The 72,089-nt window shown below is 37.1% G+C and overlaps 2 protein-coding genes across 2 annotated transcripts; both read left to right on the top strand.

The window, feature by feature from the left end:
* The first annotated feature begins 38,223 nt into the window (after nucleotides 1-38,223).
* On the top strand, nucleotides 38,224-52,581 carry LOC100171737 (uncharacterized). The gene is given in 4 exon segments (XM_009239494.3): nucleotides 38,224-38,587; nucleotides 38,589-38,936; nucleotides 38,938-39,601; nucleotides 52,416-52,581. Coding segments are annotated over 3 exon segments (693 nt in total). The 5' UTR covers nucleotides 38,224-38,299; the 3' UTR covers nucleotides 38,995-39,601; nucleotides 52,416-52,581.
* A 9,443-nt stretch (nucleotides 52,582-62,024) lies between these two features.
* SPTSSB (serine palmitoyltransferase small subunit B) lies at nucleotides 62,025-67,518 on the top strand. The gene is made up of 2 exons (XM_054551140.2): nucleotides 62,025-62,060; nucleotides 65,958-67,518. The coding sequence occupies exon 2, from the start codon at nucleotides 65,991-65,993 to the stop codon at nucleotides 66,219-66,221; it is 231 nt and encodes a 76-aa protein (XP_054407115.1). The 5' UTR covers nucleotides 62,025-62,060; nucleotides 65,958-65,990; the 3' UTR covers nucleotides 66,222-67,518.
* The last annotated feature ends 4,571 nt before the right edge of the window (nucleotides 67,519-72,089 follow it).

Genomic DNA, 72,089 nt, shown 5'->3' with positions numbered 1-72,089 from the left:
CCCCAGTTCTCTCTCCCTCCCACTCTCTCCCTCTGAGGTGATGGATGTGTTTTATGTGGTGATGACATCTTGGGTGTATTTATATGTCTGGATTCATCAAGATACATACATTAAATGGGTGCAATTTTTTTGTGTATCAATTGTACCTCAATAGAGCTAAAAATAGAGGGAGAACTGATAAAACAATGTATATTACAAGTTTTTATAGCTAATTTTCAGACATAAATAATAAAGTCTTACTGGAATAATAAAAATTAAAATAAAACACACCGCCACCTCTGCACAAACTGGAATGGAGTGCAGCTCTTTCCCTGACTGTCAGTAGTCACTGAATAAAATGTTTTCATCACTTTAATGTCAGTGGTGTTTATCTTGGACAAGTGTGAAGTTGAGACCCTGGGACAACGGGAGGAATTTCCCTGCCAGCAATCCCTTCTTTGTGCCTCCTTCCAGTCCATTTCTTAGGCTTTGATGTGTCCCACTTTCCAGCCTCCCTACATCCACTTTCACTGCACACCACCCGCTTCCATTTTTCTGTTGAGACTTTCTCCGATTAGTTGCCCCATCCAGAGTGGGTGGGTTTACAAAGGCAGAATGCTTCCACACCCCTGGATAGGTTCCTCTGTCTGACATATCCCCTATTGCATCTGACTCCCCAAAAGACTCAGAAACTGTGGCCGAAACCAGCAGACCCTGCCGGCAAATTAGTAACTTCCTGCTCCTCCCAGGTGCTGTGGAAAGGAGGAAAAGACTTTCTCAGGAGGGCAGAGATGGAAACATTGCTCATGGTGCCTCCTTCTTCCTCTGCTTATTTTGCATCCAGAGGATCAGAGATGTAAGAACTTGAGAGGATCTCAGAGCTCCTTTAGTACAATCTCCTCATGTGATAATTGAGGAGTTAAGATCCAGGGGTTACTACTGCTACAACCACCGCTACTGCTTTCACTTTTGCATGCATACTCTACCAGGAATTGTTTCAAATGCTTCACAAATGGCGCCATCCTTCCCATTTTACAGAGGAAGATGCTGAGACTCAGAAACTGAGTCTACCGGAGGTGATGTAGCTAAGTAGCAGAGGTGAAATTCAAACCCATTGAACAAGAAAAACTTAACCAAATCCCCAAATGTCTCACGAGCATGAAACTTAAAATGACCCACAATTTTTAGTAAAATATTAAGAACACCATCCTATTTCGTTAGATACATTTCTTTTTAATGTGCAAAATGGTCAGCCCTGAGGGTATGGGAAAAGGGGCTGTGAGTATAGTTAGAAATTAGTACAAAAAAAGTTTTCTGTAGACTTCCTCATAATCACATTTGCCTTCAATTTGGCTGAATTTCAGTAACAGTTGATTTAATATATGAAAATTAAGGTAATATGTTATCCTGAGAAAGGCTGATGCTGTAAATCCTGTTGTGACAAAAGGCTGTTGTGACAAAAGGCTCATGCTGTAAATCCTATGTGACAAATGAGTCACACTTCAGTGAAAGACTAATTCAGCAAAGAATTTTGCAAATATCGCAAGTTCCATAAGGGGGCAACATGGGGCCGTTACATAGGCAAGACATCCCTTCAAAAAACTGTAATTCCTCTCTTTAACCTCCAAATTTTCCAGAGATCGAGTTGTTCACTCCAAAAATAATATTCCAGGAATTGACTTTAAGAATATTGCCTGGAATTTCAAGCCCTGTGAAACCTTTTCATGACAATCATAGCAAAATAGCAAAATAATCAAGAAATGTAATAACTGAAATTTGACCTTGGGCAAGTCTTTTGGCCTCTTTGGGTCTCCACATTCACATTTGTAAAATGACACTAACCCCAATCACATCTGTAAAACAGCATTAATCCCACCTGCACCATTTACCACAGAGGGAAGGTGCTAATTCCCAGTGTAATGCTATGTCTGCAGATGTAAGATTTTTGTTGTTGTTGTTGTTGTTGTTGTTGTTTTTTGAGACAGGGTCTCAGTCTGTTGCCCAGGCTGGAGTACAGTGGCAAGATCTCAGCTCACTACAACCTCTACTTCCCAGGCTCAAGTGATCCTCCCACCTCAGCCCCCCAAGTAGCTGGGATTACAGGTGCACATCACCCATGCCCAGCTAATTTTTATATTTTTTGTATAGACTTGGTTTCACCATGTTGGCCAGGCTGGTCTTGAACTCCTGACCTCAAATGATCCACCCACTTTGGCCTCCCAAAGTGCTGGGATTACAGACATGAGCCACCATGCCCAGTCTGCACATGTAAGATTTTAAGATTTGATTAAACATACAATTAATTCAAATAGATTGCTGGGTTACCTCTTTGGATCCACATCCTGAAGACAACATATGCTTAGAAGCATAAAGCATGAGGTAACAGCCTGCAGCTTGAGTCCCTAAGACCCATATGTACAAGAAAATTAAAGTCTCAGGTAAAACCCTTACGCAACTGCAGCTTCCCCCAGCAGGGATTAGGGACCACATGTTGGAATGCACGATGTTTTGAAACATTGCTCAAAACCAGCGGGGCCTGGGTGGGCAAGTTCTTTCAGTGTTGGATTTTCCTGCGGGTCTCCAGAAACTGATAGCCTGTATACATACCTAGTGCCAATAACCGTAGATACATTATAGATTAAAATTATGTACCTGAAACTTGCCTCATGATGCAGTTAACTTTTCCAAGATGATTTTATCAGTTTTTATGAAAATCATGTTGTGCCATGTTAAGTTACTTAATAATGTGCCTGCTCTTCACTTTAAAGATAGAAACTTTAGGTGCTGTTAAATTGTAGCACTTCTCAACAACACCTGTTGATTAAATGATTCAACCATGAGTCCCTTGCTTTGTACATCATATTCTAGAACAACTAGCTTCTTATATTGCCTTCAAGTTTATGATTTTATGCAAGTATACTTTTATAAAACTGTTTTAGAATTTAGAATTCTATGTACATTTCTCCTCACTTGTTTATCTTCAGAACTAATTCTGAAAGCATTTTGAAATTCCATCATTCAAGGTTCTTTGCCCTCTATGAAGGTAGTTTTTTTTTTTAACCAGTCTCAAAATAAAAAAATACTGAAAATCAAATGAATCAAACAACTTGGAGATTCCTAGCAAATCCCCTAGCAACTTGATATAAGCCATCATCAAGGCTCACTAGAGAAACTATAGGGGCAAAAACAGGGATTTAGCCTAAACCGTAAGAATGATTAAAAAAAAAAATCTCTTTAGCATTTTACACAGGTGTTATACATTCTAGAGAAAAGGGTGAGAAACCATTCCATTCTAAAAATTCATCAGTTATCAGTAAGGGTAGGAAAAAATATGTAACCCTTAGTCAGAGTCATAATAGCCCCAACCCTTGAGAAAAAAAAACAGTATGTTAGACTTGGTTCATCCATCTGCTGAGTCAATATTTGCACATTCAAAACTTGCAGGTAACAAATGTACATATTTGCTTTGAAAAGAATTTTTGGAGCTGGGAAAGAGTCTATTCTAAGTAGCAAATACTTAACATCTCCTGACATTTATTCCACTGTAAGTGAAAATTTTTCAAGAGAAATTTGAATTATTGTCATTTTAAGGGTTCTTACTATTGTGCTGAGAACCCCATAGCTGGGAACAAGAGAATTCTTATGCTTCTGGATCCCTCACTCCTCCACAAAGTTTCACTTTTGATTTCATTCAGAAATCAAAAAGTGCAAAAGTGAACTCTGGCAAAGTGCAAAAGAAAGTTCTTAAGAAGCAAAAGTTCTATTTGTATTGAAAGAACATTCCATGACAATGATGGTGTGATAGAAAAGGGTCGTGTTTTAGGCAGCAAAAATAAAGACATAGATTATGATAAAAATTTATGCTATTTGGGGAAGAATCAACAGCATGTTTGAAATCAGAGCTTTCCTAGACCCAGGTTGTGGCTCTGGAGTTAACAGCCCCTCTCACAAGGCACTTTGATGTGTGGCTACAGGAAGTGAGGAAGTGGTGGCATCAACCTCAGCCTTCTTTTGATAGGCTCCAGCTAAACACACACATACACACATGAAAACAATGGCCAAAATTCCTCAGACACTGCAAAATATTAATTTAATGCATAATAAAATTTTGCATGAAGATGAGGCCTTAATCTCATGCAATCCCTCCTGCCAAGGCTATCCTTGCCCTTTGTTAGGCATCCCTCTTAGTCTGTTTGTGCTGCTATTAAAAAAATACCTGAACCTGGATAACTTATAAAGAATAAAAATTTATTTTCTCACAGTCTGAAGGCTGGAAAGCCCAAGATCAAGGTGCTGGTAGGTTCAGTTTCAAGTGAGGGCCTGTTCCTCGTAGATGGCACTGTCTAGATGTCCGCAACATGTTAGGAAAGATGGAAGGACAAAAAAGAAGATGAATCCTATGTCCTCACATGGCAGAAGAGCAGAAGAACAAAAGGGGCCCAAGCTAGTTTCCTCCAGCTCTTATTTCCCTAATGCATTGTGGGGTGGAAACTTCATGACTTCATGACAAAAGGCCCCATCTCTAACCCAACCACAATGAGAATTAACTTTAAACTCATGAATTTGGGGGAGCATTCAGACTATAGCAGCACCCTTGTTCCCATCCCAGGAAAGCTGGTTATCAGCTTGGTTCATGCCTCCCCGCTCTCAACCTAGTGACCCGTGTGCTGGTTTTCACTAGATTCCACCCACCTAAGCCCTCTCCTTGACATTAGGTTGAACCCTGATCAACGTTTCTTTCCAGTCACATGTCAGTCTGCAAGCCTGCTGTTTCCCCAACCCAGCAAACATCAGGATTGCTCACAGTGATCTGATCCTTCCAGGAAGTTTAAACAGATCAAATGTGTCTTCAGCGTCAGTTCTCTCAATTTTGCCTATCACTTTTAATCCCTTGCTCATTCTTTCACATCTCCTTGTCCCATGCCATCAGGGACAGACTTCCACATCTAAGCCCTGCATGCTGCCTCCCTCTTGCCACAGGATTTCATGGAAGAGCTAAAATTGCCATCTCTAGTGGGCATCTCCACAGGGGTATTTGCTGTGTTGGAGAATAAATTCGAGGATATACAAGATACATCCTCTATCCTTGAGCTGATTACTATCAAATGGCAAAGGTAATTTCATAATTTAACAAATTGTCTCATAATGTTTCCTCGGGCATGAGGAAATGTAAAACCACTAGACTGTCAAGTATGTAGGTTTTATGTCAGTGGCTATGTAGATAAGCCCAGAAATGTAGGTCAGGTGAGATCAAGGTTTTCAATGCCAAGGGGGAAAGTTTAACTGGATTTCATGGGTCACAGATGGTTGATAAAGGCTTTTGTGCAAGGATAGCACAACTGATGAGTGAATTAGTAATACTGTCCTATAGACAGCCTGCCAGAGTATTTGGAGGGGAAAATATTTGAAAACAGAAAGATCAGCTGTGTCAAAGAACAAACTTTAAACACATTGAGTTTAAAGATCTAATTGGCCTTTATTAGCAATTCATGAATTGGGCAGCATCCCATTTACAAAATAGAAAGGTGCTCTAATGGGCTGAGCAGAAGGCATCGGTTTTATAGGCAGAAAAATCTAAAGAAAAGGCAGAAACAAGGAACAAGAAGATGACTGGTCTTTTCAAAGTTACTTTCCATATAGGGTTAAAGCATGATTTCTCTGTCATGCTGACTCAGGTTAACTAAGCCCCTTTACACTGGTTGTTGCTGAATCTCCTGCTTTTTGGAAAACTGACCTATTTCTAAGTTTCATTACATGGCATTTAGCATGGGTGACCCATTTTTGATTTGGTCTGGTCTGCTGAGGTCTAGTGCAGAAGCTCAGTCCAAAACAATTACCTCCATAAATTTTATTTAACAGCTGGTTTCCTCCAGAAAGGAAACCACCAGGGCCTGAGCCACAGAAGCAGAAAAAAAAATCAGAAATATGAGAGACCTCACAACAGAAAAAGCCACAGGAACAGGACACAGAATGGATAAATGCAGTAAAGGTGAGACTTGAAACCCTGGTTCCAGGTTCAGCAGTGGTACTATAAACAGAAATTCTCTTCGATTTAATGTAAATCTGCTTCAAAGGAACTGAGGACATCTAGTTCCCTCAAACAGAAACAACAGTGATGCGAATTCTACTTTCCTGAGTTGTTCATTAAACAAGCATTTAGTATTTCCAATATGATAGGCATTAGGAAGTCAGAAATAATTAGATGATCTCCAGATCCTCTAAGAGTTCACCAACTTGTTCTATGACTTACAGGTAATTATTTTAGTTTCCTTATCTCTAAAATATACAACTATGACTCAATTTTCATTTATGATTTTCCCTATAACCAACTATTAAGCAACTTTCTTGGTCCATTTTCTGTTGCTTATAACAAAATACCTGAAACTGGCTACTTTATAAGGAAAAGGAACTTACTACTTACAGTGATGGAGGCTGAGAAGTGCAACATTGAGGGGCAACATCTGGTGAGGGCCTTCTTGCTGATGGGGATTCTCTGCAGAGTCCTGAGGCAGTGCAGAGCTTCACATGTAAAGAGGCTGAGTGTGCTAGCTCAGGTCTCTCTTCCTCTTCTTATAAAGCTTCCCAATCTCATTCCCATGATAGCCCATTAATTCATTAATCCATTAACCCATTAATCCATGAGTGAATTAATCAAGAGCACTTATGGCCCAATCACCTCTTAAAGGCCCCACCTCTCAATACTGTCAAATTGGAGATTAAATTTCAACATGAGTTTTAGAGGGAAAAACATTTAAACCACACCAACAACTATCATTATTATAAATGTATGCTGTCTTTGAGCTATCACTAGCCACTGCTAAGGCATGAATAATTTATTATGCTCCCTTTTCTAGCTTCATTGTCAAGAAGAACACAGAGATTAAAGAACATCATTTCAAATGGTGGGATTTCAGACATCACAGAGGACTGGAGGCAATGGTCTTTCACAGCTCTGCTAAAGTATAATTTTCAGCTGTTCCTTAGATGGAATTTTGTGCACCACTAGGCATATAAGGCAGTATGTTGCACTGTATTCAGAGCCACAGGTAACAGGACATGTTATTCAGGTGCATCTATTTTACTGGAAAGTTTAAGGTAATTTATTCATTTGAAATAGTTTATATCAAAACATACCAATATATTATGCAGTAGAATGTAAATTTTGCACTAATTTTTCATTTTACATAGGGGAATAAAAATAAATTTAGTTCTGGGGTGTTTGGGAGCCTATGAAAGGGACTTGGGGAGAAGGGAGATGGTAGACATACAAACTCTTGGATGTACTCCAGAGAAGTGGTTGGGAACCCTGATGACTCATCCAGCCCAGTCTAATGCCTCATATGCCTTAGGGTGAAAAGAACAGTCCAGGACCACTCAATGAGATCAAAAACTCAGATTTTCTGGGCATTAATACATTTTTTAAATTCCTTTTCATTTTCCCTACATTTACGTTCCGTGGACTGATATGTGTTTTATAATTCTAAGCCTACTGGCCACAAGTTATAAACTCAATGGCTCTCTGAAATCAAAGAAACAGACATGAATAGAATGGCTGTATAGTAGCTAACACTGGTGTGTACAAGGTGACACAATTGTCAAGATGGGCACCATCATATGCAGAACATAACCGATCCCCACTCCCTGACCCACTATCCATGAATCACTGAGTCTCAACTAAAATGTCAGCAACTTTTGGTCTTTCCCCAACCCCCCCACCTCGCAAGGCCTTTAAAGCACTCAATAGCCCAAATTATTTGCCCTTTTGGGATGACAATGTAAATCTTCACACAAAGTGAGCCATCTCCATAGTAACCATACATAAATCTAGACATAAGAATGGCTTGGATCTTTTAAACTGAAATGAGAAAATCTGGCTCAAACTATACAACTTTTGAAGGATAAAGATGATAGATTGAACAGAGTAAACATAACGTTATTCAAATCAGGAGTCATTTTACTTTAATCTAGAGATTTAGCTTTGGCGTTTTCATCATTTCCTGAGAGCTTATCATGTTGTTGAACATTCTTTTTTCGGATAAAGACTTAAAAATAGCTTACAATGACCCACAGGGAGAGGGCAAGACATTTTTCAACTACTGTTGATATTTTCTTATCATTATACCATGAGCTTCTACTTTTCCCATCCTCATTCCAACTTCTCAAATTTCAAATTTGGAAATCAACTTATTTAAACTTGAATGAAAAAAGTCTTTCCAGATCTAAAGACTTTTCAAGATATTTAACATAGAAACTGTTGATAATTAAAACTTACAACATCCACATGAAGTCTTCTCCCAAGGAGGTTGTGATGACCCTGAAAGTAATACTTGAAGAGAATAACTTTATTACTCTTCAAAGATCTTGGAATATGAATGAAAGTTTTATACTTTAGTTTCTTCCTTTTCTGGTAAAGAAACTGAGATCCTAGTGAATTTGAAGAATTAATTTGATAAATCAAGAGAAGCCAAGAATTCTTATATCCAAGATATCTAATTAGTTACTGTAATGGGGAATTTTTAAACACACCCATAAATCATACTAAATATTGTTAACATATCTTACCCTTTTTCTACCCTCCATTTTGACACTTCCTTTAAATTTTGAAGCCTGCAAAATAAAATAAAATACTCTAATTATTGTCTTGAGACAGACTGGAAGAAATAGGCTGTTGAACTCCCATTATTATAAATTACAGAAAGGGGGCTTTTCATGAAACAACTTACCTTCTGACTAAATCTCTTATGCTACTTATTCCCTTTATTTGTGCTATTTTTCTATTTAATGTAATTTAGCTCTTACTTCCTATAACTTTAGTAGCTCTGGAACTCCAATTCCAGAATGAATGTTAAGGACAGACATTGCATCCTCACTCCTAGAAAACAGCTCATATACAAGCATTAAGTTAGACCCTGTACAAAACAAGGGATTTCTTCACTGTCAATATAAATGTGAGCTTGCTTTCCATAATTTCTTTGTAATAAGAAATAATGTTATCAACTCTATACTAGCATTTAGATCACCAAAGAATTGTCAGGTTTGGCCAAAATATCAGGAAAGCATCAAAGCTCCAGATGCAGGGCAAAAGACATTTTCACATGAAATTGGGCAGGAAATGAAGTACTACCAGGAGATTGCTTCTAACTAATTGCATTTTTGTGGGCCAGCTTTCATGGAGAATAGATGAGTTAGGCAGTATAAGATGTGATGATAAGGAAATATTGAGAAATGGAGGGAAGGCAAGATTTTCCACATCTTTTTCTGCCGCCTTGGCAACTAACTGCTATCTCTTCAAAAGCCTATGGGAGCTGACCCAGTTGATTGATTGGTATATTCTCTTTTATTCTCATACTCCACTTCCATTCCCTTTTTCTGGTCACTTGACAGTCATTCTAATATATTGAATAAGTATTTGCTTGTGCATGTTCTCCCAAATGGATATTTTTATTTTGTGTCCATGTTTTTCACATTAATTCACACAAATTAAATGGTGTTTAGTTTTCTATTTCATTCTATTTTGTACTTTTTTCACTAGGATTTTAAGATCCATCCATGTGCTATCTCTACAGGTATCTATTGCTTCTGTAAGGGTCAAGGGAAAACTTATCCTTAGCCCTCTGAAGATTCACTGAAAATCAGTGGACAAAAGACAGATTAACAGGAGAAAAGACATATAAATTTATTAATGTGCACAAGGGAGAATCAGAGTGATTACCCCACCACACAACGGGGTACAGATGGCTAAATACTCCTTCTTCCCCCTCCTAGGGAAAAAGGAGATGGGGAAATATGGATAATTTTAGTGGTGTAATAAATTATTTTTAGAGGAATTCAATGAGCTTGAACAATATACAGTGGCCTGGGACAAAGCTGTCTAGGCCAGCCCAAAGAGCAGATAATGGTTTGTGACCAAAGTCTGTCCAGGTATATTGACAGAGTTCAGTCTTTCTTTCTGCATTATGAGCTCAGTTAATGAAAACTCAGGGTAGGGATCAGAGGTAAGAGGTAATTATTTTCTTCTTTGTCATGTCTGGAGTTGAAGATTGAGAGACAAGATTGTGGGGCGGCACGGGTGGAGGGCTGGAGGGGGTTGGTCAGAGAGACCTTGAGGCTTCTGCTTTAGTTCAGCATGTCAAAGCACTATATTTTAAGGTATTGGTTTCTCAGCCTCAACGCTTCTTTTTTTAATTTTTATTTTTTTAACTTCATTTTATTTTAAGTTCCAGGATACATGTGCAGGACGTGCAGGTTTGTTACATAGGTAAATGTGTGCCATGGTGGTTTGCTGCACCTATTAACCCATCACCTAGGTATTAAGCCCCACATGCATTAGCTATTTATCCTGATGCTCTCCCTCCCCCAACCCCCTCCGACAGGCCCCAGTGTGTGTTGTTCCTCTCCCTGTGTCCATGTGTTCTCATTGTTCAGCTCCCACTTATAAATGAGAAATACAGTGTTTGGTTTTCTATTCCTGCATTAGTTTGCTGAAGATAAAGGCTTCCAGCTCCATCCGTGTGCCTGCAAAGAACATGATCTCATTCCTTTTTATGGCTGCATAGTATTCTATGGAGTATTTGTACCACATTTTCTTTATGCAGTCTGTCATTAATGGGTGTTTAGGTTGATTCCATGCCTTTGCTATTGTGAATAGTGCTGCAATGAACATACGTGTGCATATATCCTTATAAAGAATGATTTATATTCCTTTGGGTATATACCCAGTAATAAGATTGCTGGGTCAAATGGTATGTCTGGTTCTAGGTCTTTGAGGGATTGCCACACTATCTTCCACAACGGTTGAACTAATTTACATTTCCAACAATGTAAAAGTGTTCCTTTTTCTCCACAGCCTCACCAGCATCTGTCGTTTCTTCACCTTTAATAATCATCCTTCTAACTTGTATGATATGGTACCTCATTGTGATTTTAATTTGCATTTCTCTAATGACCAGTAATGTTGAGCTTTTCTTCATGTGTTTGTTGGTCACATAAATGCCTTCTTTTGAGAACTGTCTGTTCGTGTCCTTTGCCCACTTTTTAATGGGGTTGTTTGTTTTTTTCTCATAAATTTGTTTAACTTCCTTGTAGATTCTGGACATTACACCTTTGTCAGATGGATAGATTGCAAAAATATTCTCCCACTCTGTAGGTTGTCTGTTCATCCTGATGATAGTTTCTTTTGCTGTGCAGAAGCTCTTTAGTCTAATTAAATCCCATTTGTCAATTTTTGCTTTTGTTGCAATTGCTTTTGACATTTTTGTCATTAAATCTTTTCCCGTGCCTATGTCCTGAATGGTACTGCCTAGATTTCCTTCTAGAGTTTTTATAGTTTGGGGTTTTACATTTAATTCTTTAATCCATCTTGAGTTAATTTTTGTATAAGGCTTAAGGAAGGGGTCCAGTTTCAATTTTCTGCATATGGCTAGCCAGTTTTCCCAGCATCATTTATTAAATAGGGAATCCTTTCCCCATTGCTTGTTTTTGCCAGGTTTCTCGAAGGTCAGATGGTTGTAGGTGTGTGGACTTATTTCTGAGATCTCTGTTCTGTTCCATTGGTCTATGTGTCTGTTTTGGTACAAGTACCATGCTGTTTTTGTTACTGTAGCCTTGTAATATAATTTGAAGTCAGGTAGCATGATGCCTCCAGCTTTGTTCTTTTTGCTTAGGATTGCCTTGGCTATATGGGCTCTTTTTAGGTTCCATATGAATTTTAAAGTAGTTTTTCTAATTCTGCAAACAATGTCAGTGGTAGTTTAATGGTAACAGCATTAAATCTATAAATTACTTTGGGCAGTATGGCCATTTTCACAATATTGATTCTTCCCATGCAATTTGTTTGTGTCCTCTCTGATTTCCTTGAACAGTACTTCGTAGTTCTCCTTGAAGAGGTCCTCCACTTCCATTGTTAGCTGTATTCCTAGGTATTTTACTCTCTTTGTAGCAATTGTAAATGGGAGTTCATTCATGATTTGGCTCTCTGCTTGTCTATTGTTGGTGTATAGAAATGCTTGTGATTTTTGCACATTGATTTTGTATTCTGAGACTTTGCTGAAGTTTCTTATCAGCTTAAGAAGCTTTGGGGCTGAGACGATGAGGTGTTCTAGACATAGGATTATATCATCTGCAGAGACAGTTTGAATTCCTCTCTTCCTATTTGAATATCCTTTATTTCTTTTTCTTACCTGGTTGCTCTAGCCAGAACTTCAATACTACATTGAATAGGAGTGGTAAGAGAGGGTATCTTTGTCTTGTGCTGGTTCTCAAGGGGAATGTTTCCACCTTTTGCCCATTCGGTATGATATTGGCTCTGGGTCTGTCATAAATGGCTCTTACTATTTTGGGGTATGTCCATCAATACCTAGCTTATTGAGACTTTTTAACATGAAAGGATGTTGAATTTTACCAAAGGTCTTTTCTGCATCTATTGAGGTGATCATGTGGTTTTTGTCTTTAGTTCTGTTTATGTGATAAATTATGTTTATTGATTTGCATATGTTGAACCAGCCTTACATGACAGGGATGAAGTCGACTTGATCATGGTGGATGAGTTTTTTGATGTGCTACTGGATTCAGTTTGCCAGTATTTTATAGAGGATTTTTGCATCAATGTTCATCAGGGATATTGGCCTAAAGTTTTCTTTTTTTTTGTTGTATCTCTCTCAGGTTATGGTATCAGGATTATGCTGGCCTCATAAAATGAGTTAGGGAGAAGTCCCTCCTTTTCAGTTGTTTGGAATCGTTTCAGAAAAAAATGGTGCCAGCTCCTCTTTGTATCTCTGGTGAATTTCAGCAGTAAATCCACCTGGTCCTGAGCTTTTTTTGGTTGCTTTGCTATTTATTACTGCCTCAATTTCAGAACTTGTTATTGGTCTATTCAGGGTTTCAGTTTCTCCTGGTTCAGTCTTAGGAGTGTGTACGTGTCCAGGAATTTATCAATTTCTTCTAGATTTTCTAGTTTATGTGCATAGAGGTGTTTATAGTATTCTCTGATGGTTGTTTGTATTTCTGTGGGTTCAGTGGTGATATCCCCTTTATCATTTTCTATTGTGTCTATTTGATTATTCTCTCTTTTCTTCTTTATTATTCTAGCTAGTGATCTATTTTATTAATTTTTTCAAAAAACCAGCTCTTGGATTCGTTTATTTTTTTGAAGGGTTTTCGTGTTTCTATCACCTTCGGCTCCACTCCAATCTTGGTTATTTCTTGTCTTCTGCTAGCTTTGGGGTTTGTTTGCTCCTGGCTCTCCAGTTCTTTTAGTTGTGATGTTAGGGTGTTGATTTGAGATCTTTCTAGCTTTTTGATTAGGGCATTGGGCTATAAATTTCTCTCTTAACACTGCTTTAGCTGCATCCCAGAGATTCTGGTATGTTGTCTTTTTGTTTTCATTGGTTTCAAATAACTCTTTGATTTCTCCCTTAATTTCATTATTTGCCCAAGGAGTTATTGAGGAGCAAGTTGTTCAATTCCCTTGTAGTTCTGTGCTTTTGAGTGAGTTTCTTAATCTTGAGTTCTAATTTGATTGTGCTGTGGTCTGAGAGACTGTTAGTTATGACTTCAGTCCTTTTGCATTTGCTGAGGACTGTTTTACTTCCAATTGTGTGATTGATTTTAGAGTAAGTGCCATGTGGCACTGAGAAGAATTTACATTCTGTTGTTTTGGGGCGGAGAGTTCTGTAGATATCTATGAGGTCCACTTGATCCAGAGCTGAGTTTAAGTCCTGCATATCCTTGTTAATTTTCTGTCTCAATGATCTGTCTAATATTGAGAGTCAGGTGTTAAAGTCCCCCACTATTATTGTGTGGGAGTCTAAGTCTCTTTGTAGACCTCTAGGAACTTGTTTTTTGCATCTGGGTTCTCCTGTATTGAGTGCATATACATTTAGGATAGTTAGCTCTTCTTGTTGAATTGATCCCTTTACCATTATGTAATGCCTTTGTCTTTTTTGATCTTTGTTGGTTTAAAGTCTGTTTTGTGAGAAACTAGTCCCTGACTTCACTCTGTTGTGCCCCCGCAGATCATGGTGACAACTGGGGCATTAATTCTTCCCCAGGAGCACAAGACTCTTTCAGCTCTAGGAGAAAAACTGGGGGTGGAAATGATCATCTGTCTGGACAGAGCTTTATAACTTTAAAATACTGAGGTGTATGGCATATGGGCCTGCTTTCATACTGCTGAATCTGATCAAGCATCAACAATTTCCAAGAAACACCATGTCAAAGAAACATGTTAAACCAAAAGCACAGTGATGTCATCAGCAAAATCCAGAACATGAAAAGTCTACAGGACAAATAATAAATGAATTCCAAGATGGTGGAAAAATGAGGCTGTAGAAACTATAAATTAAGAGAGATTTTAGAAACAATTCAACCAGCTACATTGTGCAGCCTTTGCTTGGATTGGAGTGAGCTGATTGTAAAAATTATTCATGAAATATTTGGGATGAATTGAATACTGACTAAGGAATTATTGTTAATTTTTAAACATGTGGTAATGGTATTAAAGTTATATCCCTAAAAATAATTTTTATCTCTTAGAAATTCTAATGGATGACATGATATGATCTCTGGGATTTGCTTCAAAAAAAGCTAGTAGCAAGGGAGAGGAAGTGGGGACAGAGATGAAACAAGATGGGCCAGGAATTGATTTTTGATGAAGCTGGAACAAGAGATATGAAGACTTGTGATACTATTATTTTTAGTTTTACATGCATTTTTAAATTTCCACAATTAAAATTTTAAAAATAAAGATTAGCTGGACACTTAATATGTGCCAGAGTGGTGAAGATCTACTATCACTGTCTTCATGGAATTTGGCATCCTTACTAGATCATTATTTTATACAAATACTTAAATAATTTCAACTGTACAGTCTGAGATTACATAACAGACCTGCTGATCACCTGTGAGTAAATAGAGAGGCAGCCCAGCAGCATGATGAGCCAGGCCTGGGTGTGAATCCTCGCTCCTGCTCCTTGTTTTCTGGTTGTGAAACGTTGGGCAGGTTACTGCACAGTTCTAAGCTTCAGTTTTCTCTCCTGAAAACTGACCAAAAAAATAGCATCTATCTCGCAAGTTTGTAGTGAGGATTAAATGAGGCAATATATGTAACGTGCTTAGCACTGAGCCCAGCAGATAGTAAATGCTGAACAAAGGCTAAGTACTGTGCTAATATTAGAGGAAGGAAGAAAGCGAGGGTTCGAAGAGGACTTCTCTGAGGAAATGACATTTAAGCTAAGGCATTAGAAAGGAATAGTAATTATGTTAAGAAGTGGGCAAGGGAACCAGAGAGCTCAGATAAGAAAGCATAACCTTTCCAGGGAGGGAGAAAAGACCCTCGTGAGAGTTAGTGAGAGGGCAAAGAGTAAAGGGGCACAAGAGGAGAGGGAGGAGCTGCTCACATCAATTCCCAGCCTTAGAAGGCCACATCAAAGATGTGAGATGTTACCACATTTCCTCACTTCTAAGACACTGCCCACCCCACCTCATTTCAACAGCTCTGAAACCAGGATACCTGCTACAATCAAAGATGTGACATAGCAGCATTTTCTTTCCTGGTAGTTCACAAAATAAGGTGTGCCTTTCAAAAGACAGAACGCTCAGTTCTATAAAATGTGGTATTCTGAGAACAATGGAAAGAAAATAAATTGTGGTTGTTAGGTGGCACAGGGGCAGACTTATGTTCCTAAAGAGGTTGTTCTGGCTTCATTGTAGAAGAAAGATTGAAGGGGTACATCTGGTGATGATCTTCTTTGGAAACAACAGTTTTTCAGAAGGACATTAGATCACTCACAAAATCATTAGAAGGGTGGGAGAAGCAGGTTCAAGACTAGGAAAAACACTCAAAACTATGCCACAGAACTGGCCTGATAAGGAAATTGCCCCCACTGCCACCACCACACCATCAAAGCCACTTCTGTGCCAGGAGCCTAACTTTGCAATCCCTGCCACTCCCAAGAACAGGCAGTCTCAGTCACCACTCTTGCTAGCAAAGTGAACTCCTCGTGGATCCACCCTCCACCAGTTGCCCACTTCTAATCCAGCTGTCATGAGAGGGAGTGAATAGCTGTAAAGAAAGCTGAAGAAAGTTTTCTGAATTCTGTCTTGCAAATGTAGGACCCATAAACTAGAAAGTCTCCAAACATAGCCAGGAAGGTCAGTGAGTCCTACGCAGCCAGGAAACGTGGTGGACATCCAGTAGGAAAAAGCTGTGGAAGAGGGACCCCAGACAGGAGGCTTCTGTTGTGAAATGTGACTGAGCCCTCAGCTGCCAATGACCAACTGAGGAGGTAGGCCTTTTATAACCAAGGTGGTGGGGTGGGAAGCATTCAGGCTGATATGCTTAGGCTGTGTCCCCACTCAAAATCTTATCTTGAATTGTAATACAAATTGTAATCCTCACGTGTTGGGGGAGGGACCTTGTGGGAGGTGATTACATCACGGGGGTGGTTTCTCCATGCTGTTCTCATGGTAGTGAGTGAGTTGGCACAAGATCTGATGGTCTTATAAGGGGCTTTACCTACTTCATTCTGCACATCTCTGTCCTGCTGCCATTTGAAGAAGGACATGTTTGCTTCCTCTTCCACCATGATTTTAAGTTTCCTGAGGCCTCCACAGCCATGTGGAATTGTGAGTCAATTAAACCTCCTCTCTTTATAAATTACCCAATCTCAGGCAGTTCTTTATAGCAGCATGAGAATGGACTAATACACAGGTCCTGAGGCAGAGAAGCAGAAACAGGCTCAGTAAATACTCATTACACAGAGAACATGCATGTTTTAACCACATTTTAAAATACAAAGATCCCACAAATGTTGTGAAACCACAGTGATAAAAATAGCTTAAAATCAAGTCAGACTCCAAATAGAAAATACATGGTAGCCCTTTGCTTATATGATAGGGTGAAAAGACATACCAGTAGTCACTGACTTTGCTAACCTTATAAATCAGACAAATAACGATATCTTAGCCTCCCTCTTCTCCTTCCCTCTTCTCTCCTTCATTCCTTCTTTCCTTCTAGCTGAATTTATACACTAGACTAGAAGAAAAAATGAGTAGTTTGTGCAAATAAATGCAATTCTATAGATATTTGAGCAAGTTTGTTATTTTGAGCCAAAAGTTTTTCACACATTAAATAGGGACTTTATTTACATCACAACATTTATATATCAAGACAGTGCATTAGGAAAAGCAATTCTGAATCCAGAATGAGCTTTAATTTAAACATCACCTTACCAGCTGGGTGACTTTGAGCAAATCATTAAACCTTGCAGAACCTCACTGCCAGTTTTCTCACTTGTCAAAACTGTAATAAAACTACTCTGTTTGTTTTGCTGTGAAGATCAGCACAAATATTTGAAAAGTACTGGGAGCATGATATGGTTCTCAGTTCACAGAAGTTACAATTGGTTATAGCCACCATTATTTCTATAAGATCTATAAAGATTTAATTTCTTTGCGCAAAAACAGACATTATTCGTGATTTAAAATTTTTCACATTTTACCATTTTATTAAAGATTTTGTTACATTAATTTTTATGGCAAATTTCTTCCTTTAACCTCAGGTAACAGCCATAGAAGTAGCAAGCAGTTAAAATTCAACCCTAAATGTTGGTTTGATCATAAAATTGCCTTTGACTATTAAATTTTACCTATTTCTTGCACACACTTTCAGACTGAATATTTTCTCTGTACATATGTATTTATTCAGAGGAAGAAACATGTATCAGTTGGCATATGCAAAATCCATCAGCTCTTGCAAGTTTAGTAACATGAATGTAAGGGAGGAATATTTCTCACCAGCACCACCTATCTTGCCTTCTCTCCTGGACCAATGGAAGGAGTGTCCCTTCTCCAATGGACCCTCTCCCCTGGCACTGGAGTCCTGCTCTCCTCCCCCCTTTGCCTCCTAAAGGACAACATTCTAGCAATTCTCCCCTCTCTTTCCTACATCTTCAGTTTCTTCTGCACTACCAGATTATTCTCTTGAGCATAAAATATGCCTTACAGTCATCTATTTTCAAGAAGACAACTCTCCCTTGATCCTATGACCCCATTCAGCTTCCTTCATCTCCCCTTTACAGCAAAATTCTAAGGAATGGACTAATCTTCAGCTTCCATTCTCTTTCCAGCCCACTCTGCTCCTCTCTCATCCCCACCATACCCATGAATCAACTCTTACCAATCGCCTTGGCCACACTAAACCCAGCGGTCAGTGCTTTGTCCTCATCTAACCTGACCTCTCACACAATTTTGACTCAGATGCCCACACTCATCTGCCCAAATCACCTTTTTCTCTTAGCACCTATGACTTTTCACTCCTAGTTTTCCATTTCCAACTCACTTTTTTTCTTCTATGCTCAGTTGCTAATGATAGCAGCCCAGGGCCAAGTCTTTAGCCCTCTTCACATTTCCAGCTTCCCCACTCACACTAACACTCCACCCCATCACAGTGCTAATCTCACTCATGATTTTAAATGCTTCTATTCACTGATGACAACCATATTTATTTCTCCAGCTCTGATTTATCTCTTGAGCTCTGGCCTCATAAATATGATTATTGAACCAACATCTACATTTGAATGTCAAAGTTAACATGTCCAAAAAGGAAGTCCAAATTTTTCCTTAATAATCTCCAGCTCTTGATTATGTACATGGGGGAAAAAAGGATCTAAGGATACTAACTGTTTTGCAAAAGTCCCTTAAAAATGTTTAGATTCTGTAGATTATTCAACAAACACTCTATTACAGACACTGAGCTGAGTATCAAAAAAGTATGAGATGGAACCTCCACCATCAAGAAGCTCAATATAGCATAAAGCCATAGCTTTGACATCTGTTACTTACCAATTGTCTAAAGTTGGCAACTTCTTGCCTTCAGTTTCCTCATCTGTAACACAGGGACAATAAAAATAATAATCATACTTTCTTCATATGGTTGCTATGAGACATAAATAAAATTTTATATATATAGATGATTCCAATGCCTGGCACATAAAAAACACTCAATAAATGTTAACTTTTAAGCAAGCAGCTAAAATTGTATGCTCCATTGTCACCTGAAATTAAAAGTGTCCTTTTTTATGCCTGGAAGGGGAGACAGACCTACAGCATAAATAAATATGGAATTTATGCAATACTTATGAGTGATACATAAATTCTGAAAAAAAATGTTCTCCAACAAAAAGTCCAAACCAAGCAATTGCCACATAAATGTCAACTGCATGAGATGCAGTTTTCTCTATCCTCTGCCTTCTCCTTTTAACTTGTTTCATCTTTGCCCATTGTCATCTCTTTCCTCTGAAGTTTCTTAATTAAAAGAGAGCACCCCACATTCAGAGGCACATTCATTCTTCTTTCCTTCTACAAGTGAACGATCTGATACATTAAAAAGCTGAGCCAGCAAAGGAGCGGTGTTTCAATGCCAATTATGAAAATCCATAAGTAAAGTAAATCATTCAGTTTCCTGCATGAATATTTTTCAACCACTCTGATGTCCTGACTGTTGGAATTGTTTTTCCTCTCTAAGGACAACCATTAAGTATTTACAAGTATGTCCTTTCCTTGGGAAACATTAAAGGCAAATGATATGAAGCAAAGCTGTTTTGCAGTGCAGCATATACTCTTTGAATCATTTTATACCAGCTTTTTTCAATATTGGTTGAAAAAGCTCAGTGAAGTCATTAGTCTTTGAAATTTCCTTTAGAAGTTTTTATAAACCAAGCTGATCATCCAACTCTAGGTTCTTCTAAGACTCCTGCCAATTTTTGTTATGACAAGCATTTAATGTATTTTGCTGTTAAGTCATTCACATATCAATCTTCTCAAACTATAAGGTTTTCTTGGACAGCATACTTTGCTTCAAATTACAAAAAATACACATAAACACTATTCTTTTTAAGCAAAATTTTTGCACCTATATAAATTATGAGAAAACTGAACACATCAAATTTCACATCAAGTCCTGAGATATGTGACAAAAAGTGCTATTTAGGGGTTACAGATGGAGAAACTGTGACCCAGAGACATGATTAAATCCATAACAGTACAGGAATGGGGTTCCTTTTAAGACCCTTTTTCCTTTTGGTTCTCCTATAGACCTTTTTTAACCAAGCAGCCTAATCAGTATCCTGAACAAGGAGTAACCTTCTAAATATGTTTGCCTTTTTCCTGAGAAGGAAGAGAGTATCTTCAAAGGACCTATTTACCTATGTTCATTTTTCCAGCTGCCTTAAAGTAAACACATTCCTCTTTGCCCCTCCCTTGCTTTATTTTTATGAGGACTTTACTGACAAATAGACTTTTCTGTTTATATTCAGATTTTATAAATAATGAATTGTCTTCAGAGATAAAGTGAATAATTAGTTCTTCCATACAACGCAAATCCCACAGCAAGATCAACATCATATTGTAATGCTCCCTTAAGTCCAACCTTGATTGAGCACAGAAAGGACAGCTTGTGTCAGGAACTTCCTTGCCAAGACTTGAGAGGGAAGCATTATATTACCTCTTGTACAGACAGAGAAACAGACTCAGAGAAGTTAAGTTACCCAACCTCACACAACTAATGGGTAGTAGAGCTGGGATTTAAGAGAGGCTTATCTTATTCCATGTTCATCCTTTCCCCTTTGCCACTATGAAAGACAAAGCGTCTCTTGTAGAATATTTTCAGACATTCTATAACCTAACCCAAGGTCATCCAGACCCTCTGCTTGTTCAACTTTTGAGCTAGCCTCAGAAGTCCAATCACTCCACATGAGAAACTAAGGCTTAGGCAAGGGTTAGCCAGATTAGGGCTACATTCCTAAAGTTTGACATTCTAGGTCTTTCTCCATCAAAGATAAGACAGGTCAGATCAAATCCTGGTGTCAGACAGGGCAGAACTCCTGATCAGGGCCCAAAGCAACCTGGACTCAGAAAATAGGAAGTAAAGGAAGCAGAGGATCTGGAACCAGAAAACCGGGTTCTCCTCTCAAGTTCCTCATTTACCAGCAGTGGGACCTTGAGTTGTCTCAATTCTCTGGGTTCCAGCTTCCTAATCTAGAGAATGAGATAGTAGAATCTTCTGACCATTCAACAACATTACAATAATGATCAAAAGAAGTAATAGAAGTGTTCTAGATGTCTCTCAAGAGGAAAATGGATAAACAAACTGTGGTATATCCATACAATGGAATATTAGTCACTGACAACAATAAACAAATTACTGATACATACAACAATACAACCGAATCTCAAAAGCATCATGGTAAGGAAAAAAGTACAGACAAAAGGCTGCGAGATTTCATTTACATGAAGTTCTATAGCAAGAAAAGCTAACCAAAGGTAATAGTAATCAGAATAGTGGTTGCATGGGAGCAGAGAAAGAATTGACTGAGAAGGGACATGAGGACACTTTCTGGAGTGATAGAAATATTCTATATGTTAATAGAAATGTATGCATCTGTCAAGACTGAGGGAATGCACAATTTAGATCTACACATTTCACCATATGTAAATTGTACCTCAATAAAAAAGATAATACAAATTTAAAACTTTCATAAGCAGAAGAGCTCTGTACAAACATTAAATGCCAGAGTTGTTCACTGAAATACTATTAGTCCTTTTTACATCACTGCTTGGTCAGACAACCTTATATGAGTGACTTGCAGTGACTCAAAAAAATGCACTTAATTGAAGTTGCTTTCTTTTATGATCCGAAGTTTATGGTTAGATCTGACTTAGGGATTCTGAGAAAAGCAAGGAACATACAAATAAAGCAATGCTAAGTTTAGAAATAATGACTCATATTCTAATAGCAAAGTGGCATATGGGCCATTCTACAGCATATACTCACTTCCTCTAAATCAGACTCCCTAGATTTCCATAAAAAAGAGAAGTTGCTATTTAAAATTTAGTTCAAGAAAAGCGAGTCGCAACAAAAAGTATAATAGCCATTGGTATTGAGTATACCAGCCTCTTCCAAATGTTCTTGTTTCTGCTCACAACAGCCCTGCAATGCAGCATTATCTCCATTTCGAAGATAAGAAAACCAAGACTCAGGAACAGCTAAGTCACCTGCTGTATGATGACACATATCAAATTTTTAAACCTGTATCTGTCTGTCTTCATAGCTTTATTTTATCCTGACAGATTTTTTATATAGTGCACAATAAATATATGTTTTCCAGTCTTGATTATTGTTTAAATTAGTTATCTTCACAGTTGTAGGTAATTTTATCTCATTACACAACAGTCACACATAGTAATAGCTAACATTTTTTGAGTGATCGAGAGTCAGACACTTAACATGCAGTAACTCACTATATGCTTAAAACAGTTAAGAAGTACTCATTATCACTAGCCTGATTTTACAAATGAAGAAACTGACCAAGAGATGTAAAGGAAGTTTCCCAAGGTTATGCATGTAGCTTAGCAGAGCCAAGATCTGTGCCCAGGGAACCTGGATTCAAGACATGTGACCATGACAACCATTCCACTGTGTTTTCTCAATGCCAGTGAATGGGTGGCTTACTTCAGATAAACCCAAACTGCAAAGCATTATACAATAAAACTAAAATGTTATTTCATATAAGAGTGAAAACATTTTCAAATTTCCTAGGAAAGGTCTGCAACCAGAGGCTATTCCTAGATCGTAAAAGAATGCAATTTTCTTACTTCTAACTCCTAAGGGATCACCAGTATACCTAGAGTAGATGCAAAGACAAGCAAAATGTAGAAATTTTTATTAACAAATATCCTAAAAATGTCACAAGGTCAGGACATAATTCCATGATGATGGATCCTCTCTAAAACGTCATTCATCTAGTCCAGTGGTGTACCCCAATACCCCCCAAAGACTGTGTCAGAGTCCCAGAGTAGTGGCTACTGTGCAATAATGGGAGTAGAAGGAGGAACAGAGTGGAGGAAAGACACTGTGAGTTTGAGAAAAGAAAAATCCCAGGTGTTGCTGAAACTCCACATCCTCTTCTTACCTCCTAGAGAATTACTGATTTTAGGCTCATTTTTCTGTCACAGGGGTCTTAAACTTCAGCATGCATCAGAACCACCTGGAACAGGAGGAGTTCCATCAGGTTCCCAGGTGAGCTTAGTGCTGCTAGCCTGGAGCCCACTAACTCCATAATATTAATCCTTACCAAGCCTCTGCTTAAATATCTCCAATCACAAGGGACCCTGAAGTGAAATTAACACTGCCCACTTAACAAAACAGGAAATTACCATTTCATTCACTGACGATGAAGAAATGCTGCCAAATGTTAAGTAAACACACACACACACACACACACACACTTTTTAATAATATGTTCTAAACATGTTTACTTTTGAAATAAAAACAACAAAAGTGCTACAAGTATAAAAAAGTTAAAGGCAGACTCTTTCCATATAACTACCAGAAAGGCCAATTCAAAACTATACATGTACAATGTTTATGCCTCATCAGAAGAAAACCCCTGCAGACCCAGAAGCTAATGTACAGTTTCTGCACCAATGTTGACAGCCTGAGTCTCCGTTGAGCTCATTTAGCTTAACAAGTCTCTAGCTACAGTTTACAGTCAGAAGCAAAGATCAATAAAATCTCCATAATGTTTTTCCATTAGTCTCCCGGCTTTCTTTGCACAAAGTGATAAAGGATGAACAAGGGTCAATAATGTGGTAGACATAACCCATGCCTGCCTGCTCATTAGAGTTCACTACAGTTACCAAGGCGGGCAGCACTTTTTAGGGGGTTTCTGTTTCTCTGAGGTTGTTTTAAGAGAGATTTTTTTCCTCCCTTGGTTTGTTACCAATTCGTTGATATGAAAGAGTCCTTTAAAACCTCTTGGCTTAACTTCTTGTCAGCATATTTTGCAAGAGCCTTTCTTACAAAGTTCTTAGGAGATGTAAATATGGCAATCTTCTGGATAGAGATGAAGACAAACTTTCAAGACTTCTCTCTGTCAGAGTAACATTACCTGGCTCCCTGGCCTATTCCTCATGTGACATGACCATTGTTTCAAATGAATCCTTTAAAATGAAGGGATCTAATGAAGGGAGCCAAGACTGCTCAACTAATTAATTTACCACCACAAAAATAAAAGCTCCCTGAAGGGAGGAAGTCAGCCTGTGTTTGCCACCACTGTATGCCATAGCAAGCACAGCTGGGCATAAGTGCTCAATAAATGCACCTGGATAGATTAGTCAATGAGTGAGACTCAATTTGTAGCTATAATACCATTTTTGTAACTTTTCAGAATTACTCTAAATAATATTTTCTATTGCTGAGCATCCCATGAGGCCGCAAAGACACAAGTTTTGGCTTCAGATCATAAAGCAACTGTGTCTTGTACCTAAAATACTTGACAGTGATACCATGGGAACACTTCAAAATAGCAGGAGAAACTAAAAGTATGTTAAGCCATAGATGCAAATATGATACATTAACTATTGGTGGTGTGAAATTCTTTGAATTTTTACTTTTAGTTGAACCCTAACAAAGCTCTCTCTATATACAAACATGAAATTTACTCAGAAAGCAAATTGGAACTTTAGCTAACTCACTTAATCTTGGATTGTAATTTTGCTCCTTAAAATCTTTCATTATCAACTTCACTGTTAAAGAAGAAAACTAATAACCACTGAGCACCGGTTATGGGCAAGGCAATTGAAAAGGCTCCTTTGCAAGCATCAATCTTATTCATCACATCAATAGGTGCTATATCCAGGTAATCTAGATATCTAGATATCTATTGAAATCAATAGTAAGCCAATCTGGTAATTTGTGTATTAAATTTAAATTAAATAATGTAACAGCTATAAAGTTAAGAGTAAATCTCTAACACCTAACACAAGCCTTCATACGTGTGTTAAACGACTAAAACTGGAGAAAATAAACATTGACTTTAGTAGATAGGAGTGGGAAGGGTATTTCCGCATCTAGTCAGGAATACTGTCTGATACAACTGAAGAGTGACATTTCAAAGGACATTGAGTATTTCCTCATGGACAAAAGTCAATCAAAAGGACTGCAAGTGACTTTTTAGTAGGTTACAGGGAGGGTAAGGATGGTCCTGTCACTCTTTGCAGAAGGTCAGGAAGTCTAAACCCTCCCCCAAAGCACAAAGAGGGCTCAAATAAGAGTGTAATGTTTACCAGAATGGTTGAAAAGCAGAGTAGCACGTGAGCTCATCTGCCACTAAATACTCCCATCTCTTATTCTCTAGCCTGTCTCTCTCCCTCACTAAGCAACTTCTTATTCCTCCTTTTATTCTGAAGGAGAAAGATCTGTTTTCATCTCTTCTGGTCTTTTGATGTCCCATATTCTTCTTTCTCCTTCCTTTTCCTTCCTCTTTCTCCCTCCTAGTGACCATAATGAGGAATTCAAGTCCTCACTTTTATATAGTTCTTGATTAGAAAATTTAATAATTCTCTCTCAAGAATTCCTCAGCTTTTGTATATGCTTCAGTCTGATTTAAAACTTCAAAACGTTATAATAAATAAAATTGTCTTGAAATCGGCTATGTCCAGTAAATCTTTCTTTAGGCCTTCCTGAAAGATCACGGTAAGATAGACTCATGAAAAGCATGCTTTTCACAGACCTGTGGAAGGAGCACACACTGCAAGAGGATTGTATCCAGGAATGCATGGCCACTTGTGAAGCCAATCACTGAATTTAAAAAAGACACTATAAAAGAAAAATCTCTAGAAAATTTGGTGCAAATGAAATATACTACCATTGAGCTGTAGCATGACTCTTTCCTCAGGCTGATATATTGTTTCAGCATAAAGAACAAAAACGTAAGGAAGAAAAAGCATTTTTAAATTAAAAAAAATTGTCTTAATATAGAACATTTTTCGAAGGTAAACAGAAATTTCATCCTGAGTGCTCATTTTGTTTCGGCTATTGATCTATCTGTTAATTGCTCCTTCTGTTGTTATTATTGATTTCAAAATCAGGAGGGCTTACCATTTCTTCATTTGTTCATCCCTCGAATGCCTGTGGGGAAACAGAAAACCAAATATCACATGTTTTCATTTATAAGTGGGAGCTAAATCTTGGGTTCACATGGACATAAAGATGGGAACAACAGACACTGGAGACTCCAAAATGAGAGAGGAAGGGGGACAAGGGCTGACAAACTGCATATTGGGTACCATGTTCACTATGTGGGTGAACATGATACCCAGTAGAAGCCCAAATCTGAACACCCATACAATATACCCTTGTAGCAAATCTGAACATGTACCCCCTGAATCTAAAAAAAAAAAAAAGAAATTAAAATAAATAAATAAATAAAATGAGAATTCATTTTTAAAAATGCCTGTGGGGAATAGGGGCTGATGGGGGAGAAGGAAAGGATGTATCTGCTTGTCTCTGCAGCTTCTAAACTGAAAGACAGCCAAATGCCTCAAAAGAAAAGACTTAAATGTTGATGTACTGCTGACTGAAACTACTTGCCCTGCTTATAACCATCAAAGAACAGAAGCTGTGCTCCAAGGTTCCTTCCAGCTTCAGGGTCACTATCAGATCCTGCTATGGTTCCAAATTCACAATTTTGTTAATTGATTCTCAAAATTAAGTCCTTTATTGCTAAATCCCATAAGAACAACTCTGGCTCTGTTCTCCTGAAACTTTAAATAGTCTTAGTCCTCAGAAGGACTTAAATTCATGTTGTCATTCTTACAGCCTACAAAGACCTCTTGAAGATACTTCTCAGCATGCCCTCCACTAAATTGTGTTGCATCCAAACAGCCACTACAGAAAAATAGCTTTCACCTTGAAAATTAAAAGCCACACCTTGGAATTGATCAGATATTATTTGCTAATGGTTTGAGGAAAATGCCTGTGTAACTTATTCTTCAAAATTGCATCTCAATATTTTTAACAACAACAGTGATCTAATTCCTTTCAAGAAGCTATGTGCCTACTTGAAGCTAAGATTAAAAATTAAACCCTTCCAATTTTTATCTAATTTTCTCCTGAATTAAATTTGGATACTTACTATGGAAATGCAGCTTCATGACAAAAGCCTTGCTTTCTACTACCTGCCACCTCTCAGAAACTTTTAAAAAGAAATGTGAAATCACTCTATTTCCTCCAAATAAACTGAATTATCAATGTTAATGGGAGACAGGGATAAGGTGAAATAAAGCTCAAGTAATTAAACTATTTTACTGTAAATATTCATGTTACCTCCTAGCTAATTTTTACTAGAGCTGCTGGCAAATTCAAAACAAAAGAAAAATTAGTTTCAGATTACTTCTTACTCACTAGCTAGGTGACTTCCTAACCAATCAACTTACTCATTCTCACATCAAATTCAGAATTCAAGCTTGTGTCTCAGCAAAATTACAAATTTAATGGACCTCTAGAATGCTTTAAATATAGTGGAACCACAAATGTTACATCCACATATGCCAAGAGTTTATTTTAAGGCCTTCATCACTTAATGATGAAGTCATTGGTTTGACTCTCAGACAACTGATAGGGTAATAAATATGCAGTTAACATTAGTTCAACTCACACCTCATCTGAAAGATCTTCTGTTTCACTCCCATTTTAGAAGTCCTCTGCCCCTCTACCTATATTTCCCACAGGTTTTAACCTGGCTCCCTTAAGGAACACTTCTAGGAGTATTCAGTTATTTCTTTTTTTAACCATTTATAATTGAAAATTTTATGGGTCCTGAGTTCAGGCAGCCATCATCATTCACCCAGTTCAGATCTAAAAGGTTTCAGTCAACCACAGCAGCTCCTGTGGGCACAATGTCTGAAACCCTTGATAATAGGCATCTCTCTTCTTGCACTTCCTGTTTTCATCATCAAGAAATTCTCAATAGGCCTCATCTCCGCCTGTGAATGAGAGTTGCATAATCAATAACATCTAGCCAGTATAGCACCCTCCTCTTGGTCCATTTGGTTGCCTCACTTTGACAATGCCATTCTGGTTTATAAGTGCTCTCAGTAAGTGCTAGTTATCCATACCCTGCACTCCTTTCAATCATGGTAATTTAATGCCAGTTTCATCCCCTCAGGAGTTTCTCTATTAAGCACCCTGCCAGATGTTTAACTGGATGCTCAATCTAAATCCTGAAGCACAGACCACATCCTAGGAAGTGTTAACTCATTAAAGAGATCCCTACCTTTGAAGCACAAGTGGAAAAGGGAGTTTAGAAAATTTGCTACATCTTTAGCTTCATCTTTGGGCGTCTGACCTTAACTTTCACTAAGTCAAGATTCTGGAATATTCATGTCAATGCCATTGATATGTGGCATGGCGATAATTCTTAAGTCTCCTTTTCAAACACTTAGCTAATTTAGAAGTTCAAGAAAAAAAGTACATTTCCTAACTGAAAGCCTTTTTTAGCCCTAAAAAAGGTGGATGATATGACAATATACATTTTTATATGATCCAATAAAAACCGCTTAATTCCACCCCCCTTTTTTCCCTTTATCTTTCTCATGTCTTTCTTGACTTAAAGGCTTTTAGAATTAATGCATCACTGGGGGAAATGTTGAATTGTGCTCTAATTTTATATTTGACATTGACTGCATATCTTTGGCCATGTCAGTTAACCTTCTCGGCTTTAATATATTATCCATAATTTACTATTCTTATTAAATGGCATTAATATATGTTGTTTTCTTAATGGAATGCTGTAATAAAGAGGAGATGATACTGTCAACTTTCTATAGACATGAAAGATATTTTTTGAACTCACCTTGATAAGTACAAAGATTGCCAGCCACAATTCAAGACACTAACCCAGACACTAAGCTTGGTAGGAGGGATGCAGGGTTGACCAAGACGTCGTTCCTGGACATCACTAAGCTTCATTTACATTTGTGGTTTTAAAAAACTTTTAACAAAAGAAATGCAAAACTTGAACACTGAAAACTACAAAATACTATTGAAAAAAATAATAAAGAAGATCTAAGTAAATGGAAAGCCCTCCCATATTCATGGATCAGAACACCTAATATTATTAAGGTGGCATAATCCTCAAATTAATCTATGAATTAAATCTGTATTACAGGATAGTAATACCTATCAAAATTCCTGCTACCTTTTTCACAGAAATTGACAAGATGATCCTAAAATTTATAAGAAAATGCAAAAAATAAATAATGCCAAAACAAGATTTAAAAAGAAGAACAAAATGGAGGATCAATGCTTCCAAATTTCAAAACTTATTAGAATAAAGCTATAGTAATCAAAACAGTGTAGTACTGGAATAAGGCTAGATAGATAGATCAATGGAATAGAATTGAGTACCCAGAACTAATTCCCTACATTTGTGGTCAATTGATTTTGGTAAGGGTACTAAGACAATTCAATGGAGAAAGAACACTGTTTTCAACAAACAGTGTTGGAACAATTTGATATCCACATGAAAAAGAATGAATTTGGATACCTACCTGACACCATGCACAAGACAACTGAAAATGGAATCACACATCTAAATGTAAGAGCTAAAACTCTAAAATTCCTAGAAGGAAACTAGAGGAAAATCTGTATAATTTGGGGTTAGGTAATAGTGTCTTACATAAACACCAAATTCATAAGAGACCAAAGGAAAAAAGAGATAAGTTAGACTTCACCAAAATTAACAACTTGTGTGTTTCAAAGGACACCATCAAGAAAGTGAAAAGACAGACCATAAGATGGGAGAAACTCTTTGCAAATCATATATCTGACAAGGGACTTGTACCCAGAATATATTTTAAAAACTCTTACAACTGTACATAAAAAGACAAATATCCCGACTTAAAAATGGGTAAATAATTTGAATAGACATTTCTCCAAAGATGTACAAATGACCTATAAATGCGTGGAAAGATGCTAAACATAATTATTGATTAGAAAAGCATTAATGAAAACCACAATGAGATACCACTTCACACCCATCAGAATGGCTAAAATCACAAACAATAACAAGCATTGGTCAGGATGTGAAGAAGTTGGAACCTCATACGTTATGCGTAGGAATATAAAATAGTGCAACCACCCTGAAAAATAACTTGGCAGTACCTCAAAGTTAAACACAGAGTTATCATATGGCTCGGCCATTCCACTATCATATTTCATATACCTAAGAGAAATGAAAACATATGTCCACACAAAATGTTCTTAGCCACATTACTCATAATCACCCCAAAGGGAAAACAACCCAAATGTCCATCAACTGACGAAATGGATAAACAAAATGTAGGACAGCCACACAACAGAATACGATTCAGCAAATAAAAAGGAATGATGTACTAGTACACGTTACAACATGAATGACCAGAGTAGGGAATGGATCCACTCACCTCCCAATTCCAAGCATGAAGGTAGAAACTTTTCCATTTCTTATTCTTCATTCTGTAAATATTTTTTGAGCACCCACTATGTGCCAGGTGCCCTCCTCGACAGTGAGCAGAAAATATTATGCTAAGTAAAATAAAACAGTCACGAAAGGCCACATATTGTATGATTCCATTTATATAATATGTCCAGAATAGACAAATATGTAGAGACAGCAAGTAGATTAATGGCTGCCTAGGATTGGCAGTGGGGGTGGAAGAATGAGAAGTGACTGCTAATGAGTATGGGGCTTCTTTTTCAGGTCATGAAAATGTTGTAGACTTAGATAGTGATGATGGTTGCACAACTCTGTGAATGTACTTAAAACCACTGAGTTGTACCTTAAGAGTAAGTGAATTCTATGGTATATGAATTATGTCTCAGTAATGCTGTTTTGAAAACACGTGGTAGAAGAGTATGACAACTATTTACAAAATAAAAAAACTGGCAATTAATATAAATTTTGAGTTGCTAGTTGTGGTGAGATTCTATTTTAATTTACACAGATGAAGGCATGTTGTGAGCTGCCTGGTTTTTAAGAGTCTAGTCCAGCTGGGAAAAACTTCTTAGGTTATTATTGTATGGCTTGTGAGATGCTTCTCTAACCTCCCCGAATCCTCCCACCAAGTCATCAAATAAATCTAAAGTACAGATCACTAGATGAGATGAGGACTGGGACAGAACTATCCATGAAAGACCATGGTTTTACTTCCAGTTGCCACTCTGTTTCCATGGGCTTCTTTTCCTGTTGTTTAATCTTGACATCTGAATTGTCTTGTTGCCTTATTTTCTTACTTCTTACTTTCATTTTGGATTTGCTCTTTTCATCCCTAATAGCAACCCTGACCTGAAAGTTTAATTTGACAGGAATTAAAATAATACCTTCACAACAAATGCCAAATTCTCCACAGCAAAATGTCATAACGCTAGAGTTGCTATGAATTTTCATAATACATAAGAGAGAAAGATGTTTTGCTGGAGGTGAGTGACAACTCACCCAGTGGAAATATAAAATGATGGGGCGACTTCTTCTCCATCTCATTACACAGCTATTCATCATACCTGAAGAGTCTTACTCCAAGTGATTCAAGATAAGAAAACTAGTTAGGGAAGATGGTTGCTAAATCAAAAGCCTTCAATGAAGCAATAAATCTCTCAGCAAGGACAGGCAAAGTAAGTTTGTTCTGGGCAGAGACACGGTTACATGTCAAAACGCAAAGTAAAATGGTTGGATCATCAAAATTGTGGCCACTTTTGACTCAATCTGTAGTTCAAATATAGAGAGTTCTGTCATTATCATTAATATCTCTGTTTCTCATAAATTGGGATTTTTTTCTTTTTAAACTAATCTCTACTTTCAAAACCTTAAGATTCTTTTTTATCAACCACTGTTTTAGTAAAAGTCTTTCAACGAGATGGGAGAAATGCAGTGTTCTGCCTCTGAATACGTGATGTTGAAGTAAATGTATTTTCTGTTGGTCTGGAACATTAGGGTAAATAAATGGATTTCACCGAAAAATAGTTCATAGAAAACACAATTGCAGGCTGGGCCCAGTGGCTCATGCCTGTAATCCCAGTACTTTGGGAGACAAGGCAGGTGGATCACGTGAGGTCAGGAGTTTGAGACAAGCCTGGCCAACATGATGAAACCCTGTCTCTACTAAAAATACAAAAATTAGGCGGGTGTGGTGGTACAATCCTGTAATCCCAGCTACTTGGGAGGCTGAGGCACGAGAATCACTTGAACCCAGGAGACAGAGGTTGCAGTGAGCCGAGATTGTGCCACTGACTCCAGCCTGGGAGACAGAGCAAGACTCCATCTCAAAAATACACACACACACACACACACACACACACACACACACACAATTGAGTAAGTCATAGCCACTTGTCACAAAAGGGGAGGTAGAAAAAACAAAAGGGAGAGAGAAGGGGAGAAAGGGAGTGACACAGGGAAGGGGAGAGGGAAGGAAGAAGATGCTGATTGTATTCCTGAAAAACTACCTTAAAACTATTATTATATAAATAAAACATATCTAAAAGTAAAATAGATGCATTAAGCATTTTCTAGGGGCCAGATACTGCCCTAACTGCTTTACCTGTGTTATTATCTCAAGCTCCTGAAACAATAGTAGTGAACACTTACAGGGCATTTACTCAATGCCAGCTACTCTTCTAAATGGCTTAGGTATATTAACTAAAATAATTCAATACTGTTTTTATCCTTCATGGCAGATAAGGAAATTGAGGCTGAGGAGAGTTTAAGTAAGTTGCCCTCATTCATACAGTTAAGTGATAAAGCTAGGATTTAAATCTGGTAGGTCTGGCTCCAACATCTATTCTTTTAGCTAGCACAGCACAACCATCTTCTCTGAGAAAAATATCAGGAAAAGTGATATATGAGCAGTCATGGAGAAATAATTTAAAGTGAGTTAACAGAGTAAAGGGTAGAAAAAACAGCAAAAACAACAACAACAAAAATGGCTTCGGTATCCAACTCGTAAAGTTGTGTCACTTTAGAAGGGTTCCAACCTCTCTGATTCTTGGTCTACAAAATGAGATACAAAGCTCCTGCCCTCCAAACTTGCTGTAAGATTATTTGTGAAAATTTTGTGACAGTAGTTTAATAACTGATAGTCTTTATCATCATTATTATTATCTATATCATTATTATTCATCTTCTTTTGAGCTTGACAAAGTTCAAACACTCAAGCCACTACCACTTTCCTGTTTTGTTTCTTTTTTTCTTTTTTTTTTTGAGATAGAGTTTCGCTCTTGTTGCCCTGCCTGGAGGGCAATGGTGCGATCTCAGCTCACCGCAACCTCCATCTCCAGGGTTCAAGCAATTCTTCTGCCTCAGCCTTCCGAGTAGCTGGGATTACAGGCATACACCACTACACCTGGCTAATTTTGTATTTTTAGTAGAGACAGGATTTCTCCATGTTGGTCAGGCTGGTCTTGAACTCCCAACCTCAGGTGATCCGCCAACCTCGGCCTCCCAAAGTACTGGGATTACAGGCATGAGCCACTGCACCCCGTCTGTTTTGTTTCCTTTAATCTAAAGGACTAATTAATGAAGAAAATAAAATTCTATTTTGGTACAGGAAAACTAAAGCAAAAGAATTGATAGTAATGGGGGATATCACATGCATCTTTGTAACAATATAGCAGTGAGGGGAAAAATATTTTCCATTGTACAGAGAAACAATTGCCCACTTATTCTGAGGGGAAAAAAAGGATAACTATGAGATTATTAATGGGGCTTTCCTTATACCAGCCAGAAGGAAAATGAGATTTGTTCCTTTATTGATAAATGTATTCCAGTAATTTATTCAAGATCTTAGGTTTAACCATGATATGGTCCAGTTATGTAGGTACTGGAACAATCTCTAACTCCAGGTAACCAATTGATTTACTGATGCATCACTGAGCATAAGAGTGCAACATAATGCCCAGCAATAGATGAATGGACAAGCAAAATGTCGTATACATATAATGGAATATTGCCTTAAAAAGGAAGGAAATTCTGACATAGGCTGTAACAATGGTCCCTAACCTTTTTGGCACAAGGAACCTGTTTCATGGAAGACAATGTTTCCACAGACGGGGAGGTGGGGAGGGGAGGAATGGTTTCAGGATGAAATTGTTCTACCTCGGACCATCAGGCATTAGTTAGAGTCTCATAAGGAGTACGCATTCTAGATCCCTCACATGCACAGTTCACAATAGGGTTTGCACTCCGATGATAATCGAATGCTGCTGATGATCTGACGATGGGAGGCAGAGCTCCAGTGATAATGGTCACCCACCATTCACCTCCTGCTGCTCAGCCCAGTTCCTAACAGGCCACAGATAGGTACTAGTCCAGGGCCAGGGGTTGGGGACCACTGTGCTACAACATGGATAAACTTTGAGAACAGTTTTCTAGTGAAATACCCAGCCACACAAACACTGCATGAGTACACTTATATAAAACAGTTAGAATAGTTAAAATCATAGAGCTAGAAAGTAGAATAGGTAGTTGCCAGGGGCTGCATGGAGGGAGGTAATGGGCAGGTGTTGTTTAATGGGTACAGAATTTCAGTTTTATAAGATGAAAAGAATTATTGAGAGAGGTGGTGGTAATGGTTGCAGAATGTTGTGAATGTATTTAATACCACTGTACTGGACATTTAAAAATGGTTAAGAAGTTAGCTAGTATACCAGAGGGGCATAACTACTTGCTGTTAGAACATGTAAACTCCATTAACATATGACAATTCCCTCAAATACCCTTCAAATTCTACTGAATGTTATGAAGAGTTCTACTCTAGGGAAGTAGTAGTATCTTTAGGGCATAAAAAATAAATAAATAGTGTTAATATAACAAGGCTTAAAAGAGATAAGCAAGGGTTAATCTGCACCTTATGAAAGCAAACCAAAAAAAAGTAAACAAAATTTGCCTCAAATTTCTGTTTATACTTTCAAATATCTTCATGGATTACTCATTTTCTTTCTTTTTTCCCCTCTGAAAATGAGATCAATAAAAGAGGATAAGAGTTGCTAAGCCGGGATATTACCTAATACGATTAAGTGAAGCCTTACTCTTTTCTCTTAATTCTGTTGATTTTCCATTGTCTTCTTTGTCTTGCCTAAATAGATATAGCTACACCAAAATGGAATTTGTATGTAATAATAATGTAATATAGAAATAATGTTTTTAAAAGACTGCTTTAGAATAAATGATGCAGAAAATCTTTTGTTAAACTGGTCTTATTGCTACTCCTCAGCTCTCTAGTGGTAGCTGGGGACAGGCTTTTTAAGGGCAAAACTTGTGCCTATTCTGATAAATCTCTTATTTTTGTTAGTGATTAATGGGGACATCAACATTAAGTCCCTTAATGGAATGCTGTTTTTCCAATTTTTAGAATAAACTACTGACTCTCATTACAGATCATTAATAATATGGTCTTTGTTCTAACATTAAATTTTACAAGTGTTTCAAGGTTAGGGTCTTTCCCTAGTGAAAAACTTCAGTCTAAGCGTATGCATACTTGTTAAACAGGAATCAGTGAGTTGGGGAATGTCGCTCATGCATAGTTTCATAGGAACTCAAAAAAAATGTGGTAAGTAAAAATAAAGGGGGGAGCAGGCAGGAAGGAAGGAAAGAAAGAAGAAGCAGGCCTAATTTTTGCCATTTACACCTTGTAAAAAAGGGGCTAAGTTATTTTTAGATTTAAGAGCATCTTTCCAAAGCATCCCAAGGGTACTCAGTAATGATACTTGGATTTCTCTGATTGCTGGTAAGTCATGGAGTAGGCGCATGGTTCACTGAAAGGAAGGGAAGAAGGATAGCATCCCAGTGACAAAATGGAAGGAATGTGAATAGCCAGAAGAGAAGTTACTAAAAGATGGCATTTAGGAAAGGCAGAATGGGGTTCAGGGTTCAGCAGGAACCATATGATGAGTACTTTGTAAATGGCGTTTCATTTAATTTTCAAAAGAACCCTATGAAGTCAATATTATTCCTACTTTATAATTGGGAAAACCAAGTATACAGATACAGCTAATTGTCTCAGACTACAGAACTGATTAGTAGAAAGAGCTAGGACTTGAATCCAGAGCTGTTTTTCTTCAAAGTCCATATTCTTTTCACCATGGTCAGGTTTGGAAGCTTTAGAAAAACTCACATTTTATCCTCGAATTTTAATCTGCTAAAAGTAAGATCACTCTCAGCAAATGCATACAAGATTGAGTAGCTGACTATGGGTCATTTTAAGTGGATTCTCCCATCATCTCCTTTCTTCTTCCTGATATTGTAGACTCCAGAGACATCCCCAAAAAACCTAAACACGGTTTTATAAAGTGGACCCATTCCTCTCCCAATAATATCTGTCTCCAAACATCTTAGGTTACCTAAGGGAATACACACTAGTGATGATTACTTCTGAAAGTTTTCTACTCCAGCAGTGTGTTTTTTAGTTATGCGATAGAAACTTTATGATACTGATGATGAAAGGCCTGGTTAAAATTGTTCAGTTGATACAATTATCATTACTTTATGTTCTTACACTATTATATTCTTAACAATTCTGCCTGGTTCTTCAAATTTCATTCACCTCTGCATAAGCTGTAGTGCTAACTAATTATTATCTCACAAGTTCCAATAATCAGAACAAAAGAAGATTCCATCTCATGGGCAAAAAAATATCAATTGAGGTGCTTTTTAAATTTTTTAATATCTTCCTTATCTGTGGTTGTATGCCATCTTTCTTTCCTAATGTTATCTGTATCTTCTCTGCTTCTTGATCTTTTCTAGATTTATTTCTTCATCTTTCCAGAGAATAAATTTTTTTTCTTGATCAAGTCTCCTTTTTCATTTTTGTTTTTGCTTTTTTACTTTCCTACTTTATTATTTTCTGCTGTTATCTTTATTAGTTAACATAATTCTTTCGCAATTTTTTCTAAGTCTCTTTGTACATTGTTTTGCAATAAAGACACTTAGTGTATAATTTCACAGATTGTTTGGCTTTTCTGTAGTCTCTCAATTTTGTTATGTAGAGCTTTTGTTTTTCTTCTGTTCCTAAAGAGTTTGTAATTTCCCTATTTGTGCCTTTTAATACAGATTCAAAGCATCTTTAAATTTCTGATAGTATATCAATCAGGATAAATGTTTTTTGTTAATTTTATCCTTATTGTATTTTGATGGATGATGTGGTCTGTATGACTTCTGCCTTTTAAAATGTGTTGACCTAAGCCTGGGCATCAAAATGAGACCCCATCTGTAAGGAATTTAAAAAATAGCTGGGTGTGGTGGCACATGTCTGTAGTCTCACCTACACAGGAGGCTGAGGCGGGAGGATCACTTGAGCCCAGGAAGCTAAGACTGCAGTGAGCTGTGACTGTGCCTCTGCACTCCAACCTGGGCGACAGAGTGAGACCCCATCTCCAATATAAAAATAAAAATAAAAGTGTTGACCTATAGTTTGTGATCTAGTTAAGTTTCGAGAATGTTCTATAGTTGTATGGAAAACATGGAATATGTATTCTCCATTTGGAGGTGCTAAGATATTCATAAAGATGTTCCTGTGTGTGGTTATAATACGTGTATGTTATTTAAGATTATTTTTAATGGTCTGAATACATCTGCCAGCTGTGCCAGTTTCCCCCAACCTCTAGTTGGAGTACTTGCAAGGTCTCATATCCATTTCACAAACCTTTGCCAAGAAGGTCTGTTTCTATATTTCCACAAATGTGCCATCACAGTATGGAGGGTGGAGTGTCACAACCAAGTGGGGGAAAATAGATAATGAAAAATAAGATTTACCAGTGTAAATAGAATTGGCCTCACCACAAATGGGCTTGGTAGCCCCAGGCAAGTCGTTTCTTAGGGTTTCTGTTTCTTGATCTACATGCCCTGAGTGGTCATATCTACCCTGCCAACATTGCAAGGTGTGTCGGGAGAAGCCAAAAGATAAGGAATGTGACCAACATAAAGTGATAAAGAAATAAATAACACTAGCAGTGGTTGCTGCTATTTAGACACGGGAGCAGAAGGAAATGATAACTACGTAAAATGGCTAACACGGGCCCAAGCAGGTGCTCTGTTTCTATTGGTTCCCTTCCCTGCCCCCATCTACCTTTAGCTTCCTCTAGGGACTTCCTCGCTCCTGCATGGAGACATCACCACCCAATAACGTGAGCCTCCCTCTTCGCAGCCCTGGCAGTGTGGAACCCGCTGAAAGCGCGTTGTGAGGATGAGCAGAGACCTGCCAGCAGCTAAAATTCGCGCTTTAGCACAATCAGCCCTGGCCGAGCATGTGCAGTGTCTCCTCCTTCTGCAGTGGGGGCTGATGGGCAGATACTGCCCAAATGCTCATTCATCAAAAGAGGCTTTCGCTCCCGGACTCCCCTGGGCCTCGAGCAGAAAGCGTCTCGACCACGGAGATACAGAGCGGGGAGCCTTCAAGGTCCTCCGCCACTCTCAGCAAGCCCTGCTCTCGATGGAGAGGAGATCGCTGGGTGATGGATGTGGGCTTCCAGGGAAGGTGCTCGCGCTGGTCCCGAGCCCTCCGGGGAAGATATTCCAGCGCGGAGCGTAAGCGCAGGGCACGCCAGCCCCGGGAGCCGCGGGAGCAGGCGCCGCGCGTCTCTGCACCACCGGGCCGCCTCCCAGCTCTCTTTCCCCAGTTTGCCCTCCTGCCGCAGTCCGGGCCGAGATTAATTCTCTGCACTTGTGAGTGGGCACACACAAGTTCTCCGGACACGATCCTTTAATCTGTTTTCCTGGGGCAGTCCACCTTTTTAACGATTAAACCTCCCAGCTACCGCGGGCAAGGTGGCAGGATGCGAGTGGGGCGGGGAGGGGCGTTTCACACGTTCAGAGGCACCAAAATTAGCTGCCAGTGCTAAAAGGCTTTGCTTTCTTCGGTTTTTGACAAACAAATGGGGTGGGATGCTTGCTTGGCTGCCCGCTGCCCCAGCCCGAGCCCTGGGCTCACTTAGCAGCCTGATGCCGAGTTTCAGACGCAGTCCTGCTGTGCTTACACCCGGGCTTCTTCGCTCCCTTGCCAAAGTCTGCAGCCCGGTGGATGCTGGGCGCGGGCTTTCCCTGAGCGCTTTAACGCAGCTTAGGCTAAAGCCCCAGAGCTCCCACCTTCTCACCTCCTGTTTATCGGCCCGCCCCTCTACCACCGCCAAAGGACGTGCCCCTTCAGTAGTGTCGGGGATCCCAGCCCCAGCGCGGGGGAGGGCGCCTCCCTATCCCCTCCTCCCGGTCCCCGCCTCGACTCGGGGTTTTACTGCAGCAGCCGGAGGTGACAGCGACGCCTCAGCCGCCTCTGTTGCTCTCGGAGCCCCGGCTTCCCCTGCACCGGGAAAGCGCCCCCTCCCGAGAGGCTGGTCCCTGGCGAAGTGCGAACGAGCTGCGGAAAACCAAATTTTAAAATGTAGAAGTCGTTGAGCTGCATTCCTCCGAGGACCAGTCTGATCGCCCAAGACTGAGAGTGGCAGCGTATGAGAAGTTGGGACCGTAGAGCAAGTGGGGGGAGGGGAGTGTTGCAGCAGGCATTCTATTCTGGAAGGAGTCGCTGGGAGCAGTGCGGTTGGACACAAGTTTGCGTAGGAGTGTTTTCCTTTTGTCAATAATTAATCACCGGAATTAGCCTGGTAGAATTTGAGTTTTAGCAATAGTCCCGAGGGCGGGGCCGAACACCTAACTCCGGGAGGCTCCCAGGCGCCCGGCGCAGTGGGAAGCTCGCAGCAGCTGGGGAGGAGCCAAAGCCTCGGCGCTCACCTAAGCCGCAGGGAGATACACCCAACTGGGAGGTAAGCATCTTCCAAAATACCTACTTGAACTGTTAAGTAGCTTTAGTAGGATAGAATTCCTGTCTCTATAGAAGGAAAAAATTAATACTGAGATTTAATGCAATTTATCAGTTTATTATTTAACTGCATTACAATTTTCAGAATTGATGGATTTTTCCATTTACCTTTCACTATGTGGGAAACTAAGATGTTTCACTCAATAGAAGCCAAACTTTAACACTGAAACTTTTTGAACTAAAAGAAGAGAAAATTACTTTGCTATTTTCACTATTTACCTTTGTGTAGTCCATTAACGACTCAGGAAAATATCATTGGGATGTGCTTGGTTTCCTTCTTACTCATCTTTACCTAGTTCCGTGCTCTTATACAATCCCTCTCTGCCCATAAGCTACTTAAACTACTGTACTTTAGGAAATAGTACACACAAGTCACCTGCCAAAAAGTGAAGAATTTCCAACAAGGAAAACATTGTAACATTCTCTTGTAAGTATTAAGCAGTATGTATTTTTTCAAAGATACTTAAGTAATCCTTTATAAGTAACCAAACTTCTTCACCAAAAGACAGCCAGCTAGAGTTAGCTAAATAGTTAACTTTGCCGTGGGGATGGAGAAGGTGGGGAAATGTTTAGAGAAGCATTTTAAATATGAGTTGGACTCCAGATTTGTTTCAACTAAAGTGACATTCAACTGGTTGGCAATTCACATATGAGCCCAGTCCATAATCAGATAGGGAGTTTGAAGAATTGTTAAATGTAAGAACTAGCCCCAAAATCCAAACAACTGCATCAGGGGAGTTGGGAAAGTTGTTTTTCAAAAAGACTTTGTGAAATACATGGTCATTTTTGCTGGTGAAATTCTAAAATGTATACATAAAAATGTTGAATTTTTAATAACTTGATTTCCACATCTGAATTATCCCTATGCTGTTTAAAACAGGTCATTTCGGTGACTTTTTCAATGGCTGTGATGGCTTTGTACATAGATAACTAGACCAAAACCAACAAGCTGTAGTATGAAATGCAGTGTCACTCATTATCCAGTTATTTATTTACAACTATTTAATGACAATAAATTAAAAATTATTTGTCAAAACAAAGCATGGTCATTCTAGAATTCGACCAGATTTGAAGGTGAAAGTCGATTTGAAGTTGAAAGTCAACCAGTCCTCAACTCTCATTGGTTTTCTTAATTCACTGTAAATTTGCAAATACTTTTATAAAAACTGCCCTTTATAATTGCACAGCAATTCTCTCTCTACTATGCTAATTATAAAGAGAGTTTTACCACTATTTTACCACCAAGTAGAAAAGAAGCAAAATATTCATAAAAAATGATCCAAATAGGACTCACTTCCAGAATGGTGATGTGAAGAGCTTTTCAAATCCACTCCCAAAAAACAACAATAACTGGTGAAAATTATAGATAAATAACCATTTAAAGTTCCTGGAAATTGTCCTTAGGACATACAGCATGAAGAAAATATTTATTCAAGACAACGTCTTATATTTCAGCAAGAACTGCAAACAATTGTGACGCTTGAACCACAATATATTTCCCCGCCCTCTCCAGTTGAGTGTGATGATGTTCCACTATGGATGGGTGCAGCCAGTAACACAGGGCCCCCTCTCAACCTAGATCCTCGTCTACAGTATACCCTGAGAGAAGCAAGCCACCAGCATTACTCATCATCACCAGCTTTGTGTTTCAGAGCTCTATTGTAGATGAGAGCACCTGAGAGGTCTGAGACTCTCTTCCTCCAGCCATCCTCCACTCTTAATGCAGAAAATGAAGAACTCAACAACAAAAACACAGCCCATTTAAAAATGGACAAAAAATTTGAATAGACATTTCTCCAAAGAGCAGGTAGAAACAGCCAATTTACACATGAGAAGGTGTTTACTAGCCATTAGTGGTTGGGGAAATGAAAATCAAATCAAAACCACCATACAATCCCACTTCACACCAACCAGAATGGCTATCACAAAAAAAAAAAAAAAAAAAAAAGGAAGGAAAGAAAGAGAGAGAGAGAAAGAAAAAGAAAGAAAGAGAAAGAAAGAAAGAAAGAAGGAAGGAAGGAAGGAAGGAAAGAAAGAAAGAAAGAAAAAAAGAAAGACAATAGCAAGTGTTAGAGAAGATGTAGAGAAAATTGAACTGTCATATATTGCTGGTATCGCTGGTGGGGATGTAAAATGGTGCAATCGCTATGGAAGAGAGTTTGATAGTTCCTCAAAAATTTGAAAATAGAGTTACCACATAATCAAGCAATTCCACTTCTAGGCATATATTCAAGAGAATTGAAAATTTATGTCTGTTCAAGAACTGTACATGAATGTTCATAGTGGCATTACTCATAACACCCAAAGAAGCTGATTGAAACAACCCAAGTTGTTTATTGAATGATGAATGGATAAATAAAATGTAGTATGGAATGAAATGATAAAATATTATTCAGCAGTGAAAATCATGTGGCTGATACATACCACAACATGGATGAACATTGAAGAGATTATGTTAAGTGAAAGAAGACCACATATTATATGATTTATTTACATAACATATCCACAATAGGCAAATCTATAGAGAAAGTAGATTAGTTGTTTCCTGAGGCTGGAGTAGAAGGTAAGATTAGGGAGAAAACGGGAGTGACTAAAGGGTACAGGGTGTCTTCTTGGGGTGATGCAAATGGTCTAAAATTGACTGTCATGATGGTTGCAATACTGTAAACATACTAAAAACCACTGAATTGTGTACTTTAAGTAGGTAAATTGTATGGTGAGTTTTATCTCAATAAAGCTGGTTTTAAAAAATTTTCCAGAGTATTAAAAGAACAAATGGGTTTAAAACTTAGAGTTGCTGAATCCGCCTGTGCCATTTGACCAATAGTTTATGTGAGGCTTTTCCCCAACGACCACATTAAAATATATGAAATATTTAAGAATTTCACAGGTGTCACACAGCTATGTGATTCACATATGTTTACATGCCTGCCCAAACTTTTCTCCACTTAGAATTAAGTCAGATGTCATTAGTATAGTCCTACAAAGAATTCGCTTGCAATGCTATATCTTTTTGGAATCATCAACTCGTTATATTAATCCAGGACCTGTGAGGCCACTTGTTCCTCCTACTTCTAGATATGTGTAGTCCTTTATCAGTGATTCAGGCCAGCGGTTGAGTTTGTTCAGGCCCACATTGGGTGAGAGAGGAAGGTACCTGGATCTCAGCCAAAAGTGTACTTGCCTTCTACTCAGATTAACCCAGTTTTGCCTACACTAGACTGGCCCTAAAAGCCAGAGAGTCTTGGGAAGAGGAAAAGCTGGAGCAGCCACTGAAGTCTTCACAGCATACTAACATGTCATTGTCAGAAAGCATCTGCTGTGATTATGACAACCTCAAATGCAGGAGACTCTCCCAAATAATTAATATGTTCCTCTATTCATCTTTTATGTTTTGAGTTCCCACAAGCTGCCTGATCCTGTACTAAGAACCATGAAATCAAATGATAATGCTTTGTCCAGAAATGGAAATATAAAACTAGTGAGCCTCAGAGTGTCATGGGGGTGGCAAGCAGCCTCAGCCTTGCTGCCAGACAGTTATGAGTTCACTGAAACAAACCATACCTAGCTTTAGGGATTCAAGTCTACCGGCTTCAGGAAACCTCAGGATTTTCCATTCTCACCAGCACGGGCTTATTCTTTCATGTGTATGTTTTTGAGGAGCATATCATGCTGATTTGTGTGGGTTTGATCATCAAAGCTTTTGTAGACATCCACTGTAATATTTTCTCTAATTACAAGATTTATATAAAATAATTTTTAATGTCCAGCAATTTATTTATTTTACTTTTATTGATTTATTTATTCTGAGACAGAGTGTCACTCTTTTTGCCCAGGCTGGAGTGCAATGGCATGATGTCAGCTCACTGTGACCTCCGCCTCCCAGGTTCAAGTGATTGTCCTGCCTCAGCCTCCCCAGTAGCTGGGATTACAGGCGTCTGCCACCACGCCCGGCTAAATTTTTTTGTATTTTAGTAGAGACGGGGTTTCACTATGTTGGCCAGGCTGGTCTCGAACTCTTGACGTCAGGTAATCTACCCACCTTGGCTTCCTAAAGTGCTGGGATTATAGGCATGAGCCACTGCACCCGGCCCAGCCATTTGTTTATAAAATCAATACATGTAGGAAAAGACTTGATTATAGTTACTTTTAAAATATTGCTTTCATCAGGATTAATGATTCATTTATTCAACAGATAAAAAAAGATAAATGAATTATTGCACACCTACCCTGTACCAGGTCACTTCTAGACCCTGGATAAGTAATAAAATAGACAAAAATTCCCAAGATGTCAGACATTAATAATAATAAGTAAATTACATAATGAAGATAAGGGCTCTGAAGAAACATAAAACAGAGAAAAGAATGAGGTACCATTTTAAATAGTGAGATCAGACTAGGAATTAAGATCATGCAATTAGAAAAATGTAAAATCACGTACAAACCTGGCCACTGTAACTCGCCAAAAGGATTACCAGCTTAATTTCTCTCTTCCCCGGGAAGCTTTGGTTTCCCCTTGCCATTAGCTTCAACCACCAACATTATTTTGCTGCCTATATTTGCTGTTCTTTCATCAGAAAAAAATAGTATATTAGCACAAAGGCATTCCAAGTAAGCATAAGGAAGACATAACCCAACACCTGCTCTCGCGAATTACAACCTATGTAAATCACTGCATTATAATAACAAAAATTCTTGCTCAGAGAAATCATTAGCCTGGGCTTTCAGTTTACTTTTGGCCTCTTCCTCTAGCTTTGTCCTGGATTCTTGTAGTCTTCCAGAGAATTGTGTGGTAAATAATTAAGAACTATTTCCCCAAAGTTAATACCGTTTGAAGAGTGAAAGTGTTGGGGAGAAGTAAGGTAAGAGAAATTTCCAGGCCATCATGCCCAGGTAAAGGGAGAACAAGTCTTTCAGAACTATGGAAAGTGAGCAGAGCATCAAATCCCACAGACCAGCTGAAAAAAAGAGGGAAAAAGCAACCAGTGTCCACTTTACCAGATTGTCCCAGAATTCCTACTCAGGGCACTTGGTTTAAAGGAGACCTGAGGAGGTCTCTTTCTAGTGAAATATAATGGGTGCAGCAGCTTTCTTGGACTAGAGCTTTTAGTAATGGCTTAAAAGGGAGCAGAGACTTGAATTTGTAAGTCAAAAGGATACATTTATTTCAGGCTTAGAGGAAAAGTGTTTAAGAATATTCAGCATAAAGATAAAGTTAGAAATAAATCAAAAGACCCCCTGTCACAATGGAGTTTTTATGGAGCATTAGAATTCTCATTCATTCATTCAACAAATTTTGATTGAGCAGCTACTATGGGGTAGGCACTCAGGTAACAAGACAGAAGAGGACCTTATTTCAAAGACCTTTCCTTCTGAGGATATGTTATACGCCTTTTGCAACAAAATGTCTGAGAACACAGGAATAAGGACAACAACTTTCTGATTTGCCAACCTGACACCTCCTCCAGACTGGATTAGAGTCTTCTTCTATGCCCCTGAGAACCTTACACTTCCCTATCATAGCATAAACCACACTGTGTGTGGATGCTTGCTTAATTGTTCCTCCTCTTCTCTAGAAAGCAGCCTGAGGACAGTGACCGTGTCTATCTTATTGACAGTTTATATCCCTCCTACATCCTTGCTAAATACTTTGAGTGGCTAGCTGGCTGGAAGGATGGATAAATGATTTGTCAGGTTATGATCAGAACTCCTTATACAGAGAGGCAGCCTGAGAGAGTGGTTAAGAGTGTGTGCTCTGCAGTCACCATGAGACTTTGAGCCAGTTTTAAAATTTCCCAGTGCCCCAATTTCCTCATTGGTAAAACAGGTATAGAAGTAGTGCATCTCTTATATTGTTGTTAAGTGAGCTGCATAAAGTAATTCATATAAAGTGCTTATCAAACTTCCGAAACATAAGTTGCTCAATAAATATCTACTACTATTATCAGTATAAAATGGCAGCTTCCAGGTGACAATTTGCCATTTAAGTATTGCATCCCTGCTCTTTCGGCTCCATTATAAGACCAAATGTTGTCAATTAGTAATTCCAAGCTAAAGTTATCACTTTGAGTTCAATATCTATAAAAATATTAAAAAGAGAATTTGGGAATAAATGTAAGCACCCTATTGAACAAGAAAGTTAAAATGATTCAAGAAAAGAAAGAACGAAAAAAGCGCAAGACGTCATGTCCAAAGCAACTTTTCTGGGGCAATAATACCACACTTACATTCCCCATATATAGCCAAAATATCAGTTCATGTTTATGTTCTGGAACATTCTAATTGTGCCTCATAGAAATAAGCACCAGTGAATGTTCACTGATGAAGAAGTAGAAAACAAAGCAAAGAAACAAAAAAAACCCATTAAATATATATATAATATATAATATTAATTGTATATATCTCTATATATTATATATTAATATATTATACATATTTATATAATATATATTATATATTATATATTTATATATAATATATTATATATTATATAAATATATAATATATAAATACATATATTTATATATTATATATTTATATATTATATATAAATATATATTTATATATTATATATAAATATATATTTATATATTATATATAAATATATATTTATATTATATATATTTATATATAATATATAAATATATATTTATATATTATATATAAATATATATTTATATATTATATATAAATATATATTTATATAAATATATATTTATATATAATATATAAATATATATTTATATATTATATATGTTTATATATTGTATATAATATATATTTTTATATATTATATATATTTATATATATTTATATATATTTATAGATATTTATATATATATCTCTTATATATTTATATATTATATATTTAAATATATAATATATATTTATATTATATATTTATATATTATATATTGTATATAAGATATTTATATACAATATATATTATATAATATATAAATATATATTATATAATATATAAATATATATTATATAATATATAAATATATATTATATATAATATATATTATATAATATATATTTGTATATTATATATTTATATATAATATATATTTGTATATTATATATTTATATATAATATATATTTGTATATTATATATATTTATATATAATATATATTTGTATATTATATATATTTATATATAATATATATTTGTATATTATATATATTTATATGTATAATATATATTTGTATATTATATATATTTATATGTATAATATATATTTGTATATTATATATTATATATATTTGTATATTATATATTTATATATAATATTTGTATATTATATATTTATATATAATATATTTGTATATTATATATTTTTATATAATATATTTGTATATTATATATTTATATAAATATATGTATATTATATATTTATATAATATATATGTATATTATATATTTATATATAATATATGTATATTATATATTTATATATAATATATATTTGTATATTGTATATTTATATATAATATATTTGTATATTATATATATTTATATATAATATATATTTGTATATTATATATGTTTATATATAATATATATTTGTATATTGTATATGTTTATATATAATATATATTTGTATATTGTATATGTTTATATATAATATATATTTGTATATTGTATATGTTTATATATAATATATATTTGTATATTGTATATGTTTATATATAATATATATTTGTATATTGTATATGTTTATATATCATATATTTGTATATTGTATATGTTTATATATCATATATTTGTATATTGTATATATTTATATATCATATATATTGTATATAATATATACTATATATTTATATATAATATAATTATATTATATTTATATATTTATACATAGTATATATTATATTAATATATATTATATACATATTATATATTATATATATAAATAAATATATAATATATAAATAAATATATACATAATAATATATATAAATAAATATATATATATGGATGCACCTTATTTGAAGTTTAGTCATATCTAAACCTAAGGGTGTTGTATTATCTTTTTGTTTCTTTTGAAAATCTAATGCTTTTTTCTGTGTGTGACCTTTAATCAAAACTAGCATAGTGCCTCCTCATATGGAGTTATCTATTACCAACTAAATGAGATGAAATCTAACCTGTGACCAATATATGGAAACCCAGTAACTTTGCTGCTTTCTTCTACTTCTGTCTGAGAGAATATGCTTGGGCTCTTCCCCTACCAAAGGGAGCCTCATAGGCAATTTTAAATCTCCCTCAAAAGCATTTTTGCTTTAATTACTCAGATAGGGACCTTTGCTGGCTGTGGGATCTCTGAATTGGGAGCCATCACGCACGAAGGAGAGCGTGTGATGCCTGGCACACATGGCCAGGCCCACTGAAAACAGAAGTTGTCCTGATCAACTATCCAGGCAGAACTTTCTTTTGGTCTCAAAATTTTTCTGGCATTATTACTAGGCTGTGACTGCTGTATGTCTGTTTAGATAGAGAAATTTTTTAAAAAAGTAGTTTAAGTTTAATAGATTTAAACCTGCCACAGGATCTACACAAACATATACACATATTTTTTACTGTCTTGGCTAATAATCAGCAACTTACTGAAAAACTGAAGTATTTAACACTGGGATAGTAATAGCACTGAATTAGAGATTTTATGGATTTTTTTTTCATGTACCATCTATACATCCTGTGTCATCTTCCCATAGACTGCACAGGGGTAGAAGTTTTTGTGAAGTGCCTAAAACAATGCTAAGCTTATAGTAGTGACCAATAAATGTTTGTGGTACGAATGGAATAAATCTTGGGGTAACTTGAAATTTAGTCTAATGCAATCATTAGAAAAATGATTAGAAAACTGCATAAAGATATTTAAAAATCCCTTTGAGCAAAATTAATTGAAAAAATCAGAATACAGAATTAAATACATACTTTGATTACAACCAAGTGTGAAAGTAAAACATGCATAGAAAAAAAATCCAAAGTGTTAACAATATACAAAGTTTTTTAAAAATGGTAAAATTATGGGTATCTATATTTTTAATAATATTTTATAATTTTTAGTGTGATATTTCAGGGGATACTTTATTTCTATAAGAGCAGGTATGGTTTTAACAGTAGTTAAAACTATTAATAAACAATGAAATTATTCTTTGTGATTAAAAACCAAAGTCTATTAGCATAGCAACAATATTTCTCTTAAAGTTGTCAACAAAGTCTTCTGACTTAGCTATCTTTATCTGATCTACCTTCACTAATACTGAATTTAATATACAAAAGTCAGTATTTGTCACTCAAATAGTCAAGAAAATCTGATTAACTGTACTATTTCTAGAGACATTTTTTAAATGTATTATACTATTGATGGAGAAGCATTATTTGTCACATAACGTAGAACCTTATCTCTCTAGCGAGGTTAAGAGTTAAAATAAAGAAATATTTTTCCTAAAAAGTTTACATTTGGTCTTCTCTAAAATCTTTTAAGCTAAACATAATGGAACCAACATAATGGAAATGAAATTTAGAAATAAATAAATAACTTTCTGATCTAGTATTTCACAATTGTAAACTCTTAAGAACATAATTGACACCTTATTTTAAAATGATAAAATAAATTAATTTGGTTACTTTTAAATTTACAAATGATATACATACATATTAGTGGATATAAATATATATATTTGTAAATAATACAAAGAAGCATACATTTGTACATATTATTATTACTATCATATTATATAAAGCTGCAACAGAAGAATTCAACAACTTCTTATAAGTGTTGTCTAAACTCTACATTTGTAATCAAACATAATATCACTACTACTCACTAGATACTCATTAGATACTGTAGAAAGTGCTTACTCAATTTTCATGGGCTTTATGAATAATATATGTTAAATAGCCCCAGTTCCTCTAACAATCCTTTAAATAAGTTATTTCACAGTCTGGTCATGCAGCTTTTTAATCTAATTATTTGTCATCATAAACAAGGCAACTGTTTAAGCAATAACAAGCTGTACCTTGATCATTCCCACTCTCACAGTTATCAATTTTGATTAGCTATAGATTCTAATTTGTTTCTTGTTTATAGAATCAAAAAATCAATTCTCATATTTGGTGGGAAAAGAGTCTAAAATAGTTAATGCTGTGGAGTACAAATTTGATTTTTAGAAGGAAAAGCAAAAAGTAGTTAAGAAACAAAGTGAACAACTTGAAAAATTTGATGTGAACTCTTTACCAAAGGTCTGTCATGGGGAGGTGGAGTCCAGTACATTTGTCCCTTAGTTCAATGAATTTGAAGTGGAAGATTCTTACTTAATATTTGGCGGTATGCTTGAGAGAACAGGATCTCATGTGTTTGATCTTTTTCTAAGAATAGTAAACTGCTTCTCCTTTATTAATTCACCCACTGAAGAGCAATTTTAAGTAAAATTGATTTAGGTTCACTTTATTGATAGAAAAATTAGGTATAGAAACATACATAACTGATCCCAATAGTTCAGTTACTAACCCTTCTTACTCCTAGAGGCTGCAGATATCATGTCTACTCTGCGATGGAGAGCTTGGGCCTTAAAATTTTAGTAGATTGTTTTATTGCCTAAAACTTTGAACAAAGAAAAAAATAAATCAATCAGGTTGGCCTAGTTCTGGTTTTGATGGGCAGGAAAATCAGGTTATAATTTAGAACAACAACAAAAAAAGCTGTTGCGCAAGTTGCCTCTATTTAGGAGGAAACAAGCATCAATGCAAATACAAAACAGTACCTCTGTGATCTGCTAACTTCCTTCAGGGTGAATTCTTTCTACCAGACTCATGGGAGTTATCATTTCACCCACTTATATCATATGTCCCTGAAGGATTCAGTAGAATCACCTAAAAGGAATCTGTTAGATAAGAGGAAATAAAATGCATGTAGAAAATAGAAGGAACAAATAATAATTGTGACAAAAGTTACTATCTTTGAGCCCTTACTAAGACCAGTCATCACTAAGGATCTTTCACCAATGTTGTATTGTTTATTTAATCTCCACAATAATGCAGAAATAATTGATAATCACCATGTTACTGATGACATAACTAATGTTCAAAGAGGTTAAACAATATCCAAACACCATGCAATAGCAAACTCCAGTTTTGCCAATTTCAAACTCCACACTTTTTTTTAATATGACGAAAACATTTTAACAAAGTAAATAATTCTCTAGTGGAATATTTAATTCTACTGTAGAAATACTATCTTAGAATCGGTGAGATTTTAGTAATATCTTCTTAAAACCTGCCTCCTGACGCACAGCAACCCTTAGAAGGTGTTGTCTAGCCTCTGCTTGGACAATTTTCCTAATGGAGCTCTCATTGCCTCACCACATAACCCGTTCCCCTTTAGATAGCTCTGATTGTTTAAAGTTTTTCCTAAGATTCATCTCTGAAAACAATACAACTGTTCCAAATCTTCTCCTCCACGACAGCCTATAACACCCTTTAATACCTTTTAGATCTTTTAAGACCTCCATGACACATTCCTCCCCCCAAATCTTCTCTCAGCGTTTCCCAGAGGAAACCTTCCAGGACTTCTCCATCTAGCTTTCTATGGATATGCTTAGCTTGCTGGAGTGACCATTTTAACAGCTAGAGGAAGAATGCTAATCAAAGCCAGAAGCCATATCTCCTTTTTCTCATCTGTGACACCATATTTCTATAGATGTGTAAGAATATTGGACTGCTTATTTACTTATTTGGCAGTCATATCACAAAACTATTGGTTTAAAATGAACTTGAAGCCAATAAAAAATCCTTAGTATTTTTACCTGAACTCCTTATAAGCTAATTTTCTCCAATCTTATCTTTACCAGTTGTCTTTTTGTATGGAAGAACAGGACATTTTTATTTCCCCATTTCACCCTCAGAATCTGCAGTCTGCTAAGTCTCTTATCCCCCTACCCCATAACATGGGATCATCTGGAAATTTGATCATACGTACTTTCCTTAACTTAATTCATATGGACAAAAAAGCTACAAATGGTCAGGGCAAAGTGCAAAAATCTGGGGCTAACTACTGAAGACACACTAACCATCTTTATGATGTTTCACAAATTACAAGACATTTTCACAGATATTTTCTCATTTAATTCTCACACCTAATATATGCATAAGACAATATCACTGTTCTATATATGAGGAAAAAGACTGAGAAAGACTGTATGACATGCCTGATGTGACACATCAAATAAATGACACAATAAGATATAAGCCTTAGTGCTTCTGACTATATCCAATGTGATTTTAAAGACAAATTTTTTATAGTGACTAATCTCTTCCCCGTGCCCCCCATGGATATTAAGAGAGACTAATAAAGTCAAGAAATATTTTCCACAAACAAAATCTCACCCAAAAACTGAATTAGAGAGCAGATCAAAAGCAGTGTGCTCCAAAAGAAATGAGGTGGGGTGTTCTTAGCCCCTCCCTTTGTCCCTCCTTGGGCCTCCCCTCAACCCTGGTACCTGTGGCACTTTATAGTCCTGATTGGGGAATCACTAGCCAATGGCATGTCTTCAAACTGTGACCTTTTCTAAAAATAATTTTTCAAAGAAGGCTGGCTTGTTGTGCCTTTTGTTTATAACACATTCTAGACTTTCGTGAGAGATTATCCATCTAGATGGTTTAATGACCATTTACGTGGGACAGAATGGTTTTAAAATTTGAAGACAACTTTTGTTTTTTTTAATTCAAATCTTTATTTTGCAGATGAGGAAACAGCAACCCAGAGAGGAGAAGTAACCCACACAAGATCATTTTGTGAAGGAGCAAGGCTGAAGACCCAGACCTGGACTTTCTTAGGCAAGTAAATTCTGATTATATCATGGAGGCTTGTTTTGAGAAATCTGCCCCTTTTCACTGTGAGATGGCATCATTAACACATCTAGTTCTCTCCTAAGCAGCCAGCAAACATTTATTATACACTAGATATTATATTGGCATTTGAGATGATACAAAGGAATAAAATTGGGCAATTAGCTCTAGTAATTTGGAGGTCTCAACTTATGGATATTCCAAACTCCTTTGAAACGTGTCCAGAAAAATGTTTATGCAAAATCTGCATACATTGCAAGGGGTCCACAGGACCCTCCCTCCAAGTTCTTGACCTCCAGGTTAAGAACTCCTAGCCTAGAAGAGGCCAATCCCAGCACAACTGCCAGTGTTAGAATTGCATAGCACCAGCTGCTGTCTTATTTATGGGTCTGCTGGTTAAAGGCTGCTTGTGTTTCGACATCCTTCATCTTTTATTTAAATGGAGCAGCATCTTATCCTTGAAGACCTTTGGTACAAGAGAGGAATATATGTTTTAATAAGCTTTAATTAACCAGATCAAACAAATTGAGAGAAAAGTATGGTAAAATGAAAACATTGTTTTCCAAAAATATTAACAATTAAAATGAAGATGCCTAATGTTTATAATAGAACATTAATTTTTTTCTGGTTCCTTTATTTTTAATAAAGAAAGAAAAGGAAATAGAATTACAAAAAGAACACCTAGATACTACTAGCTGCCTGTCCACTTTTATTCAATCTATAGTGAGTGACCTATGGTAAAAGTGACCTATCAGCCAGGGGTAGGGGATGTGGATAAAAAGAAATAGATTTATCTTATGAATGATTGTTTCCTAATCCTTCCCCTTTTGCTACAGTGTTTTAGGAGATTTGTAACTCTGAAATGGTTGACAATAGTTTCTTCATTTCAAAATATTTTTGAAAGCTCAATATTACCTTAACATTATTGATAACAAGCCTTGATTTTACTAATTCAAAAGTACTTGTAGGATGCCTGGCATTTGTAGAACACTGTAAGGTATTCAGCAAAGAACAGGTGCCATTGAGGTTGCTGAAGCCTGTTTGTCTCCTTTATGACAGCCCCACCAAAATTGAATAAACATTCTGAAGAATAACCTCTCTAAAACTGGTTTTGAATTTAGTAACCAATAAAAGTCATATGCCCTGCCTTGAAAATGATCCCATTCTCTTTCATTCTTTGCCTGGTAGTCATAATCTAGCAATAGCATATTAGCACAGTGTGGTAGTAATCATAATAGCTAACATTCACTTAGCTCTTCCCATGTGTTATTCTAAATATTCTAAATATTTTATACTTTTTAATCATCCCAGCATCTGTGTGAATGAAGTTATCTTATTCCTATTCTCCAGTTGGAGAAACTGAGGGTCAGAGTGATGGAGTAACTTGGCCAGGGTCACAAAATTAGTAAGAACAGAGCTGGGATTCAAACCCAGACAGGACCAGAGCCCAAGCTTGTAACCACTTCACCATACCACCTGTCAGCAGGATTCTCACCCAGCTCCCCACATGGCCCTCATGACACATTGAGCCTCAGTTTCCTCATCTTTAAAACAGGGATAATTTAAGTTAGGCATCTAGCCATTGCCTACCACACTGGTACTGAAAACTGCTGTTTCTGCCGGGGGCAGTGGTGCACGCCTATGTTCCCACCTACTTGGGAAGCTGAAGTGAGGAGGATCACTTGACTCCAGGAGTTCCAGACCAGCCTGGACAACATAGGAAAACTCCATCTCCAAAAAAAAAAAAAGTTTCTATTCTCTGCAAAGAGATCACATTATCAGATTCTACCATTTCTAAGGAAGATATCTGTATTTGCTTCCTACGGCTCTTGTAACAAATCACCACAGATTTAGCGGCTTAAAACAACATAAGTTTGTTCTCTGATACTCCCAAAGGCTAGAAGTCTGCAATCAAAGTGTTGGCAGCCGCTGTACTTCCTCCAAGGGCACCAGGGAGAATTCTTCCTCACCTCTTCCAGCTCTGGTGGCTTCAGGCATTTTTTTTTTTTTTTTTTTGGCTTGCTTGGCTGTGTAACTCTGATCTCGCCTCTGTCTTCACAGGGCCTTCTCTGTGTCTCTCTTTGAAAAACAGTTGTCCTTAGATTTAAGGCTAATCTGGGTAATATAGGATGCTCTTTTTTCAAGATCCTTAACTTAATTGAACTACAAAGATTCTTCTTCCCAAAAGGTCATGTTCACTGCTTCCAAGACATGGACATAGCTTTTGGACGGCTAATATCCGACTTACTACAATATCCCAATAAAGTATTTTTATGTTTTGGAAGATTCCCTCTGGCATTCGTCCTGACAACAAGCCAGCTTTATTCAGAGAGAGTAAATCGTTTTATCTCACCACTCCTCTGCTTTGCACTGGAAGCATGTAGGTGGCCGTATGGCTGGGAGCAGGTGAAGGAGGATGAAGCCAGCAGTAATATATCCACACTGTTCTCAGGAGAATCAGAAATGCACTTGGCTAAATTGTCAATGAGAGTTTTTTCTTTTAGTATACCATTGCAGTAATTCACTTCTAAGTATAAGATTATAAAATCTAAGTAATTTATGTGCCTAAAGCAACATGTTTTGACTGAATACTCATGAATTTGACTATAAACTCCTACTTTCCCTTCTCACCTCCCCTCTGTCTCTGAAACCATCTGACCTGGAATACGACAGTATAACCAACCAAGCAGGGAAATGTCCCTTGATTCAGGGGTTGGCAGAGAGAGCACCTTATCAATGCTATGCCTTTCTCTATGACCTGATCTGCCTAGTTCTCCACTCTTTTGTTTTCCTTTTTTATTTTTATTTTTTTTTCTTTTTGAGACAGAGTCTTACTCTGTTGCCCAGGCTGAAGTGCAGTGGCATGACCACAGCTCAGTGCAGCCTCAACATCCTGGGCTCAAGCGATCCTCCCACCTCAGCCCCTCAAAGTGCGGGGATTACCACGCCCAGCCTCCACTCTTTTCTGTAAAAGCACTAATAACTGAGATACAGAAGCAGGTCAACTGAGGGCAATGAAAGGGCAGCAGGCTAGATTACTACTGTCACAAAATCACATCTATGAAAGTTCAATGTTGTCAGTCACCAAAATAAGAAAAACACGGACCTCATCACCACAGCTTTCCAGATAATGTAATAAGAAATAAAGAATAAGCAGAAGTGGGAGAGACAGATAAATATGTTTTCTTAAAAAGTTGTATAAACATATCTATTCAATGTTACCCAAAAAAGTGAAAACGAAACAGACAATTAGTATTAGAAAACACTATTGGAAAGGTCTTGGCTGACCAGCTCCTTATACCACCAGATTTGCTTTGTCAGAACTCTGAGAACAACGTACTCCTGACAGATCAATATTGCAGTAACTCACCATATTCACCCTCAAATTATTCACCAGATAAAGGTCTTCAGTTGCTGAAGATTCATAAAATGTAATAACAATAGGTAGGGAAGAGAAAAAGGCTTAACTTTTCATGGTCAGGTTTCTAGCTCTTAAGAAAAACAAAGGCCTTAGAAAAAAACATCAAGCAAATCTTTCCTAAGGCAGTTAAGCATATCATAGAATTCACAATTCCCACAAGTACTGTAGAAGATTAAGCTATTAGAATTTCACTGATGCCAAGAATAAACCTAAATATGTCAGCTCTCATCTCAAGAAGGTTCTTGGGGGTTTGGCTCTTCCAAGTTTTCCCCTTCTATTTTGACAACCAAGAAGGGAACCCCAATTGGGACCTCACAATTATTATTTGAAGACCTTTGGGGTTATTTGTTTACTCAGCTTTGTATGGTACATCGATGTGATTTTGTTAGACTAGTAATGCCCCATTCCAACTTGAGACTCTTATTGACTTTTAATAACTTTTTAAAAATATTATTCAGACTGTTTTAAAGTTTATTTTAAAATTTCAGTCCTTCATAATTTTTAGGGTTATTCATTGATTTCTTACAATGTTTAATTGTGGTAAACTACACATATAATTTAACATCTTAGCCATTTTTAAGAGTACAGTTAAGTGGTGTCAAGTATATTTACATTGTTCTTCAACCAATCTCTAGAACTTTCTCATCTTGCAAAACTGAAACTCTATACCCATTAAACAACAACTCTGTATTTCCACATCTCCCCAGCCCCTGATAACCATCATTTTTCTGTTTCTAGGGTTTGACTACTCTAGATACCTCATGTAAGTGAAATCATAGAGTTTTTGTGACTGGCTTATTTCACTTCAACAACAAAGGCTCATCCATGTTGTAGCATGTGCCAGAATTTCCTTCTGTTCTAAAGCTGAATAATATTCCATTGTATGTATACACCACATCTTATTTTTCCATCCATTTGTCCATGGACATTTGGATTGCTTCCACCTTTTGACTATTGTGAATAATGCTTCTATGAATGTGGATACACCTTTAATGACTTAAAAAACAACTTTTAGTGGCTTTAATGCCATTGTTAATGTTGCAGTTTGTTTGCTTTTTGCTTCTAAAAACAACCTAGCAGTCCTTGGCAACAATATATTCAAAAGGAAAAAGCCGCTCAGAAGCTATATATTTTCCCTTTTCCTTCTTTATATAACAACAAAGTTTCTTTTCTTTTTTAAATAAAATAAAGAAGCTCATCCTAAGAAAGGATATTGTAGCTAAACCTTGACCTAGAAGCCCTACTCTCCCTTCCAGTATTGCCAGAAATAAACAGAGATACTTACCCTGTTTCTATGTTAGGAAGTGAAAGGACACCAGGAGCAAAACAAGATAGACCATTCCCTTGTTACAAATTTCTCTTCCTGCTCCTAATATCTACTCAGCATCAATGTATGTGGCACTTTTTTATTTTCTAAGTATGTTTCTTCTTTTTGATAGCCACACAATGTTGAGATTAATCTAATCTGAATTTAGTATTCTCTATATTATCATGAGTATTTTTGTTAAAGTCAAATTCCAAATTTTCTTTCCCAGCCAGAAGTTTTTCATTCATAAATTCCTCTGTAGTCTATCAGAAGATGACCAAAAAAAAGGACTGCCTTGAAATTGCAGTTACTCAACACATGCCATGTTGCACAATGACTCCAATTGATAGTTGGAGTAGAAATACATGTTTTTCTAATTGTTTTGCTTTTTTTAGTGTTAATACAAATGGAAGGCAATAAAATTGGTTCAGGCCAGGCGTGGTGGCTCACGCCTGTAATCCCATCACTATGGGAGGTCTAGGTGGAAGGATCACTTGAAGCCAGGAGTCCGAGACCAGCTTGGGCAACAAAGTACAATCTGGCCTCTACAAAACTGTTTTTTAAAAATAAGCCAGGCATGGTGGCATGTGCCAATAGTCCTAGCTACTTGGGAGGCTAAGGCAGGAGGATATCTTGAGCCCCGGAGTTCAAGGTTGCAATGACTGTGATCACGCCACTGCACTCCAGCCTAAGTGACAGAGCGAGACCTTGTCTCAATAAATAAATGCATAAATAAAATAAGGTGAGTTCAGGTAGACACAAAACATTCTGTTATTGTATATAACACAAAACACTGTATCAACAACAACTTGACTAAACTATTAGTGAGACTTTTTCCTTCTAGTATATTATTTCAGTAAACTTCCAAGTATAAGATTATAAAATTTAATTAGAGTACTTTGCTGCCTAAAGCAATAATGTGCTTTGACTTACAGTTGTTTATTTCTTACTCTCGGAGGGTCTATAAAATTATCCAACTAATGAATGTGTAGAGAAAGCTCCTTAATTGCCCTATGGTTGTTCGATTTTCTTCCCTACCTTTGATTCATCATAAACTTTTAAGTTGTTTTTTTCAGCTTCCTCTAAAAACCTGGACTCCAAATCCTCACCTCTGGTCTGACTTCTGGTATTCACTCTGCTGTCAACATGAGGAATTGGTTGCCAAAGGAAGGCTGGGGAGTATTCTAAGATGAAAAGAAAATTCTCCTCCAAAAGTTTAAACAAGGATGGAATTTTCTGTAGGGCACAGAAAACATTGGGGTCACCCACAGAGAATGTAGAGCAAGATATCTGGAAACTGAGCAGCCAGTAAACTGAGGTTATGTCTAATTCTTACACAGAAGCAATATGAGGTTTTGTCCCATTAATCAGATAAATTTAAACCACATTCATGTCTCTGATACAGTAAGAAATTTTGTGTCTTTGTATCTCTGTGAATCTAATTGTGCTCACATGAAGATGCAGCTTGTGATTAGCTCCCCGAGACAAGAACCATCACGTTGGTTGTGCAGTGCACAGCCCACACAACAGTGTGTGGTGGCCCTGCCCAAGAAATATTTGGCCATTTGTTTAGAGGTTCCAATACCTTTCAAGTAGTGAAGCCATATAGCAATAATGGCTACGAACACGTGTGTATTTATTTATTTATTTTAAGGTACTAGATGATTCAATTAGCAAACATAGAAAAGGGGTAGTTTTTTCCCCATCAAATATACAAATCACTGGATTGTTGAAGTAACTGTTATATTCCACAAAGACTCTTTGAGTCTATAATTTAGTGAAATCTTGCAAGTGGCTTAAAGTTGTACCAATCTACAAGTAATGACAAGACACTACAGTTGCTGTGAATATTACTATTACATCTAAAGAGCTAAAACCCATTCCAACTCTCCTTACTACATCACTCAAACAGGCTCAGAGACAATTATCAACTATCTTAGTTTTACACATGGAGAAACTGTGACACAAGAAGATTTTGGAATTTACCCAAAGACACAAATAAAACAAATAAATAGAAAGAGAGGAAAAGAGCTGCAATAGAATTCAAGTCTTCAAGTGTCCAGGTGTTCCCATCCTGGAATTTTTCCCATTGGAACCACTTTTCTACCTACCAATCTTAAATTATTACTCACCTAGAGTAAGCACTTCTAAGAGCTATTTTAATAGGATTTAAAACTACTCCGTAAGTCTTTCTTATTCCCCTGCAGAGTCCATGAACTTTTAACATTATAAGAAAGTAAAAAAGCATTTGTTATATATATTTTTAAAAATTTAGCACCAGCTCCCTTCCATGCTTCAAAAAAAACAGATTGTACTGAATTTTCACAAAACAATCTGTCTAAAACTCATTGCCTGAAAGCAGACAATGAGAATTCAGAAGCACCTTTTATGATCCCCACATTGCGCTGTGGAAATATTAAGTACGTTCGAGTGTTCTTCCCGCTCTCAACCACCTTACAACTTAATCGGTCAGTCAGCCAACAGGCCAGTTCACCAACCAGGCACTGGGGATAAAATGATGAATGCTGTACATTCCCAGTACCCAAAGTCCTCATAGTCTTGTGGGGAAACAGACTGTGCATAACTAAAAATGTTGCTACAATGGTAACACATAAAAGAGAGTAACAATATTTTCCTTTCCAGGGGAGGGGTCTTCTGAGAATATTTCATAGAAGAAAGGATATAGAAGATATGCCTTAAAATAGCTTCTTTAAGCAATAGATTAAAATAGGAGTTTATCTGGCAGAGAAGGGACCAAGAAAATTTCAAGAAAAGAAAAGAGCATGAATGAAAACATAGAAGCTTTAGAATGAATGGCATTTAGCAGAAGAGTTGAGAGATTTAACTGGAGAGGTGAAGAAATGAAACTGTGAAGGGCCTTAAACGAAGGTTTTATTTCATAGGAAATGGAGAGCCATTGAAGGCTTTCAAGAAGAGAAATGAATCTGTTAAGTTTGGACAGTTAATTCTAGCAGCAGTTTAGGGACTGTAAGGTAAAAAAGAGACAAGTAGGTAGGCTATTTCATTAGCGCAAGCAACAGATGGAGAGTCCACAGCACTATTCAACAAAATATTCTGAAATGTTGAAAATATTCTATATCTTTTCTCTCCAATATGGTAACCAGTAGCCACATGTGGCTATTAAACACTAGACATTTAAATTGTCATGTGTGACTAGTGGCTGCCATATTGGACAGTACAGAGACATCTTAGAGAAGCTAACACTTAAGCCTTAAAGTAGGATTTTTCCAACTGCAGGTTGCAATTAGTAGATTAAGAAATCAATGTAGTAAATCACAATCATGATGTTTTTAATGAAAGAAGAGAATAACAAAATAAGGTAGAATTAACTAGAATAGATAAGAATAAATATGATCGAACAGAATAGAATAAAAAATATCAGCATGCTCTGCGAAGTATTCTTTTGAGAGATGTTCATTTCAGTTATATGACTCTCTCTCTCTTTCTCTCTCTCTCTCTCTCTGTGTGTGTGTGTGCGTGTGTGTATACACCATGGATCACAATGTAAGATGGATTTTTCCTCTTTATTGTGTTTAAGAAATTTTAAAAGCCAGTCTCTTATGCAAGGATATTACTCATCTATGTACATAGTTATTGGGAAAAATTTTCCAGATAGGAAGTAAAGCATCAGCAAAGTTCACTGGAGTTTAGAATAGGGATAACTCTGGACCTTTGAAGGCTTTCCTAATTAATCTTTTCTCTTTTGGATCGACTTCATTGTTTAGGGCAATTGTAGATTTACAGAGAAATCAAGAAGACAATACAGGGAGTTCCCATATACCCTGAATCCAGTGTCCCCTTTAAAATCTTACATTAGTATAACATATTCATTACAATTAATGAACCAATATTGATATACTACTATTAACTAAAGTCCTTACTTTACTCATATGTCCTTAGTTATTACTTAATGTCCCTTTTCTGTTCCAGGATTCCATCTGGGATACCATATTACAATTAGTCATAATGCCTCCTTTAGCCTCCTTTGGCTATAACAATTTTTCACACTTTGCTTGTTTTTGATGACCTTGGGGGTTTGGGGGAGTACTGATCAGGTATCTTGTAGAATGCCCCTCTATTGGAATTTGTCTGATACCTTTCTCATGATTAGGCTGGAGCTATGGGTTATTGGGAAGAAGACCACAGAGGTAAAGTGTCTTTTTTGACATCATATCATGAAGACCTATTATCAACATGGTTAATAATGATCGATGTTGGCCTTCACCACCTGGCTGAAGCAGGGCTTATCAGTTTTCTCCACTGTAAAGTTACTCATTTTTATCCCCCTTTCCATACTGTGTTCTTTGGAAGGAAATCGCTGTATTTCTAATTTTTTAAATAAATGAATTACTCAGTTAAAGGAGGGCTTGTACTTGAGTAAGTCATATTAAGCTGTTTCCAAAGAAAGCTACTGTGAGTACAGAAAGAGTCTCTTTTTAGATACAGCATCTCTCTCTGCAACTGGCAGGACACTTTTATCACTTCTCAGATTTTCAGGTTCCAAATATGAAGCACAAAAAAAAATGAAGCTGAGTGATTGATGTAGAGTTCCAAAGTGAGTTGAGAAGGAGTTAACCCAAAAATCAACTTTAGGCCCTCCTGACTGTTCAGTCCCTGATTCTGATGTTCTAGAAGTAAATTTAAACCAAAATGTACTAAGTCTTTTTTTTCCCCAGGAGAATAGCTACCTTTAGAATAGGAAATTCCTTAATGAGAAAATCCAATAACTTGGGGTAATTTTTTTTTTGGCAGGGGGAGGGCTACGGATCACATCTTCTGCAATATTTCCAAGGTAAATGCCACTGTACCAAATCACCTGCTACGCCTCTTTCAATTGCAGTTACCTAACTTCCTTCCAGTCCTGTTCCCCAAAACAGAAAACAACAACAAAGAGCTCCCTGAGCAAGCCCAGCCGATACTTTTCTTGCAAGCTCCCCTCAACTGTGTTCACATTCCGTGACTCATACAGCAGTGTTCGTGTTACCACACGTGTTTTTTTTTTAATTGTTACATTTATTCACTTTCTTCTCCATCCAAGCCAGAACAGAGTCCTGCCCCTGTGTAATGAGTCATAAGTCTCAAATCTTCTCCCTCTCTATCTGAGAGAGGAGATATAACTTCATCTCCTACTCCACCACACACAAATCTAATGAGAGGGAAATCATCACCCATTGATAAAAGAGTAGTAACAATCAGAAATAAGAAATAATCATTTACTCTGCATTCCCAGTTACGAAATAACCTTTTAGTGGACTTCCAACACAGAAACATTCAGGCTACAGCAGGTATTATCAGTGTCCCAGCATGTCAGAGTCAAACTGTATCCAGGCCACTGTACCCCTGCCTGAAGCCACGTCATAGTCTGCTTAGGAGTGCCACCTTTGAATACGCAATCTCATGAAAGATCTAAGAACATTTTTAAAGTCATCAAGTTTAGAGGAAACTTTTCTTTTTAAAAAAGAATAAACTACTCTCTCCTTCTTTTCCATATATCGACAGTCATCTTTTCAAAAGCACATAACTAAAAACAGGAGATGCATGGTGTGCCTGAATAAAGTAAGCATTTCAAGTTCTTGGTTTAGCTTTGCTGAGATATAGCACTAGGTCTCTAAGGAAGTGGATAGATTAACATCACATTTCATTGTGAAAATTTAGGACTTTAAAATGTTTGCTATCATCTAGTTCTAGGTTATCAGTGGATAATTAATTTCATGATATTTCTGTCATCTTATTTCCTCAAATGCAGCCTCTTTTTCTAGCTTTCTTCTTAGCATTTTTCCGTGTCCTTTCCTCCCACTTAGTGCTCATTCCTGGGCCCTCGATCTCTGCATATTTGTTACATGGTCCAGTTTGCTGCTTCCTGGAAGAGCATCTCCTGCCTGTAATGCCTTTGAGAATAAAGTCTTTCCGAAGCCATTAATATTCAGAAGGAGCCACATAGTAGTACTCAAAATGTATTCATTCAATGAATGAATGAATTCTTCTAACCACATTACTCATCAAATTGTCTAAAGTGGTTTTTTCCTTTTAATCTTGTATATAGTCCCACAGGAGATAAGAAAGTTGACTCACAGAAGGTAGAAATATATTACCTAAGCAAATCTAGAACCTAAAAATAGTGTGCATTCTAACAATAGATTGTAGCAGATGGTTCACCAATAATAACCAACTCTCCCTCTTCTCACCTTCTCATGATAAGAAATGACACACAAACTGTCTTTAAAATTGCTTGTCATCAATAAGGGGAAAATGAATCAGAGAAAAAGAGACAATCAGTGTTTTCAAGAGACACTTTTCACATGTCAGTTCTGGCTACTTAGAGGGCTGAGATTTTGGTAACTGGCAAAAAAAAAAATTTTTTTAACCTTAACTGCTTAAATGGTTAGCAGTGCAGAAGTGTATTTAAAACAGCCAGACTTAAAGTCATTGCAGATTTGGGGTATTTGTGATCAAGATCTTACCATGTATCCACTGTTGGTGCTATACAAGTTGGTGTGCTTTTTATCTGCTGTTTCTTTTATTCAATGATTGATTGTTTGACTTTTAGCAGTTAAAGCAATAGACATTAATTATCTTGAAGTTTCTATGGCTCAGGAATCTGGATACAGATTAGCTGAGTGCCTCTGACTCAGGGTCTTTCTCAAGGCCATCATTAAGGTGTCAGCTAGGGCTGCCCAAGCAAGGAATTCTAATTTTAATAGAGAAAGCAATAGCCGGGAAATTAATCAATGCATTTTTTTTAATTTAGAGTGTTTTGTTTTGTTTTGTTTTGTTTTTGCCAGGATCTCACTATGTTGTTCAGGCTGGACTTGAAGTCCTAGGCCGAAGGGATCCTTCCCCCTGGCCTCAGCCTCTCTAGTACCTGAGACTATTGTCCTGCCCCACCATGCCTTAGCATTTTTCCGTGTCCTTTCCTCCCACTTAGTGCTCATTCCTGGGCTCTCGATCACTGCATGTTTGTTACATGGTCCAGTTCGCTGTTTCCTGGAAGAGCATCTCCTGCCTGTACTGCCTTTGAGAATAAAGTCTTTCCGAAGCCATTAATATTCAGAAGGAACCACATAGTAGTACTCAAAATATATTCATTTGGTGAATGAATGAATTCTCCTAACCACATTACTCATCACTTAATTAGTACAGTTTGTTTGTTTTTTGAGAATTTTTGCCCAGGCTGGAGTGCTTGTTGCCCAGGCTGGAGTGCAATAGCGAGATCTCGACTCACTGCAGCCTCTGCCTCCCAGGTCTCCCAGGTTCTGTGATTCTCCTGCCTCAGCCTCCCCAGCAGCTGGGATTACAGGTGCCCACCACCATGCCCAGCTAATTTTTTGTATTTTTAGTACAGACAGCGTTCTACCATGTTGGCCAGGCAGGTCTCAAACTCCAGACCCCAGGTGATCCGCCTGCCTTGGCCTCCCAAAGTTTTGGGATTACAGGAGTGAGCCACCGAGTCCGACAATTAGTGCATTTGTAAAAGCCACAACAAGGCCGGGTGCGGTGGCTTATGCCTGTAATCCCAGCACTTTGAGAGGCCGAGGCGGGCAGATCACCTGAGGTCAGTAGTTCAAGACCAGCCTGGCCAACATGGTGAAACCCCATCTCTACTAAAAACACACAAAAAAATTAGCCGGGCATGGTGGTGCATGCCTGTAATCCCAACTACTCAGAAGACTGAGGCAGGAGAATCTCTTGAACCTGGAAGGTGGAAGTTGTAGTGAGCAAAGATTGTGCCACTATATTCTAGCCTAAGCGGCAGAGTGAGACTCTCTCAAAAATAAACAAATAAATAAATAGCCACAACATATAGAGAAAAGTTAATAATATTTCTAAATAAGCAATATTATCTCATTTGTAAAAATGAAGAGTATTTAAGAATATTTTAAACAGGTTCTCAGTACACTGTTGATTCTGAAACAGTAATGCCCAAGGGAAGAGTAGAGGTACGGATTTTCTGAGATAACTGGGCTCCAAAGTCATTTCAACTCGACTCCAGAATGCAGCATTACCACATGAACTTAAAGCCTCCTCCTGTCAAACCCACCACAGCATTGCCCTAACTCAGAGGTTGAAGACAAAACAGTTAACCTATCCAACTAGGCCCTGTAGCTCCTGGCCTCACTCTGGCCATTCCTACCTCTTCAGTGCCATCACACTCCCTGCTCCCTTCTCCCTCCGTGGCCCCTCGAAACCAACCTACTTCTTCCTACCTCCAACCTTTGCACATGTTGTTCCCTCTGTCTTGGCTGTTCTCCCCACTTCACTGTCTATTCTAGCCATTTGACTCATAATGATCCCTTGGACCTTATCTCAAAAGTCTCTTCCTCAGAGCAGTGCTTAGGTTCACTTTTGTTTCTCTTTGTGTACAGGGTTCAGGAATATGAGGCTAACCTCAATTTTTAGGTACCGTTATCACTAAAGTTATTTCTAACAATTGTCATATTTAGATAGATGTTACTGTTACTAATAGTATTATTGCTGCCAATTTTAGTAGTAATTGTTAGTAGTGGTGACAATATTATTAATTTTTATAGTTAATATAGTATGTATTGTTTTACAGAATATTCATATATTAATAATACATTCAATGATCTTTAACAAATCTTTGAAAGATTTTAACATGCTGAGATCATGAAGTTTTAAAGAGATTCTATGTTTGGTTCCTTGTCCTCTAATCTGTTACATTCTTTAACAGGACAAACTTAACTGCAGCTTGAAGGAGCCAACCATGGATTTGAGGCGTGTGAAGGAATATTTCTCCTGGCTCTACTATCAATACCAAATCATTAGCTGCTGTGCTGTTTTAGAGCCCTGGGAGCGATCTATGTTTAACACCATCTTACTAACCATTATTGCTATGGTGGTATACACTGCCTATGTCTTTATTCCAATCCACATTCGCCTGGCTTGGGAATTTTTCTCAAAAATATGTGGATATCACAGTACAATTTCTAATTGATCTTGTTCACATTCAGTGAAATGGCATTGCATATTTATATGTTGCTTACAACTTATTGATTTAGGTAACTATTGTGTCTTCCTTCACTATCTGACCTGAAAAGCACTCTCTTCTCTATGCACTCTTATATTCTGCCTTTCTGCCTGGAGTTTGAAATAGATGTCTCTTTAGTTTCTTTCACACATGCTACACTGTGCATTAGACCGTAGATAATACAGTGACTTTACCTCACAAATCATATTCTGTCAACACAAATCTATGAATTTAGTTTATTTAAAATCAGAACAATTTCCTACAAAATTTTTCTGGAAAATAGGCTCCTAACAGACCTACCAGAATCATGCTTAAAGTGCTCCCTTGACACTTATTCTATACTGAAGGATAAATTTTAAAAAATCTTTATAGGCTACTGTCAGAAGTATCCTATCCTTGTTTACGATGTATAAAAAGATGTGAATAAATTATATGGACCCCCTAAGTCTTATTTTCTAGTAAACTGATGATACTGGAAATTCTTTTACTTCAAATGCAAAAGAATAAGCTGGAGGCAATTCTTTCCTTTCCTACACAGTTCATGAATCGTTTTAAATGCTTCTTAAAGTCTGGCTTTATAACCGTTTAAAATCAACAATGTTGATTTTAGATAACCAAGTAAGCATTATAATACAAAATAATTTTAAGTGTAAGAAACTAAAGTATAATCAAAGTAAATTCAGATATTGTGATTTGTGGCGTTGCCTTGCCTTGCATGATGCTGGCGGAAAAAGAGAAAAGAAATGGTTTTCTTTTTGTACTTTCATTCAGTGTAGAGGGAAAAAAGCATGTATTGGGCCACCGGAAGAAAAGCTAATAAATAGGCTGGAAGTAATAGTCTACCAGCAGGAACTCAACAGCTCCAGTTAAGTGCTTTGATATAGTGGCTCCTTTGCAGAGCCAAAACAAGATTTATTAAATTTTATTCAAACTGTTTATCTTTAAAACAAATATAAGGTTTTAATTATACTGCTGAAGCAAATGTGAATGCCAAAGACTACGTTTTGCAGTTTTGCTTTCCTCCCAATAAATATTAATGTATGTAATTCTAGAGGGTAAAACTGTAAATAGGTTTGAACAATATTTGCACCCTTGTTTGTGTTATGAAAAAATTTTTCCAAGGCGAGCTAGAGAGAAAGATGTTTGGCATGCCAAATTAACTTGCATGTTTGTTAAAAAAACAAACACATGTTTTGAAGAGAAACCAGATCTGAACATGTATTTGTTGAGTTTTGCAAAATAAAATTAATTTTGTAAGTAAATATCTACTTCCAGATTTACTTTTTATTCATATTGCACTAAATATCTAGATGTTACATTGCATATTTCTCCCCAGCTTATCATTTTTTACTAATCCAACGTGGTAACTGGTCTTAAAATGGTAACAAAAACCTAACATTTATCAAGGGACTTCTCCATGCTGGACACATTTTCCATGTTGGAGTAGGTATAAAGGTCTCCTACTTATAGGTAAAGAGCCTGGAACTTGAAAAGGTTGCATTTCTTGTTCAAGGTCGATTAGCTACTAGTAGCTACTAGTAGCATAGCAAGGATGCAAATCCAGGTCAGGACCACACCGGGCCCTGCAAATATTTTGCACACGAAAGCCCAGGGGAGGACAAAATGAACAGATGAAAGTTGATAGGATGAGTGTCACCAATGTTTGAAAGTAGAACTCCATCAAATAAAAGGAAGAGGATTAGGAGACAGCCAAGGTTGGAGGAATGATAAGCTGAAGTCCCAGCTGTCACCTTTGCTGCTGTACCTAGGATGCTGTGTTCACCCATTTCTATGCTTCCAATGCCCACATGACTATTTTGAAAGATTGCTTTCACTTCTAAATATTTAAAGAGAATTCTCAGTTAAGCATGAACTTGGATGCATTCCCAGTTCATAATGATTCAACACCCTTATATACATGGACCCCTGCTAAGTACTCTTGGAATTCAATCACAAAGATACTGCATTGACCTTCTCAAAAAATCCTCCATCTAAAAGGAAGAGAGTTAAAATAACCATGAATAGACACAGCAAAGTTTAATAAAAGATTATTGCAAAGCACCACCCCATGATGTCACTTTGAAGGTGTTTCTTCTGAGCAGTCAAAATAACAAATAAAGGGTCCAAAAAACTTAATCAAAAATAGTTTGGGGAAAAAAAACCTATCAGCATGTAGTGGGAAAGAAGAGTAAGCATTACTTTCCCTGCCTGCTAAGTTTATTTTCTAGACATGGCAGAGACATCCTTTACCTTGACCCCAGTTTGCCTAGATTAGAAACACTTTTCGTGTGTTTTTCCTTTGCTTCCATTACTTGGATATTTCAATGATGTGTACAGAACTTTAAAAACAAGAAAGGCCAAAGGTTCCACGGTTCCGGTGAGCTTGCATTTGTCACTCACCGAATGAGAAATTGCAAAATGTTCTTTCCCTGGTATTGGTCAAATCAACAATTACTTTTACCTGCTTGTGCAGCAAAAAACACAAAATGTCCAGATATCAGGCAGTTTAAATATCAAGATAGGACTAACCAATCTTCATTAAGTTGTTTGTGGAAAAAAAAACACTCATCCACATTTTCTATTTTTTTCTTCTTCCATCACAAATATATTTAGGTCCTCTTACTGGGGTGATCCTAGAAGGCAGATTTGTCCTTATTTCTGAATTCCCTGATACAGGGCTTAGCAAATTCCCACCCACAAGTACATTATATAGCTCCTTCTACCCTGTGACCACACAAAAACAAAGAAGCTCAGTGTCTGTATTGGGCCAACCAAAAGATGGATAGCTCCTGACTATGGACCAAAAGAGTAACACTCATTCATTCACTCAATGAATTTATTAAAAGTCAACCATGTATTGATGGATACATAGAAGGATGGGAAAATGAAAAAATATGTGATGAGGAAAATATAACAATAGAAGCTAGATGCTAGGTATACAGGCATTAATTGTAAAATTCTGTTAACACTATGTTTGAAATCTTTTAAAAAATACATAGGGAATAAAAGCCTACCATGTGCTAGTCTTTGGGCTTGGTACTAGAAAATGAAAATGAATGAGACAGAAGCAGAAACATCTCTGGATTTATTAATGATACTATCTGGTAGGCAAGATAACAACAACAAAAATATATACAAGCAAGCAAAATATTTATGAATGGTGATAAAGTTAAAAAAAAAAACACTAGTGTGCTAGAGAGTCAGCGACAGGTGGTTAGGGATGATGAAGCCCTTGGGGCAAAGGGAACATAGCTCTTCCAGCTGCAGTAGAGCAGGATTCAAACATCTCTAATTGAGGGACTCTATCAGGGGGGTGATGTGGAAGGAATGTGATGTCATTTATACTGTAAGATGATGGCACTGGCTGTGGTGTAAGAGTGGATGGGACAGAGGCATCATTTACTACCACAACCTGTTTTGGGCCATGATCCAAGTCCTCCATTCTTTCTGTAACCTCAAGATGGCATATAAGCATCTGTACCCCCATTGGGGTGTTGGGGTAATCATTCTATGATTCTTCTCCGTGCACATTAATAAATTTGTAAGCCATTTCTCCTATTAATCTGCCTTTTGTCAGTTGATTTTTCAGTGAACCTTCAGAGGGCAAAATGGACATTTTCCCTTGGCCCTTACATTGTCAAAATGTAACCCCCTGAAACCCTGCTTATCTCTCGCACCTTACCATGTAAATGCAATACCTTCCTCCCAGTCCTGAGTTATATTTACCTGAGCCAGAGAAAGTACCTGGCTCCAAAGAGGGAAAAAGAGAAGTCCACCACCCACATATGCGTATTCTGTACCTTTCAGGTGTTGGTTGCCTCAGAATTATGCAGGTGTTCCTTCTGAAGAGCACAAAGAACACAGCACATGGTTTTTTGCACCACGCATTCTCATAAAAGCTCACTAAACGAATGGATTGATGAACAAATTAAGCCCTTTTACAACTCCAGAGTAGAGACATTGAGTCATATTCCAGACATGATTTGTCACTAGCATTTTTATGAAGTCACTCACCTAAGGTGAGTTTTTAAACATCTGGTGAAAGTTTTGAGAGACCTTTGTCCCTCTCTTGTATTCTCTTACCCATTATTCCTTCTCTCCTGCTCCTATATTCTCACAACAATCCCCATGTGAACATTTTTTAAAAAGGGAGGACATTTTTTAAAAGTTCATTGATGCATCTGTAAAGATCTGCGACTGTTTTCTCCTCAAGTACTAGACCACTGGTTCTCAGCTCTGGCTGTACATAAGAATCGTCTGGGAGCTTTAAAAACTACCAATGCCTGGCCCTGACCAGAGAAACTAAATTGAAACCCCCAGAAGGGAGTGCCCAAATAGTAGTTTTTAAAATTCTCCAGATAATTCTAATATTTGGCCAAGATTGGGAACCACTTTAACAGGCTTTTAGTGAATGCTGATTAGATCACTAAAATCCAGCATCAAGCTGCATATTCCTCTTACTCCCTCCCACTTGCCAGGCTTGCCGAACATGTCTATAATATGATTAAAGCACTACTCTTTCTCTAGATACAGTCTTGATCATAACAAACAGTGCTTCCTTACTGTTTTTCAGTAAAAGTACTCAACACTCCCATAGAAGCTTGAAGTGCTTAATAGTTAGCATCACACTCCCCACTGCATTTTGTTCCACATAATGATGTCTTCAATCATTTCATCATGCATCATTTAAGAGCAGTAAAATATCACAAATTATGCTTACAGGCATGAAGCTCTAAAGGACACTCAGTCTGCTGCTGATGAGCTCGGTGGAGCGCTTTCATTTGCAACCTGAGTGCAATATCGTGTCACAATAATTTGGTCAAGCCAGATAGATAGTACCATCAGCACTACTGCGGAGCATGCAAAGCTTTATGCATTTCACAATAATATCACAATAGGGCCCCTCATGGATCAATGAGTGTACCTTGCTTCCTTTTGTTTTTAATTACTTGCAGTTATATGTATTTAATGTGATATATCTATACACACATATATAATTTAATATATACATACATATATACATACACATATATATATTTATGTATACGTATATATGCTTCCAACGTCTAAGCCTGTACCAATATAATTGGTGGCAGAACTTTTTTTAACAAACTTATTTGAACCCAGACCTGGCTACAGCACTGGTGTGGGGTTGTTTTGTTGCTGTTTGTTTGTTTGTTTGTTTAAGATTTAGGGGGTACATATGCAGGTTGGTTACACAGACGTGCGGATATAGTGTATAATGAATATATTGCATAATGTGCTTTTTGTGTTTGTATTGAACCCATCACCCAAACAGTGAACGTAGTACCCAAAAGGTAGTTTTGCAACCCTTGCCCCCCTCCCTCCTTCCCTTCTTTTGAAGTCTTCTGTGTCTATTGTTTCTCTCTTTATGTCTGTGTATACCCCTTGTTTAACTCCCACAGATAAGTGAGAACATGTAGTATTCGATTTTCTGTTTCTGCATTAATTCAGTTAGGATAATGGCCTCCAGCTGCATGCATGTTACTGCAAAGGACATAATTTCATTACTTTTTATGGCTTCGTAGTATTCCACGGTGCATAGGTACCACATCTTCTTTATCCAGTCCACCATTGATGGGTATCTAGGTTGATTCTATAACTTTGCTATTGTGAATAGTGCTGCAATAAATACATGAGTGCATGTGTCTTTTTGGTAGAATGATTCATTTTCCTTTGGGTACATACCCAGTAATGGGATTGCTGGATCAAATGGCAGTTCTATTTTTAGGTCTTTGAGAATACTCCAATCTGTATTCCACAGAGTCTGAACTAATTTACATTCCCACCAACAATGCGTAAACATTCTCTTTT

This window comes from Pongo abelii, chromosome 2 (assembly GCF_028885655.2).
Source record: "Pongo abelii isolate AG06213 chromosome 2, NHGRI_mPonAbe1-v2.0_pri, whole genome shotgun sequence".
NCBI lineage: Eukaryota > Metazoa > Chordata > Mammalia > Primates > Hominidae > Pongo > Pongo abelii.
This window is presented reverse-complemented; position numbering and strand designations above follow the sequence as displayed.

Coding starts and splice junctions, on each gene's coding strand:
- SPTSSB (XM_054551140.2), top strand. CDS start 65,991: ATGGATTTGAGGCGTGTGAAGGAATATTTCTCCTGGCTCTACTATCAA.